Source organism: Oryza glaberrima, chromosome 1 (assembly GCF_000147395.1).
Source record: "Oryza glaberrima chromosome 1, OglaRS2, whole genome shotgun sequence".
Classification (NCBI taxonomy): domain Eukaryota; kingdom Viridiplantae; phylum Streptophyta; class Magnoliopsida; order Poales; family Poaceae; genus Oryza; species Oryza glaberrima.
The window spans coordinates 4086186-4138537 of record NC_068326.1 but is presented as its reverse complement, the minus strand read 5'-3'; the positions used below and the strand labels follow the sequence as shown (position 1 = coordinate 4138537).

Below are 52352 nucleotides of genomic sequence, written 5' to 3'. Positions count from 1 at the left end.
TTTCCATCCGATTGATTTTCCTTGCCAAGGAGGTCAGCCCAGCCGCCCTTTCGGCTAGGATGACAAAAGGATGATCTATGAAAGGGACCTATGCAAATTATGATAAACATATATATAAAAAATGGAGCTTGTAGTTTTTTCAACCCGAATTCTACATGAATGACGGGGGATCGAAATGACAATGATGGAGGGCGTGGCCAAGGTAGATAGTGTTTTAAATATACTGAGCTATTATTTTTCTTCAAGTAAAAGGTACACGCTTTTATCCGAGGCTAGAAAAGTCTACCAAAAAGTTTTTAAAAAGATCATTTGGCGAGGAGGGGAAAAAAGTGTTTGATACATGTTAGGTGATTCGCAACCATAAAAAGCACGCAATTCCATGATTATAACTTTGGTACGTAGTGTTGTACTTAAGAGGGTGAACACTCTCTCTGTTTCATATCATAAGTTGATTTGACTTTTTTCTTAATCAAACAAAGCAACATTTTCTACACAAAACAAAAATGTTATCAAAGTTACATGTAATGACGAAGCTAATTTAACGTTGTGAATATTGCTAATATTTTCTATAAATTTATCAAATAAAAAATTAAAAAACAAAATGACTTATAATTAAAAAAAACGGAGAGAGTACTATTTAACAACCAGAAGTACATTCGACATGATGGCAAACCAAACGAAACCATTTCTGCTGGACAAGTAACCGGTTAACCACTTGTAACTTTTACACTTTTCAGGGACCAATTTTATGCTGAGCTGCTGCTGGCCCATGCATAGCTGAGATGCTGGCTCAAACAGAGATTGCCCCAAAAGGATGAAGCCCAGATGAAGCTAAGTAGAAGAAATATTTTCCTGAGAAACGAATAAGTCCATTATACATCTCTGAACTATTGCTGCTGATCGAATTGCATCTCTCAACTGCAAAACCGGGTGTAACACCTTTCCACCATATTTCGAAGATGGGGGAGACGTTGTACCCAGTTTTGCTGTTGAGGGATGTGGTTCAACCAGAAGCAAGAAGAGGGAGGCAAAATAGACTTACTGTCATGCGAAATGAATTACCACGGCCCAATTATCTGAATTGGCCGGAGGAACGTGGAGCTTCCCTTCTCACACATGTGGACCGGACCATCCATCCGCCGTGCGTGTGCCTGCATTGCCCCAACTTGGGCTTCTTTTTCGATTTTTTTTCAGATCAAACTTGGGTACTTTCACGATTTCAACACAGTTTAGATGAACACAGTTTTTTTTTTTTTACAACTATCAACACAGCTCGACTATATAGCAAAAACCTGCATGGCTTAATTTGGACCCTTTTTGTTTCAACTTGTTCATCCGATCCGATTATTATAACAGATTAATTGCTCCATGTTTCAAAAATAGCAAATAGCACATAGTCACAAATAGCAGATAATCTCTATAGGCGTTGATTCTAAAATCGGTACCTATATGGTTGTGCATTAGTACCGTTAATTTGACACCGGCTGGAAAATCGATCGGTATTTATGGTCGGTTCTCAATCGGTGTCAATAAGGGCTTTTGTAGTAGTGCATATGTATGAACGAACATTTGAAATCATAAAATACAGGGCTTGTGAACTATGGTCACACGCATATATCGACAGTAGTATAAGCTACGGGGAAAATATCGTTGCATACATCTTCTACTCATTAACTTGTCAAGTTAAATTTGTATTATATGACCTTACACGTCTTTGGTTTGATTGATGATTGATTAATTAATTGTTTGATCTAGACAACTCCATGTATTTGTGTGATTAGAATTGCTTCATGCTTTTTCTATATAGACAAATGATTATAGAGGGGTGAATGTTCAGAAATTATTTTAACTTCACAAGAACAACACTGAAGAATTCAATTTAATGTACATTTAATTCTAGCTGGCAAATTACAGTCAAATTAAATAAGTATAAATTAAGATTGACAGGTAATATTGAAAGATCGAAGCTAGCACTTCATTACTAGGAAGAAGTAATTAATTAAGGTGGCATAGAATAAATTGCACAAGTATATTGGATTCTATTTCTCAACTGCTATGCATAAAAAAACAGTATATAGTACTTGCAACAGATTCCAATTACAATATAATGTAAACTTGTGCTCACAAATTAAAGAAACTGAAAGCCTAAATTGATTTATCAATTATATGTAGTACATGAAATAACAGTAAGCACCAGCACATACATAGTAGATTCAATTCATGGACAGATTCAGAGAAGGAGCTAGCTAGAGACCCCAATTAATTAGACACCCTTCAAGAGTATATATACTTGCTACACTCATATTATTTCTCAGAAGTACTTCACAGAGAGAGTACGCATGATCGATTTCGGTGCTCACAATAATTATTTGATCCGGCTCTTGATCATTCAGAGATGATCTAGTCTGACAGCCAAGAACAAAAATTAAACCAATGCACACCTTCTTCTGACGACTATGAAAATCGTCAGAACGACCTCGTCTCGTCTTTGTACTAGCTGGAAACTAGCTAGTGTATGCCTGCATATAATTAATTAAACAGCGAAAAGAAATATAATGAATCAAATCATAGCTAGTTTGTGTTTTGCCTTGGAGATGATATTGGCAGGCTCATCATAATAAGCATGTGCATAATAGCTAGCTAGGCAGAAAATTTAACAGGAGATCTGGCAAAGAAATTACTGTCAACTGAGAGAAGGAGATTAATCATATTGGGCATGGTGAACGGCTGACAGATAGAGAGTGAGCACGCACAGCTCCCAGCATGGCTCTTGCATGCTAAGAAAGCACCGTGTGTGCTCACTCTCTTCTGTCAGACCTCCAAAACCCATAGAGATCTCTTCCCCTCTCAAGACAAATTAACTGATCCAAAAACCCCAAGAAATTAAATTAAACTGTTCTCTTTCTTTGTGAAAAAAAATGAACAAGCATGTATGTGGTTGTGGTTGAAACTGATCTCATATATGCAAGAAATGAGGCCGGATCAGCAGCTGATCATCATACACAAATAATTAAGCAGCTTAATTTGCTCAAGTATATTACTACCTCAAAGAAGATAGATATGAGAGAACAGTATAACACATGAGGGAGAAAGAGAGAAAGAGAGATCAAATGGCTGACAGAGAGAGAAGTGAGCACACATAGCTTCAAGCATGAGTCCATTCAGCATGCAAGAAAGTCACCATGTGTGCTCACTCTCTTCTGTCAGCCTCACCTCTCACCCCTCTCTTCCTCCTAACAACTCCAACAAGCACACAAAAACACAAACCAAGAAGAGTTAAACATGAAGCTAGATAGCTAGTAGTAGCCTCTTCTGAAGAACTGATCATCTCTCCCTCTCTCTATCTAGATCTCTCTCATGGATTAGCTAGCCATATCTCTCTCTACATCTCACTAACTGTAGAACATTACTGTTGATTTGGATGGTGAGCTGTGGAGGAGATGGTACGGTATTTATAGGAGATGGAAAGGATGGGTTACTTGGGCAGTTTCCGTTTGAATGGAATAAACGGGGAGATGCCGCCATTGGCCGATTGATGTAACAACAGAGAAGACGAATTAATTAATTAATAATTAATTAATTAATTTTCTTGTCACCAACCTAGCTACTGGTATCGACCGTAGTAGCTGCCTGTAGCCTAGCTTCTCTCTTCCATCTCGACATCTCTTCTCCTATGTGGGACAAGCTTGACACATGAACGAGATAAGCTTGCTTTGGAGCCTACTACAGCTTGGATGGACCATATATATGCATGCATCGATCATACAGTCCAGAACTTTACAGAAAATAAACTTCTTTCTGTTAATTCACAGCTAAAATATAATCTTTCGACTATTACATAGGATTAATATATAGCAAAAAAGAAAAGTGTATACAATATACTCCATCTGTTCTAAAATATAAGGGATTTTGAAGGGATATAATATTTATTAGTACTATAAATCTGAATAAGCTCTTTATCCAGATTCATAGTACTAGAAAATGTTACATCCCTTTAAAATCCCTTATATTAATTATGAGATGGAGGGAGTATAATTATATATATACATAAAATGAACTACTGATCAAAAGTTGATCATGAATTCGCATATAGCACTATCTGTGTCGACATTATATGCAAGAATCTTTCTTCTTTCCAGCTATATGGGACATGCATGGTCCATTGCTGAAGGCTTGACTACTCATGAGTCATGAGTCATGACTACTCCTGCATGGAGTACTCTGCTAGCTGCACGCTCTGAATCTCTGATCAAAAGCCATGTAAACGGCGGTGCAATTGCAAGCAGTAGCTTCTCCCAATGCGCCTTGTAATTCTAAACCAAATTTAACCTAACACACATGTGCATATCTGCCCCACCGCCGATTCTATCCAATCACCCCATGTCATGCGCCATTCCTCTCTGACCTCTCTATTGTTCTTATCTAGATCTCCCTCCCCATCGGAAATTTTCAGGATTCAATTTGTTCTTTTCCAATGAATAGAACGGTGTGGATGAACTAATATTTTCAATTCCATTTTTCAGCTTTATACTAGTATTCAATTAATTCATTTGTGCCCTCCAATAATAATCACAAGTCATTCAGTTCATTAGCACGGTTAATATATTATAGGACAGACCGAGGAACATATTTCACAAGTCATTCAGTTCTTCATTAGCATGGTTAATATATTGTAGCAGGACAGACCGAGGAACATATTTTGACAACCAAATCAATTTAATATACCCCTCCCAAAATTGTTTTTAGAGAAAGGTTTTTTTTTTACCTGGCCTCTAAATCCAACCGAATATATGTGGTATTTTGAACAAGCAAAAAAACATGAAGGCCATTCTTTGTGTGTTTGAACATCTCTCGGGGCTGAAAATAAACTTTCATAAAAGTGAAATTTTCTGCTTTGGGGGAGCTAAGGAAATGGAGGACCAATATAGACAACTGTTTGGTTGTAATTCTGGTTCCTTTCCATTCAGATACCTAGGAATCCCTATACACTATCGAAAACTCAGAAATTCTGATTGGAAATGTGTGGAGGATATGTTTCAAAGAAAACTTAGCACATGGAAGGGCAAAAATAACTCCTATGGTGGAAGATTGGTTCTTCTTAACTCGGTTCTTTCGAGCCTTCCCATGTTCATGTTATTATATTTTGAAATACCTCGAGGTGTACTTCAAAGACTGGATTATAATACCGATCGAGCTTTTTCTGGAGCAGTGATAGCCAGAAAAAGAAATATAGGTTAACAAAATGGGATTATATATACCGACCAAAAGATCAAGGTGGATTGGGTGTCCTAAATCTTGATATCATGAATAGATGTTTGTTGAGCAAATGGCTATTCAAGCTTCTTAATGGTGATGGCCTATGGCAAAACCTTTTGCGCAACAAGTACTTAAAAGGTAAACCCCTCTCCCACATGTCACACAAACCAGGAACATCCCAATTTTGGGCTGGCCTAATGAAAGTAAAAGATCAATTTTTTCAGTATGGATCTTTTAAACCTGGTAATGGGATGGAAATAAGATTTTGGGAAGACACGTGGTTGGGCTTGCAACCACTCAAATATCAATATCCTTCTTTGTACAATGTGGTTCGAAAGAGACATTCTACTTTGGCAGAGGTTATGAACACAACACCATTGAATGTTTCATTCCGACGATCAATTGTAGGACCAAAGTTAGTTGAGTGGAATGATTTGATTTCTTGACTAGCTAACATAACACTGTCAAATGAAAAGGATTGCTTTATTTGGTCGCTATATAAAAATGGCCATTTTTCGGTCAAATCCATGTATAATGCAATCATCAATTCCAATGTAAGAATCCACAAGAGGATCTTATGGAAGGTAAAGGTACCACTAAAAATCAAAGTATTTATGTGGTTTCTTCACATAAAAGTAATCTTGACGAAAGATAACCTCATAAAGAGAAAATGGAGGGGAAACAAGCAATGTTGTTTTTGTAATACACAAGAAACCATCCAACATTTTTTCTTTGACTGTCATGTTGCACGTTTTGCTTGGCGATGTGTCTTCTTTGCCTTCAATATTCCCCCTCCCCACAATGCATAAGATATTTTTGGTAACTGGCTAAGGGGAGTGCCTAGACCCATAAAAAAATGATTTTATTTGGAGCTAGTGCTATATGTTGGTCAATTTGGCGTTGCCGTAATGATATGGTTTTTAACCATAAAAAAATGCCTAACATCATGCAGGTTATCTTCATGTGTTCCAATTGGCTCCACTCTTGGTGTATGATGCTTTCACAGGAACAACAGGATACTATGAGCAATGGTGCTACATGCTTGAAATTGGTAGCCAAGGAACTTTTACTCCAGTTTGGATGGCGTGGTACCTACAGAATTTCGTGATAGACTCTACGTGATTTAAAAAAAAACATGATTTTAGTATATCATATTATCGGCAGAAGTTGGGGGTTTGTCCCATCTCGCCTTTTTTAACCTCTTTTCTATTCACTTCTGGACTTTTTGGCTGTGTGCATATGGGCAGAGGTCGGAGATGTAACCCATTTCCATTATCTAAAAAAAACAACCACTAGGCCACATGCCTTTTCCCACCCCTCCCAAATTTAGCCACCCTGTCAGCAATTTGACGACTTCTTCTTAGGTAATGACATGTGGAGAGATCGAGTTTAATTGTCAGATTCACACAAACTAACTTACGCCAGTGGCTTGCATCACCAACGACGCCGTTGGTGGGAATCCTCAGCAAAATTAATCACCATCATTCTATACATAATCCTATATAAAGGATTATTAATATATACAAGGACTAACTATTATTCCCATCCTCTTGCCATTCGATATGCTGCTGGCTGCTGATTAATTACTTCATTACAATATGTTTTTAGTGGGTTGCGGATGCAAAGCTGCGGAATTTTCTTCAATTCGATCGAACATATATATGGTTAACTTTGTAAACTCTTTTTTCCCAGCTAGATTAACCATGTGGTTGATCATGTCACCGATAGCGATATGATGATCGATTAAATTATCTATCATACGTGTAGTGCATCCCAAGAATCCACTTTTACAATATAATCATCTTGTTATTGCCTGCAAATTTCAACTACAAGATTTGAGTAGCATTTGTTAAACAATCTGGATTCTTGCAACAATTACTTTTACAGTAGCTGTGTCCGAACAGCTTGCTGTAAGTTATGCAAATGAATTATTCGATCGAAAGCAAATTCATGAATGTATCACAATATTATATATGAGTGTTGTGTTTTCAGCATATTTAAATCATCTGCATATATGCCTAATAAAAGTTTTTGGTAATTATATATAGTGTTGCTATCTACTGATGGCTGGCTTTGTTTCGTGTGTGCCACAGAACAAATTGTAACAGCGACATAATGCTAAACAAAAATCAAGAAATGGATGAATAATTGGAAAAGGCACGTGCTTCGCATCTAGATTTCCTTTTGTGGCGGCCTCCCTTTTCCAGAAAGAGCAACCATCCCCACTCCCATATATTGTTGATTATACTGGAGAGACACTACTAGAATCCAGAAAAGACGAATTATTGCTAAAGGGTGCAATGGAAATTAATTACCTTGGCGATGTAGTTGGTGTTGTCTGTCGACGAGTATTTGTTGATTTCTTGTCACACTGGAAAGTTTGATATGGCCATAGGTTTTTTTGTCGGGCAAGCCGCCAATTAAGATAGTTTTCCCGTAGATTTGACAGGTATTCTTAAAAGATTGTCCCACAAAATCAAATTTACATGGCGGTTTTGATGCTTCCCTTGACGGTTTGTGCCTCTTAGAAAAATCGTGATCCTTGTAGTGAGATGAACTAAAGGTACGAAATTAGCAAGAAATTAACAAACATATATAGACGGAACACAAATTAAGGGTCTACTTAATTTGCAAGGTATTTATGGACTATATTTTATAAACGGAAGACACATGACTCATACAAATAAAAATTACTCTCTCATGATACCGTTGATTTTTAAACACACATACACATACACATACATACATACATACATATATGTGTGTGTGACAATTTGTATTATTCAAAACTTTTGTGAAAATACATAAGTCATACTTAAAGTACTTTTTAATGATAAACTATGTTAAAAAATAAATAATGATTACATATTTAAATAAGATGAATGGTTAAATGCTGGTTAATAAATCAACAGTGTAATTATCTATTAAAAACAGACCAGAGGTAGTATATATATAATAGGGAAAAGTTCATTTTACACCCTCGAACTCTTATGTTTGTCTAAAATACACCCCCAAACTCCAAAACCGGATATAATATACCTCTCAATTGTCAATACCGAACACTTTACCCCCTAGAGCTGTTTTTGCGGTGGTTTTTGCACACGTGGATGATACTTTGGATGCCACATCAGCGCACAAGATGTTTTGACCAACTTTCTCACGAGCTGCAGTGGCAGCGGCGCGGGGAAGGAGCATCTCCGACAAGCTGCTGCGGTCATCGGCGGAGGAGGTCTGCGCGCCAGTGGAGATGGCTGAGTAGGGAAGCAGCTCCGCGCGGGGAGGAAGCCACAGCAAGCAGGTGCTATTTGCGGCTGAGTCGGCTGACGGAACAAGCTTTGGCGGCACCGCACGCGCTCGACACCTTCACGCGGCCGTCCAGGCGCGCCGCCGCGAGCGTGGGGTGGAGGTTAACCATCGTGGGGACGAGGAAATACGCGTTCCCGAGGGACCTAACCAGGACGTCGTCGCTGGTCATGATGCGCGTGATCCTAGTCGCCAGGAGGAACCGCACGACATGCTCCAGTTGTTCGTTCGGGACGGTGAGGATGACCTCCTCTCCGGGGTTCACCAACGATCGCAGCAGCCGATGGTCCGTGCCGCTGCTGAACACGCGCACATGCTTGGTCTGCTTAGACTGAACAATCTTGGCGAACACTGACGATGAGTTCTCCGGCGAAGGGATCGTGCTGGTGCCAACAAAAATCCCTGCTCATCATTGGAGTAGAAAATTCAGTGTAGGATGGGCAAACACAACAGATGATTTCTGAATTCTGAATCTCTAATTACTGACAAAGTGCAAAAAGATAAAAGTTCAGTTGGTTCTTCAGTATAATTAAGCCTGTTAATCCATGCATGTTAGTACTTTCGTCAGACACAACAGGGAGGCCTCTTTTCAGCCGGTCTCAGCCACCACCTGAGCCGGCGGTGAGAACCCCAGCCGCCGCCGCCGCCGCCCCATGCCTTCTTCATTGCTTCAAAGACGCATGACATGCCTGCTTCCTTGCTGTTTCAAAGAACAATGAACAGGGAGAGAGAAAGAACGAATGTATAAGAGAGAACGCAGGATATATTACTCTATTTCATCCGACCTGGCGAAGGACTGATGTGGCATCCGAAGTGTCATCCACATGTACAAAAACCACTGCAAAACAGCTTTGGAGGTAAAATGTCCGGTATTTACATTTGAGGGGTATATTATATCCGGTTTTGAAGTTTGAGGGTGTATATTAGACAAGCATAAGATTTTGAGGGTGTAAAATGAACTTTTCCCTATATAATAAGACTTCTACACAGTTATACTCTTAAGGCCCCTTTGAATCAAAGGATTTATGTAGGAATTTTATAGGATTCAAATCCTATAGAAAATTTTCCTATTTGGTCCTTTGATTCAAAGGATTGAAGCTTTTCAAATCCTATGAAATTCCTATGGAATGGCACATTGCATGTGGATTTTGGAGAAAATATAGCAAGAGCTCTAACCTCTTGAAAAATTTTCTTTGAGTCTATCCCTCTCATTTGATTCCTGCGTTTTTCCTACGCTCCAATCAAACGATCATTCCTGTGTTTTTTCTGTGTTTTGCAATCCTCTGTTTTACACTTCAATTCCTACCAGAATCATGTGTTTTTCCTATTCCTCCATTTTTTCAACCCTGTGACTCAAAGGGGCCCTTAGTGGTGCAAAATCAAGGGAAAACATGTAGTGCAAATCTAGAAACTATCGTTAGATATACAAATGGATAGATGAGATGTGTACGTCCACATCACCATTTTACCTCAGATTTAACTGTGAGTAATTTTTTCACTCCTATATTAATCTATGAGTTATCTTTTTTGTTTAGAGGATGTGGACAAATTTTAGACGATCATCTATGTATCCAGTGAAAACTAGTTTTCAGGTTTGTGTACTACATATTTTCCCAACATAAATACAATGATGAAAACGATTTAAAAACCCTAAATAATTGTGTTAATTCAAAATGGTTGTCTTATAGTAAGGCACAGCTCAAACAAACATGATGAAAACGAATTAGAAACCCTAAATAATTATGTTAATTGAAAATTGGTTGTGTCTTACACTAAGGCACAGCTCAAACAAACATGCTCTACTTAATAGGTAATGTCAGCATCACTACACAGTAGATGCATGCATGATCAGTTAAGAAATCAGTTGGCCGCCAAAAAAAAAAATAATACGAATTCTAGATCTTGTAGTTGCATGATCAGCTAATAATCATGAGATAAATTAACGAAATGCGCGTGCATAGGGGACCATGCATGCACCATATTTCTAGATGAACACCAGCTAAAGGCAAATACGATATCCACACGGTGTGTCGTCTTCCCATAGGGAGAGGTAGCCCTTTCCCTAATTTCTTTCCCATTGTTTATTATGTGGATGTAAATAATGCAGCTCTCTTGTGTACAGTATGCTTACATAAAATATTTGCAGCTCTATAGATAGATTAGATGGATCGGCTTTTGCAAAAGTTGGAGAATTTGGAATCTCTCTCTTTGCAGTGCTGATCTCTCCATCGGCGCTAGCTAAGCTGCTAGCTACTGTGCTAGTTGGGCTGATTTGAACGAATTGAACAATCGCGTATGTGCTTTAGCTAATAAGAGAGATGGATATATAGCTAGCACGCATGCAAGATGCATCTTATTCCTGGCGATATGATTCTTCGGCGATTAATTAATTAAATTGATTAACCGAAGAGTTGAATTATTGCAGCGAGCTGACGGGCGAAAGAAGACGAAGACAAGAATGTGCATCCTCAGTGAACATACGTGTGGAGGAGCTACGAGCTAGCAATAGCCTATTTAGCTCGAATATGCTTCTTTTTCCGCCGACTTATATCTTGTCACCGCCGACTTCACTAGCTTCACTGCATGTGCCGAGAGTGATCTGCTACTACACTTAACAAATCCTAACATTAGCTGTGTTTAGATCTAAACTTCAGTTCTTTTCCATCACATCAACCTGCCATACACACACAACTTTTCAGTCATATCATCATGATCAATTGCGAACTGATTGATAAGGAGGATATATAACTATGGATGTATATACACAGGAGTACTATAATATATCAAATTAAGTACTATCTTCTTTTTCTTTAAATAAGTATTTTGGTGTTTTCATAAGTGTGTATATATGAAATGCTCGTTTTTCGACAAGCGTTTAAATAGACAGCGTTGATGGTAAAGCTACCTTTACTTTATAATAGATGACACCGTTAACTTTGTTAAATACGGATCATTCGTTCTATTTAAAAAAAACTGTGTAATTATTATTTTCTATGAGTTGTTTTTTCACTAAAAATACTTTAAATATGATTTATATCTTATGTTTTTACATAATTTTTTTAATAAGTAGAATGCTCAAATACATATTCAAAAATTAATAACGTAGTCTATTTTTTTAAAAAAATGAGAGAGAGAGAGAGAGAGAGAGAGAGAGAGAGAGAGAGAGAGAGAGAGAGAGAGAGAGAGTAACCGAGGAAAAAAATGATCAGAAATGGACGGCTAACATCCTTATCAGCAGGCAATGCCTGCCCCATTTTGGCTAAAGACAACTCATACCTAGCTAGCCTATTTCAGTCTATAGATTAGGTTAAGTGAAAAGTGTGAAGTTCCATCTAGTTGGATGGATGTACATGCATGTCTGGCTAGGTGATGCGTATCGATCGATTGATCTCATGCACGGCCGGACAAATATTCCCACAAATTGCCACATGCCTTGCTCAGTCAGTACAGTGTTTAAACTTGCTACTAGCTCCTAGCTAGCATAAGTGAGATTTTGGTCGGGAGCGCATATATATAGCTAGCTAGCCATTTAACATTTTTTATATATTTGGACGAAATAAGGTAGAACTAACCGTTGCATAGGATTCCCTCCGATTTATATTATAATAAGTCATTTAACTTTTAATTTTTCTTAGTCAAATTTTTTTAAATTTCCTGACTTTATAGAAAAATAAAGTAACCACTACTAAAAATGTTTTTTTTCCAAATGGTCAAAACCAATTTTTCATGCAGTTGAGTTGCTCGTCTGCCCGAAGATGTCTGCGAAAATTGCTATCTTTCATGCGGGTAACGCACCCGTACACGAAAAATCAGAGTTTCACGTGCGGGTGCTTATGTTGTCCGCATGCAAAAATCTGAAAAAAATCCCCCAAAATTGGAACTCTAGCAAGGTTCCTTCGCCGTCGAGCTTCTCCCACCGCCATCACCGGATCCGCGCGGGGACGGCCTTGCCCCCTCGCCTCCTTCAAAGCGCGTGTGGGGTGGCGTCCGTCGCCGCCGGATCTGGGCGGGGGAGGGCCACAGTGCCCCTCACCTCCTTCAACGCGTGGAGGAGGGTCGGGCACTACCGCTCGCCGCAAACCGCTCCTGAGGGAGTGGAGGGAGGGAGAGAGAGGAGAGAAGGTGGGAAATGAGAGAGAGAGGGATGAGTAATATGAGGAGAGGATGCAAGAGAGAGGAAAGGACATAAGGATTACTTGAAAAATTTGAAGTGCTGAGCGGTGAAAGAGGACGTAAGTCAGACTTTAAGATGGATTTTTAAGAGGCCACCTGCAAAAAAATATTTTCCCATGCGAAGAGCTCTGCCTGAGAAAATAAGTTTATTTTTACATACAACTCCTTAAGAGGTTTGTTTGCAAAATATGTTTTTACATGTGGGCCTCTTAAGAAGCCGTATGTGAAAATAGAGGTCGATTTTTGTAGGCACGACCAGTTACGGTCCATTTGCAACCTAGAGGAGCCCTCGTATAGAAAAATCGTTCGTATAATAGTAAATATTTCTAATACAAAACAAATATATTATCAAACTATATCTAATATTAAATCTAACGAAGCTAATTTAGTGTTGTGAATGTTGCTTTTTTTTCTATAAATTTGATCACACTAAAATAAATTGTATAAAAAAATCAAACGAGTTATAATATGAAATGGAGGAAATAGCATTATTGCTTGGGCCCCTTTGAATCGTAGGGTAGAAAAAAAGGAGGAATAGGAAAAACACAGGATTCTGACAGGAATTGAAGTGTAAAACAGAGGATTGCAAAATACAGGAAAAACACAGGAATGGTCGTTTGATTGGAATGCAGGAAAAAACACAGGAATCGGATGAGAGAGATAGACTAAAAGGAAATTTTCCAAGAGGTTGGAGCTCTTGCTAAATTTCCTCTAAAATCCACATGCAATGTGCCATTCCATAGGAATTTCATATAATTTGGAAAGCTTCAGTCATTTGAATTAAAGGGCCAAATAAGAAAATTTCCTATAGAATTTGAATCCTATAAAATTCCTACGTAAAGGATCCTTTGATTCAAAGGGGCCCTAACTTGCAGCCACAAAGTCGAATAGACGGGTCAAATACTCTCAAGTAGTAGTAGTACGTGTCCAGGTGAGTTGATTTAGTTAATTAATTGTAGCATATGTATATATGCCAATGATGCGCATAGTTGCTTTGCTGGCTGGGTGTTCTGGAGCAGTAGATCGATTAAACTCAAACAGCAGCAGCCACGATCGTCATAGATCTACTCATCCTTCATCCGATCAAGTAATCAATCGATCGATCAGGTTTAATTGTAATGCAGCGTGTCGCGCGCGCGTGGCAGCCGCGACAGTGCGCGCAGGGGAACGCGCGCGACGCGCGGTCAGCTGAATTGCCCCCGCGCGCGCGTACGCACGCCGCACCGCACACTGGGCGTAGCGTGCACGTACGGTCTCGCGGTAGAGCAGCCAGGTAGGTAGTATTGTACGTAGCCTACGGCGTGTACGTACGTGTTCGGCCGCGCGCGCGGCGCTTGTACGTACCGCGCAAGTGCGCATCCGCCGCGGCGAGGGCGAGAGCGAGAGCGACAGCAAGGCCGACACGCGCGGTACGGTGTGATCCGATTGCTCCCTCCTCGCCCGTACGTGTGGCAGCCGCGCCCGCGCGCGCGTACAGGTGCACGAGGCGTAGCGTTTGCGGCGCGGTCTCTCGGTTGGTGCGTCGCGGGGGCGCGGAGCAGCAGCCGAGTAGCCGACGGAGAGATGGGAGATGGTCGCGCGCGATTGCAATTTGCAAGCGGAGGCCCAGAGGCCGGCCGGACGAATTGGCGCACGGACCGGTGACTGACATAAAAAGGCCAGCCCTAATAATTGCTCAGAAATCAACTCAAAAGAAAATAGAATAAGTTCTTTTCAGATACCTTAACTTGAAACCGATTCCGATTTTATTGCTTGAACCGAAAAACCAGATAGAACCCCTCGGCGGTATTGTTTCCGGTTTTGGCTGACGTGAAACCTACGTGACCAATTTAACTAGATCTTTATCCCACGTGGCATTGATGTTGCGTTTACGTGGCAATTTGATTTAGAAAATAATAAAAACCATGGGCCGACATATCACTTAAAAAAAATAAAAAATAATAGGGCCCACGTGTCATTCTCACTCCCCACGAGGAACGAACATATTCGCCCGTCGCGCACCTACCCTTCATAATTCATATCTCGTCGCTTCGCAACAGAAAACGAGAGAAGAGGTAGCCCATAGACACAATCACAGTGCTTGCGAGATGGGTAGGTGTGCTTTGCCGCATTGCGCTCTAGCCACCGCGGTGATCGCTGCGGTGATGGCGGCCACATCGTCATCGTTAGCATAGGCGACACTGACGCCGCCTCTACTGGTGCTGACGGCGGCCAACAATATAAACATACAAATTTAACGTATGAATAGTAGAATACTATTCACATTTTAATTTGTCTTATTTTTCTCACTGTATAGGTTGAATTTAAACTTGATTTTTGATGGACTATTAGATATTACTATACTCTACATTGTTAATTTTTTTTAGACTTTTTGTTATGAAAATATATGCACAACGGAGACACGAATTTTACGTGGAAAAACCCTTGCGGGAAAAAACCACGGGCGTCGACCGGCAATGATCACTATAGAGGAATTGGATACAAACGCAGGGGATACATTGGGCTGTCGCACCCTCCCTGTGCGGCTTACAAGGGATATATATAGGAGTAATCTAGGAGTCCTAATAGGAAACTAATCCTATAAAGTAGAGTCCTATTAGATAACTAATCCGAATATATTGTGGGCCCAAAATTCGGATCACATATTTAACAATCTCCACCTTGAGACGAATTTCCCTTGTAGCATAAAAATCTTCAATCTCTAAACAACCTCGTGATGATAAGATCAATGTGCGCCAAATAGTCACTTGGACTATAATCCATAACATCCTTGATCCAGAAGAGGTAGACCATACTTCCAACTCGCCATTGGGAACAAATCCTGAATCTGCTAGTATTAACTTGTCTGAACCTAGCAGAGACGCGAAACTGGTGCACAAACTTCAAACTCGCCATGGGAATAAATCCTGAATCTGCTGGCATGAATTTCTGGAATCTAAACAGAAACGCGAAAAATTCTTGTGCACAAAACGAAGTACTTAGATCCCCTAATAACCTCATGGTATGTTGGGTACAATGGTAGCAAAATTCGCCGGAAAAATTTGATCACCTTGTGATCTAGACAGGAGCGAGGCTCCCTCTCGACGACTTGAATGTGCTTCTCTTTTTTTTTCCAGCATACTTCTCCTTCTAGGTAAATACCCCACTGCAAAACTTCACTTGCCATAATGAGAATATTGTATCTCAATCCAGAAGCAGTAGATCAAACTTCAAACTCGCCTTGGGAATAAAGTCCTGAATCTGCTGGTACAATTTGTCAAACCCTAGCAGAAACGCGAAACACTCTGGGTGTATAAAACGAAGTTGATCTCCATATACAACCTCCTGGTAAACATGGCTTGTGAACGTAGCACAAAATTGAACCTGAATTTGATTCACCCAAACAAAACCGAAGCACCGCAATTGAATTGAATCCCTGGTACGAAGAGGCATGTGCACGCAGCAAAAAACCAACGTGAAATTCAATTCACATGAACAGTAACAAGGCTGAGTGCATCTGCTGATTTTTCTTTCCTTGATCAACGTGCTGGAGTAGATGGATTGCTGCTTTTTCTCCAACACGCTGCACGGCGGCACCAAATCCCGATCGGAGTCGACGGCTGACTCCGCTTCGTACCGGCTAATCTTATCTCGGCAAACAAATCAATCTGACAGCAGCGATAGATGGAACGACGCGACGACACGCGCCTGCTACTGCTGATCAGATCTTGCGACGAGCGTACTGGCGGCTAAAACTTGCAGATGGGATCTCCAAGCAGACGAACTCGTCGGCAGCCGAGATGGTAGTAGATCGATTTCCAATGCTCTGATACCACTTGTTATAAAAATAGATGTACAATGGAGACACGAATTTTACGTGGAAAAACCCTTGCGGAAAAAAACCACGGGCGCCGACCGGCAATGATCACTATAGAGGAATTGGATACAAACGCAGGGGATACATTGGGCTGTCGCACCCTCCCCATGCGGCTTACAAGGGATATATATAGGAGAAATCTAGGAGTCCTAATAGGAAACTAATCTTATAAAGAATATATATAGGAGAAATCTATGAGTCCTAATAGGAAACTAATCCTATAAAGTAGAGTCCTATTAGATAACTAATCCGAATATATTGTGGTCCCAAAATTCGGATCACATATTTAACACTTTTTCACAGCTATGTGCATTACATGAGGGGATAGCTATGTGCATTACATGAGCGGATATCCCTCTGGGGATTAGAATCCACTCTTATAGACGTGTCGTGCATGGAGTACTAAGCACATCAGCTTCGCTGGAAATGGTGCCATATGGATGATATGGAATTTTTAACCAATATATAGTTCCACCTTCCAGTCGTCGTCTTCAGTGTAACATTTTTCCAAAAGGGAACACTAAACGTTGATTGCGAGTTCGTAGTTTCGTACACATCTTTGGCCGGCACGGTTTCCTCAGCCGTGGCATGCTATTGCTAGTGCCTAATTCCAGGGAGCAAACGTTTTCTTTTTCCTCTCAACAGTACATAACTATTGCAGACAATCAGTACACAGCTAAAAGCCTACATTCGTGATGATAAAGATAACAAACTACTTGTCAATAACTGGGTCCATTAACGACCAAATAACCTTCACAAGAAAACTGCCGACACCACCCACAACTCGAGCTTCGTCTCCACCATTGACACAAGGTGTAAAATCAACGGTTTGTCTGCAGTAGTTAGTTGCCTTTGCAAGGTCACCATCTTGAGCAACAATTGTCACTATCAGCACCTCATCCAAACAGACGCCAATCACGCGGCGCAATAGCCGGACAGTAGATCCATCAGCCACAATGCCATCATCTGCTAGTAATCTGCTATCATGGAGCACAATGCTATCTCGGATAGTGCTGGTGCAAGCAGTGATCTCCCCACAGAAATGAGCTCCTCCTCCCTGATCATGCAGAAGCTCAACGGAGACGGTGGCCTCCACTGCACGCGTGACATACGCGTAAGTGACCTGCACGGCACAGGGCATGGTGCTTCTCCTATCAAGAGTGGCGGTTTTAACCGCAGCACGCAAATGGTCGCTCAAGTTTGTTGAGAGCAGTACGCCATCCAACACTATCAGCCCTTTACTAAGTCGCTTGTCCTTGCAGCCTTGTTGTTGATCACCCTTCACCTTCATCTTGAGATCGACCTCAATGTACAGAGCGTCATACAGCACAAGTCCTCGATGAGGCCCAGTCAATATCAACGACAGTTCATCCTATAATTAATTAAAAGAGTAAGTTTCACAAAACTATAGATTTAAGTCATCGTATCACAAAACTATAGATATAAGACCAAGTATTATAAAACTACATATTTAATATTGAAGTTATTATAAAACTACGTATTCTAGAGTTTAAATCCCTAGCACCATTATTACGTTGAAGCTATAAACATTGTGGTTTTGTGACTAAATTGGTTCTAAATATATAATTTTGTGAAGCGCCACTTTAAATGTGTAGTTTTGTGATAAATTTGATGTTAAATCTATAGTTTTGTGATACATCGAGTTAAATATATAGTTTTGCGACAAATTTGTCACATGTGAAATTTTCTCAAATTAAAATTATCATACTGATTGATGCTGTGTTGTACACTATCCGATTAATTTATGAAGGGATGAATTAACAAGCTAAGTACCGTACCTCTGAGGTGATTAGCTGAGGATCGTCTCTGCAGCGGCGGAAGAGATGTACACATTTGTAATCAAGCTGGTCTCTGGCGATGACAGAGCCGTAGACGCTGATGGGGAAGCCGACACCACCACCATCAGAGCGATCGGAGGAGGGGAGGATGATGCAGACGGCGAGGACGTTGATCATATCGCAGAGGAAGTGGAGGGCTCGCGCCGGCGGGGCGTAGGTGGCGGCGGTGTGGCGCATGGGAGGGAGGCGGGACTCCTCGTCGAGGTCGAACTCGGACAGGTCCGCGTAGTGGTAGCGGGTGTAGATGTACGTCTCCTCGGCGGGGTCGTACTCGCGGATGCCGGCGAGGGCGGCGTTGTGCGCCGCCCATCTCCTGGCGTTCGCCGCCGCCTCCCGCGCCTTCTCCTGCTCCTCCCGCTCCCGCCTCTCCGCCGCCGCCGCCGCCTCGGCCACGGTCGCTGCCTCGTCGTAGAAGAAAGGCTCCAGGTTCACGCAGTCCCGTCGCCGTCGTCCGCCATGCCGCCGCCGCCGCCGACGACGACGACGAAGGCGCGCACGAGAGGAGAGGGGAAAGCAACCTAGGGTTCGTTTTACTTTGGCTGATTGCACTCGAAATCGCCGAAAATAGGAAAATACTCTCTTCTACTTGTAGAGAGAGATTATGGGCCTTTATGGACTGGAGGCCTATTAAAGTTAGCGTTAGGATTGGGCCTCTTCCAGTACTATATTATGGAAAATGTGCATCGATAATCCCTCAACTATTCATCTACCGGTAGGAGATGAATTGAGGATATGAACCAGATGCATCCAGAGGGGTTCAAACTGGACTTTATCTTTCGTTTAAAATGGCCCAGTAACAAATTTTTTGATGTCCCGTGCTCGCTGCACAACACCTGGACTGGCATTACAAGGCCGGCCCAAAATTCCAAAGCTCACCAAGCCCAATTCCAGACACCAACTCTCGCCAACACAGAGTCACAGAGGACGCCGACCACTAGCTGGATAATAATCTGTAGGGTCAACGCGTTTCTTTTTCACCTGGCATAAACGTCAACACTTACACGTAGCCTCCTTTTGGATTGATATGGAATTTTTAACTAATATATAATTCCGTCTTCCAGTCGTCGTCTTCTTCAGTGTAACATTTTTCCAAAAGGGAACACTGAAAGTTGATTGCGAGTTCATACACACCTTGGTCGGCACGGTTTCCTCAGCCGTGGCATGCCATTCCCAGTGCCTAATTCCAGGGAGCAAACGCTTTCCTTTTCATCTCAACAGTGCACAAACCCTACCTAACCAAACCATGATCTGAAATCTCGAGTGAAATCCACTACTGTGGAGTACTAGTCTTCAAGAGAGATCTTCAGTATCAGCAGTGATCAGTGACAGACTGACAGTGACACAATCTCATTTTGTATTTGTTTGTGTGTGTGTTCAAGAGGTCAACCTTATAGAATCCGGTCAACGGATTTCTTAGGATCTCAAACATATTGCATCCACATGGCTTTACAGCGTGTGTATCCACATCTATGGATTTTAGTCACATGAGAGACATGCTTGGCTGCACTGTTTCTTTTCTCCATGATAGTAACATCTTCAAGTCCAATTCTGATTATAGCTTTTGTTTGCGAGTTTGTTGAAGACGAAATTGACAGGGTACACTGAAATTGCAAAGAGCAGGTTGTACATTCAGCAAATCAGGGTGGCCTGCGATTAATCTTCAATTGTTCTATTCCCTGAATTTATCTGACTTTTCCGAAAGCTAAATACTACTAGGTGTAAGCCATTTTCACTGTCCGAAACGTTAAATAATTTCGTCTGGAAGGAATACCTGTTAACAGTTGTAGGATACTTGAATTAAACAGCCCAGAGCATATATGTGCCAGCAGGTTTTGCGTTTTTCAAATTTCAGATTCGAGCCCCGAATTTCTGGTTCCTGTAATATAAGTGTATAACTCCTTTCCATTTTCAACCAACAGAGAAATAATATTAATTACCATAGCTACAATAGCAGTGTGTAATCACCGTAGAGATCCCCCATTAATTACCATTCTCTAATGGTAACAAGCTGTGAACACATCCTTATCCAAGGTGGGCTGTAATTATTCAAGGCAGTAAACTAGTGGTTGTAATCTGCGTTGTAATTATTCAAGGTCAGTAAAATAGTAAAGCTAGTTATCCCAGCATTGCCAGCTTGTACATTGACTGGGCATGCCCCATCTGTTTCTTTTCATAATCCATCCCCAATTATCAGGTAGAGAGAGGTCATTAGTACGGCTATGAATGGCACGCTGCCACCTAATACATCTTGAGGATTTCTCATTAAACAAAGAAGGAGATGGATGATTATTCTTGCTCTGACTTTGGTCAATTCAAAGATATCCGTCAGACAACAGCACAATCGATCCAAGCACGAGCCCACGCAGAAAGAGTGAAAGATATTCTGATACATTTGGTTGGCAAAAAAATGATTTTCTTTTTCAGGTTTGATTAATTGATAATCTGGGGGATACAAGATTATGCAGGCAATTAATTACAACCCCATGAAAAACAATCTCTCAAGATCTAAAAGAACCAAATCAATCGAAAATCCAACCAAGAAACTAATGTTGCTTTGAGACTACTAGGACTCTGAACTTTCCTGTCCCTCCTGACGATAAAGCGAAAAACTGTTCACTGCTCCATTTCCGACAAAAAATGGAGAAGCTCCTCCTATACACCTAAAAACTGAATCTTGTTTTTCTTTTTTATTTTTGTTGGTTTGTTTGGTCTCGCTGTTGATCGGACCAAGAACGGCGATGATGCTTGATCAGAAGAAGGATGCGCCGCCGCCGCTGTGGAGGAGGTTGTGGGCGATGGCGTCGCGGGCCTGCGCGGCGGCGGTGGAGCGGACGGCGTTCTCGGCGACCATGTCGTCGTCGAAGAGGTCGAAGGCGCAGTCGTCGGCGTCGACGACGGCGTCGCCGCTGCGCTCGCAGATGTTGTGGAGGACGCAGCAGGCGCCGAGCACGGTGGGGAGGTCGAGCAGCTTCACCTCGGTGCGCTTCTGGAGGCAGCCCCACCGGCGCTTGAGGCGCTCGAACGCGTCGCGCGCCACGCCGCGCACGGCGGCGACCTTCTCGTTGAGCATGTGCTGCGCCCACGTCAGGTTCTGGTGGGTGTAGGGCACGAGCATCCAGTCCATGAGCGGGAAGCTCCCGCCGCCGACCACCCACTGGCCCTGGATCAGGCCGGGAACGCCGCGGTGCAGGTACAGCGCCGACTTCTCGAGCACCTCCTCGTCGGAGTTGGACCCCGGCCAGCCGATGCAGACGTCGGTGAAGGCGCCGGTGGAGTCGACGACGCACTGGACGGTCATGGAGTAGGAGGTCTTCTGGTTGCGCTCCGTGTGGCGGCGGTTGTAGTAGGAGGCGACGTTGGACTTGGGCGCGATGATGGGGATGTGGGTGGTGTAGATCGCGCCGACGACGCCGGAGATCCCGGAGATGGCCTCGAAGTGCGCGGCGATGGCCGCCGCGTCGCCGGCCTCGGGCCAGCGCACCACCTTGGGCATCACCATGGCCTTGAGCGCGGCGCAGACCTCGAGCACGAGCTTGTGGCAGGTGGAGATCCCGAGGCCGAAGCGCTTGGACACCAGCCTCAGGGGCTCCCCCGTGGCGAGGCGCCAGACGCAGACGGCGACGCGCTTGCGCACCGGGATGGCGGCGCGGAGCATGGTGTCCTCCTTGGCGACGGCGGCGGCGAGCTCGTCGCAGACCACCTCGAACGTGGCCTTGGACATGCGGAACGCCTTCCTGAACTCCGAGTCCGGGTAATCCGGGCTACTCACCATGTCCCACCACTCCGAGTCCCTCTCCTTCACCCACAGCCTCCTCCCCCCACCCCTCCCCACCGCCGCCGCCATGGCCGCCGCCGCCTCAGACACCTCCTCCTGCCCACCCTCATTACTCCCGCTACTATTCTCCCTCGAGCTCGTCGGCGACCGCTGCCTCTTCGCCGCCACCGCCCCAGACCCCTCCCCTTGATCCACCTCCTCCCACCCCCTCTTCCCCTGCAACTCCACCGGCGCCGCCACCGCCGCCACCGCCGCCGCCTCATCATCACCAAACAGAAACGAGATATCCTCCCCTCCTGCCATCTCAAACAGCGACCGGAACTGCGCCGCCGTCAGTGAGCTCATCTAAAACGAGATAATTAACTACCTCTACAGCTACGACGACGACGATCGAACTCGAGATCTCCGAGGTGGGCTTAGCGATGATTGATGATGGTTGGTCACTTGGACTTGGAGGGAGGAAGGAGACGGTGAGAAGGGGGGGGTATATATAGGTAACGGGGATGGGGGCCCACGCGGAAGCGCGGCGAGGAGGAAGAGGAAAGCGGGTGGAAGAGAGAGCAAGCGAGTGAAGATGAGATGCAAACCGCGGCTCACGCGGCTAGGGAGAATGGAGAAAGCGAGTAAAGGCGGGGTGACGTGACGTCACGTCTCGGATGCTTCTACTGGCAAGGAGTATACTGCCACGGCGCTGTCGCTGTCGTCGCCGTCGCCGTCGCCGTCGCCTCGTCCCTGTTTGATTGGTCGGGATGGTGGTGGTTTGGTGGTGGCCGCGCGTCATGGGCCCACATGGCAGTGACAGGGGGTAGGGAGATTCTTCTGTGACAGGTGGCGCTGTCGTCGTTGGCGTGCGTGGCTTGGGTCACCCGGGGGATGTACACACGAGTGGCGCGTACTCTGCTGTTGTCAAGCTGTTCCGTACGGGTTGGGATGAGCCGTGTTGGGGATTATTCTAAACCGTAATATTCAAATGCTGTGCGCCTGTGCCGTTTGGGATTGGCATTTTTTTTACTTATTTTACTAGGTAATGTAATTGCACATGGATTGACCAACGTTTGAGCTACGTTGCTACGGCCACAATCTGCTGCTACGTACCTTGGCATTTCGCTATATGTATGTTTTTTTTTATAATAAAGTTGAAGTATACGTGGTTGTTTCTGATAATCTACATGGTGGCGCGCGCGCCCCTTCTCGTTGACGATGCATGGGTTTGTAGTAAAAATCCTCCCGCGCATTTGCGTGGGTGCGAGATAACGTAATGAGCACGACATGAATGCATTAAATATGGTATGGCGCAGGGAGGGGGATTGGGGCCTAGTGCGCAATTATTTATTATGGTTTAAGCTATATACATTATCGTGGATTCAAACATGTTCCGTATTTAATATTTTATAATAATCAGGTGCACGGATGGCGAGCGGAGATCGAATGACTTAAGTTTGATAGTTAATTTCCAAAATATAAGGAGGTGGTGTCCTGCGTCGAGTTAAACAATATCAGTATTGTTATTTTGTACCATTACAAAATTATGTACTACTGATCATTGTTGACTGAAGAACTTTGTATAACCACAGATTCAACTTGTCTCTAGAGCACGCTATACAGATGTGAAATGCTGGGGTTCTAGCATAGCAACACATATATCTGAAAATGTAGAAAACTGGAGTAGCAATTTTTCTTTTTCTTTTTTTGAAAGAAAGGAAATTTTGTCCTTTTTTGAACAAATTAATGCGACATTTGACACGTTTATATGTTTCGGGATAGAAAATCAGGATACATAACACGTTATCCCCAGATTAATGCATGGAAGATAATGCCACAATGAACTTCTTTCGCTACAGCAAAATTTTGATACGAAACAGTAGTAGACTTTCAATATTTCTAGCTGGTTTAGATAAGAAATAGTAATGGACTTCTAATGTTTCTATCTGGTTTACATATGAGCCAAACCTGATTATCTTTAGAGAAGCAGTATTAAGTAGTACCATATCTCGTGGATCGGTATAATTAACTTCGGGCATCAACTCAATGCACACAGCTAGTTTCCATATTCTTTTTTTCTCAAACATGTTCACATCTTTAGAAGCATTAAAATATATCTAAAAAAATATAGTATATCTTCCAAAGCAGGAGTATAATAACGTAGATAAGGCTCTGATCCCAAAATAAGTAAATAACGGAGCAGCAGTAATAGTAACATACATCACAAGCTGCCATTATTTTTTTTTCCTCTCGAACGTGTTCACATATTTACAATCTCCTCCTATGTCCAAATTAGCAACATGTTAATGGTGGTGGCCATGAATGGCTGATCCATAACTGGGGAGCAGTAGTGTAGAAGATATGGCACAAGCAAAAACAGGTATCTCTTCCAAATATGCAACGTACTGCAGATCTATACGTACAGCAGGCAAGTTTCACGTTTCTTTTGCAGCATTATTCCAAGTACGTACAAATAATGGTCAGATCCATGGACCATGGGGGGTGGCCCATGTAGGAGTAGAAATAGTATTGTTTAGGAAATCAAATCAATTCCTCCATTAGGGCCGTTCGGATCACAAGATTTTCCAAGGAATTTTAAAAGGTACTAGCTACGAACATGTACACGTACGCATATGTCTAGATTTATAGATAGGATTGGATTTTTTTTATATAGAGGGCAGTTCCTTCTAGGGAAAGCTATCATAGCTGTATATGTTTGGTTCATAGGAATTGAAGCAAAAACACAGGAAATAAAAACGTCCGGTCCAACCTCATGTTTTCCTTTCCTCTGGGCAGGAACGAGCAGTTAATGATGAGGCTGGTTGTTGCCTCTTGCCTCATGATAATGTATGACTGGAAAGTGATTAGTGCTAGGGAGTAATTGATACATCTTCTAATTAAAATTCCTCCGTTCCAAACATACACATCACTGTATATACTTACCACTCTCTTTGTCCCATAATATAAAGAATTTTGGGTAGATTGACACATCATAGTACAATAAATTTGGACGGCTTGTCCAGATTCATTGAAAGTACTAGATATATCACATACATCTAAAGTCTCTTATATTATAGGACGGAGGGAGTATTTTACAGTCGTATTTCTATGCTTTTTGATTTTTTTTAATATATCTTTATTTTCCTTGGTATATGTACGAAACAACCCCATAGAAATGGCTTGTCAAGAGATCTTCTGGCTAACTCTACAAGATGGTGAGTTAGCTAGTCTGAGTTCGAAGTCTCACCCTTTTTATTTATTTGATATTAGCTTATTTTTTAATATTCGTGTTTTTAGTTTAGAAACGGCTTGCCAACTGCCCAATTTGCCATGCAGACGCTCACACTGTCGCACACCCGTGTTGTGTTGACGGGGGTGGAATTAAGGACACGGAATTCTAGATGATTCCATTCCATGTTTGGGCCGGGGGTGCGTTTTACGTTTCGCCGGCCGCGTGGTGGTGGTCAGCGCGTCTCGTGCCCCTCCGCGACGCGCACGCACGCACGCATTCACGCAGACGCAGCGTGTGGCGTGGCGAGAATCCTACTGGTAAAGAAAACCCAAGCGCGCGGGATGTTTGATTGACCAGTTTTGCAAAACGAAAATAAAAGGACGGGAGGGGAAAGCGACGCCCGCGCGCGCGCGTACGCGGCCGGCGGGGCGGGGCGGGGCGGGAGCCACGCGTGACGTGTGGGTGGGTGACGCGGCTCGTGACGGAGTAATTGTGTTGCACGAGGCCGAAAAGTACGCGACGCGGTGTGGGCGGAGAGAGAGCTCGATCCGGGGGGTTTCTGGGCTTCGCCGTCCGTCCTCGCGCCCGCGCGCTTGCCGTCGCTGTCGGGTTCTCCGGCTGCGACGTGTGGGGGAAGCAAGAGGGCGTTGGTTGGACCTGACCTCCAGTGGCTCTCTCTCTCTCTCTCTCTCTCTCTTCTTCTTCTTTCTTTTTGCATTGTGTTTTCGCCGGACCGGATATATATCAAGTTGGCATTGAGTCGGCTGGGTGGCTGACAGGGTAGGTCATAAACTACCTCTATTTTAAAATATATAACGTCGTTGATTTTCTCACGTAATGTTTGACCATTCATCTTATTTAAAAATTTAGAATATAAATATGTAAAAGTATACTATTTGATGATAAAAGAAAGTCACAAAAAGATAAATGGCATTTACATATATTTTTGAATAAGACGAATGGTCAAATGTTATGCGCAAAGTAAACGGCGTCATATATTTTAAAATGAAGGGAGTAGTTCAATAGTGGCTCCAAGCAAAGCACTAAACTTAGGCTCCGTTCGTTACCTCCCTTTCCCAACCTTACTCTCTCGTTTTCCGCGCGCACGCTTTTCAAACTGCTAAACGATGCATTTTTTGTAAAAAAAAATTCTATACGAAAGTTGCTTAAAAAATCATATTGATCCATTTTTGAAAAAAAAAATAGCAAACACTTAATTAATCATACAATAATAGGTGCTTTGTTTTGCGTGCCGGGCCTCCCAAACACAGCCTTAGATGCGAAGTATCTCAAATTAGTTGTACTTCCTTCTTCATATTATAATATGTTTTTATATTTTAAGTAAAATTTCTTTAAATTGGACCATGTTTATAAAAGAAAAGGACAGTAGCATTTCAAAAGAAACATACTATCAAATTATATTCAATGTTATATTTAACAAAACTAATTTGGTGGTATAGATATTGGTAATTTTTTTATGTAAATTTAGTCAGACTTAAAAGTTTAAAATAGGAAAAAGATCAAAGCATATCCAGATTCGTTGTCCTAAGTAATGTCCTAACCATGTTAAGTTTGGTTTTTTTTTGGACGGAGGAAGTAGCTAGCTACTACTATTACTCGAGGCCTCTGGTCAGTCAATTCACCGGCTCGTCGTTCACAAGTTAGGGTGTGTTTAGTTGGGGAAAAGAAAATTTTTGGGTGTCACATCGGACGTTTGATCGGATGTCGGAAGGGGTTTTCGGACACGAATGAAAAAACTAATTTCAGAACTCGTCGGGAAACCGCGAGACGAATCTTTTGAGCCTAATTAAGCCATCATTAGCACATGTGGGTTACTGTAGCACTTATGGCTAATCACGGACTAATTAGGCTCAAAAGATTCGTCTAGTTATTTCCCCTATAACTGTGCAATTAGATTTTCTTTTTATTTATATTTAATATTCTATGCATATGTCCAAAGATTCGATATAATGTTTTTGGGAAAAAATTTTTGGGAACTAAACGGGCCCTTAGAAGTGCCCCGTACCATAGCTTAGCTAGCTCAAGCTGAGCGATCGAGACTGGCCGTAATTCGTGCAGTTTCAATCCCATCGCCATCGAATGACTCTCAAATCTGAAGTCCGTACGTGTGGATGCAGCTTTAATTGGTGCTGGTTGATGTGGCAACAAGCGGTCGGTCACATTGGAATCATATATGAGAGTGGGCTGTGGCTGGCGATGGGGGAACTGGTCGGACGCAGCGGAGGCTGCAGGGTCAATCGGTCAAGCATAGCTGCATATATACGGATATACTATGGGGTTATGCATGTGTTACGTGATAATAATAGCACTAATCACTACAGTTGCTCTCCTCTCGTCTGAAAATGGTGGGTACCTTTGAATTTGTGGCATTGTGCTATTTTGGAACACGACAAAAAATCTACAGGAAAGCAACTCAATTCTAAAAAGATACTTACTCCGTCCCATAAAAGACCGACTTAGAACGAGATGTGACAATTAGGATAAGTGTGGAATAACCTTCTCCGTCCACAGTCCAAACAGGACCAAACTCGTGGTATCTCAAACGAAAGACATGCGCAAAAAATCCAAACAAAAGCCACATGCGCGCGTATCATATTTGGAGTCAAAACCTGAGTCTCTTCGGAGTTCGGAGACATCCGATGGAAAGAAAAAAAAAAACTGAAAATGGAACGCGTGATGAAGTGCAAGTATGTTTTGGACTCACTGTCGTGGGAACATTATAGGCAAGATGACGGGCCAATATATGGGCCATATCTCATGGGCCTTCACATTTTCAACAGACGGGCTTTGTTTTCAGACAGGAACCGTACGCCATACGCTTCCCTTTTTGGGCCCCTTGACTATTTCCAAAGTTTGGGCCGGTTTCTCTGGGCCTTCGGCTAATATCACACATTCTTAGGATTTTTCCCCCTTTTTCTTTTCTGAGAAATGTTAGGTTTCTCTTGACTCTACGAGAGCATCATGATGACGATGTCTTCTTTATTTGACTCTGTACGAGAAGATGTCACCTCATCAACATGAAAGTATAGTTATCCGATCGTCTGAACTCGCGCCGAGTGGAAAACAGCCAGTTCGGCACTGTCACGGATTCACCAGCAACTCACGCTAGTGGTACTATTTTCGTTTTAAAATAAGTTTATTTTTTATCAATTTTACACATGCCAATAAAAATAAGAAAACTAAAATATCTCTACTTTATTAAATCTCAATACAATTATGTCTCACTTTATTTTTTTATAGTACAACCGTTTCCTAATTTTACAAGCTTCGATATAATGATTACTATAAAATTAAATTTATTTTGGGACAAATGAAAAGTAGTACAAATGATGGAATGGAGGAAGTACTAAGCAACAAACGTACGCTACTGTGACAACACACTGTACCACCTGTCCTTACGGGCTCAATCTCGACTACACCCATCTCCGAAACACACGCTGATCCAACCGTCAAGGATCCACCTTAATTAACAAAATAAAAAAAATCCATAAAATTAGGGACGAAAACAATCCAAAACAAATGTCATTTCTACGAAAATGATTCTTGGTCAGTTTATAATGTATACATTTACTATTAATTTAACTATTTAGTGGTGATTATAATAATTAATAACTATTTAGTGGTGATTATAATACGACGCATGATAGAAATTAGAATAACCAAACTTTTATAATGTTAGAAAATGGAAACGGTATATCTTTTACGAAACGATCCTTGATCAATCAGAAGATTTTCACTACCCATTTTCATCCCTGTGTAAGATAAAGCAAAGCACACACAGCAACAAAAAAATATTTAAAAAACCTAACTAACACGCTGGACAGGCTTGGAATCCAAAGAGGTGAGGTGAGGTGAGTTCGGAGATCCGGCAAATGGGCATTAAAAATGGAGATAAAAAATAATGGTGGCCTCTCTCTCGCGCAGCTGCGGCCTAGCCTGGCATCTGAGCTGGGGCACCTGCATCTGCACCAGCAGCTTGCAGCACAGATCGATCCGTCCTCTGGCGATCGACACGCGAGAGAGAGAGAGCACGTCACACGCGCGACCTGTTCATCCTGTAGCCGCCCAGCCTGGACGCCGCATTATTTTTTCTGCCTCGCGCGACGCCCTGTTCCGCCGCGCCCCAACATCCCATGCCGTTTGCCATGCCTCTCCCTCTCTTCCCTTCTCTCTCTCTTTGATCCTGTTCGGAGAGATTTTAACCGCTGCAGCTTCTTTAGGACCAGAAACTTCTTCAAACAGTCCAACTCTTGATTCAAATTCTAAAAACTCTAGATATAGAATTTTAAATATAAATTAGAAGACAGAAGTTAGAAACCTAGCTTTTTCAGATTCTCACAAATTGACTACCAACCAGCTGTTTCTCAGAATCATAAACTCTCCTAAACAGACCCTAGCTATCTTACATCACTCGATTCACAAATCACAACAAGAAGATGCCAAATTATTCCTCCTCCACATCTTCTACCGTGCTTTGGCCTACGAAGAGAAAATGATTAAGCTAGATGAGTTGGCTAATTAAGTACGGGTAGATAGATAGGAGTATTAGGTGAGCTCGTAAGCTGGCTGCGATTTGACAGGGGGCGATCGAATCGATCGACTCCGGCTAATTGGGCCGAATGGCCGATGCGGCGACGACGACGTACTGACGACACCGACATGTGTTTGAAGCAAATGCGTTGTGTTGGTGCTATCGACGAAGGGAGCAACACGTACGATACGAGGATGCGATACCCCTGGACCCTGGTGGTGTGGTGTGTAAAGCCCTTTTCACAGTCCCGACCGTGTCGGTCGCTGCGGCTGCCGTGAGCGACGGACGACGACCCGCTCTGGTCTGGTCTGGTCGAGCTGCCTACCTAACCGAGGTGCGTGCGTCGCGTGTGCGGTGCAACGTACACCGTTCGGGACTCCCCTTTTCTAACCTGTACTCAATTGTTTTTCCATACGCACGTTTTTTAATCTGCCAAACGGTATTTTTTAATAAATATATATAGAAAAAATATTTTCAAAATTTATATTGATCAATTTTAAGTAATTTATAGTTAATATTCAATTAATCACATGTTAATGGATCATTTTCTTTTACGCGCGTGATAGGCAGGTCTCATCCGAAGACACTCCTGAAAAGGGAAATGTTGACAGGTGTTAGCTAAACGGTTTTCTTTACCAATGCAACCCTCTCTTGTCATGGACAGCAAAAACCATACGTGCACTTCTACCTTTGACAATTCTTTAGATCACTTGAGAGATTATCGTGGGATTGATGTCGACTATCTTCTTGGTTGTAGTGACAAGTTAAATATTTTAATAGAACATATAGTGTATTTTTAAGAAAAATATATATTTAAAGGTGTAGAGCAAATAATATAAGGTGATAATTAGAAAGGCAGTAAAAACAAGGCATGTAGAACTGAAAATGAGAGGGGGGGTGGGGAGGGTAAAAGAAACGTACCAACACATTTATAGTTGACTCCTTTTATATAAGAATAAATAGGTGGTGAATTTCCATCCAAAGAATCCTCCATAGTTTTCATCGGGTTTTGGATTATACGTTAAGATTATGCCCGTCATTCACACACTCATCAATCTAAGACATCCATCATATGATGATCATGGCATCCCGCATCCAGAGCCGAATGTCATCATTATCCCTCCACTAAAAAAACCCCCTATTTTTTACAAGCCAACGCCCATACATGTTGCTCCAAGAACAAAAGAGAAGGAAAAAAGGACACCAATGCATTTTATCTTGTGAACATTGTTCATCTTGTTCCCTCAAAAAGGAAATCGATTAACCCAACGAAGAACTCCAAATCAAACCCCTTTTGCCTACGTGTGTACAGCTACGCAGCATCCGCATGCGACATGACAGAAGAGATCACACAACAACACAAGCAAAGACAAATTAATTAAAAAAAGTGCCAGAACACAACACAGCAGAGAGAGATCAAAAGGAAAGCAAAAAAAAAAAAAAACTGGAGCTGTCTGTCTGTCACCAGCGTCGACGCAGTTAATCCCCCACCATTAGCTCCTTAATCACCCCCACTAATTACCTGTTTTAATTAATTAACTCTCCAGCCGGCGCAGTCCACGGGGCTGTATATATACAGCCGGCGCGCACAGCGACAAGGGAGAGGAGGAGGAACAAACAACTCATCGTCTCGACTCGATTCTCACCGAGGCAGCGAAAAAAAAAGAAGGGAGAGAAAAAAAAAACACCAGCGAGGCAACGAGGGGGTGGGTGGTGGTGGTGGCGGCGGCGATGGAGAGCGAGATGGCGGACGCGGCGCCGGCACCGGCGGTGGCGGCGGCGGCGACGGCGGAGCCGCTGGCGGCGGTGGCGGAGGAAGGGGAGGAAGGCGGGGAGGCGGCGGTTGGGTCCACCCTCACCATGGAGCGCGTCGCCGCGGCGAAGAAGTTCATCGAGAACCACTACCGCTCGCAGATGAAGAACATCCAGGAGCGCAAGGAGAGGTAATCCACCCCCCCGATCCCGATCCCCTCCCCCCACCTGCGCGGTGGCGATTTCGGGCTCGAATTTTAGCTGCTGCTGCTGCTGCCGCGAGCGTGGGTTTGGGGTAGATCTCGAGTGGTGGGAGCTCGATCGACGGGTTTGGGCTGCGCTGGGCGGGTTTAGAGCTTGGGGCGCTGGAGCTCGAGGACTCGAGCTGCTAGATTTGGGGGGGAAAAGTTTTGGGCGTGTGCGTGAGGAATGCGGGGGGAGTAGGAGTCGTGTAGCAGTAGCTCCGCTAGCCACGATTTGAGGCGTAACCGTAGATTCTCGAATTGTTGCTCGGTAAGCAATTTGGGGTTGGAGTAGCACGATTTAGCTGTGAGGGTACTTGATTCTGCTAGTTGTTTGTAATGCTTAGCGTCTGCTCAGTTTGCGCCAAGCAAAATTGGTTGTAACTGCTTCTATGGAGTAATAGGCGTGAAAAAAATTGAACTGAGCTTAGTGTTACTATCTAACAGCTTGCTTAGTTGGTTGACTTGATTTTGTATGCTGCTGTCATGAAGGTTTTCAGTGGAGAAATGTGCTGTAAATGTTGTGTGGATGCGACGGTTATGTCTGTCTTTAAGTGCCGTTGACAATACACTTGTCGCATATCATTTGTTTGTATTAAGCGGTTGGTCAGCAAGTAGGTGCGCATAAATAGAGCATATTATGTGATAGTTTGAATTGTGAGTGAACGCGTGATTGATGACGTACTAATTTTGATTCATAAGTGTACATGTGGTTGATACCGCACTTCACGACGTATGCCTGTGTTTCATTAATCACTTCTATTAATTTACTCTATTTGCAGTCAGAGTCCATGTAACGTAATAGCTTGCCCAATCTTGGTGACTTGGTGCGCTATTTTACCAAGGGCAGAAGACCGGTGTGTTCCTTTTTATCGAAAGGAAACATCATAGTGAAAGACATTTGTACAATGCTAGGTGGCAGATACGATTTAGTAGGATTCATTTCATCATTTTATAATGGATTTTAGTATACGAGGTGTGTATGTAACAGGGGTGGCAATTTTCATTTCTAACAACATTGTTATAATCTTTTATCGAAATCAAACAGTTGATTTAACTTACCAGCTATGGAGGTTTGTTCTGATATTGATCTTATATCAACTAAAGCTGACGATTCCTCAAGGCTTCAATCTGGCCTGCACCCCTAGAGTTTGGACGTATTAGTCTTATAATAGAGTAACATTCCTTAGTTTCAGTTGTCAACCATCTTCTATTACTGTGTAACTTGAGTGATTTTTTTATCCTTCATCATACTTAGATACTATGATTTGATTCTAAGTGGATTTTCATTCCCCTGCCCAGACAGAAATCTTTGCCCTTCTTGTGTCACATAGTAAGACCTTATGCATTGCAGGCGCTTTAGATTGGAGCGACAACTGGAATCTTCCCAAGTTCCCAGGGAGCAGCAAATCAATCTACTAAAAGATCTGGAGAGAAAGGAAACAGAGTACATGCGGCTTAAAAGGCACAAAATCTGCGTTGATGACTTTGAGCTGCTCACCATTATTGGTAGAGGAGCTTTTGGAGAGGTTTGCACATTGATCTACTACATATTTGCTTAATGCTTATCTGTTGTAATGTTTATTTTATTGCTCCTGTTGCTTTTAACCCCTTACTGACTTGCGGTAACTATACGACAGGTTCGACTCTGCCGGGAGAAGACATCTAGCAACATTTATGCAATGAAAAAGCTAAAGAAGTCTGATATGGTTGTCAGGGGTCAAGTAAGATAACTCACTTTGTCTGGATTTATTCCAGGTTTTATGTTTTAATAGGTATAATTGTGAGTTAGTAGCATGTGCATAGTTTTTAACCATCTCCAACCACGTTTGTTGATTTGACCACAAAGTAATAAATATGACATAATTGTGAAATCGAAACAGCAAGGTTATATTTAAAACTAAGATAACACAAAAGATTGGCAGTACATGTTTATATTCATAACATGTAGGACCTTTTGCATTTAGTAACATTCTACCATTGCTGTTATGCATTAGTCATGGGCATTTTTTTAGTGCTTTGAATTTGAAGTTGCTAGAAAGCAAAAGCTGGTGTATAATCTTCTTGTTTTGTTCAGTCCATTGTTTGGGTGAAGTCCACAAGGGCTCCACTGGTATTTTGTTTTCATGTCTAACTGCTTTGTCATAGTTACTCTACGTATGTGATGATATCTCTATATGACTGTATTTTATTAACAGAATCACATAGTTAATTGCTTTTTCATGTTTGTAAAAAATATCTTCTGTTGTAAACTGACTTGTAGGGCTTCTCAAGACCTAATTTAGCAAAAAGACTGCTACCTTTTATGATATGTTTAACAACCTTTCATTTATATCTGTCAGGTGGAACATGTTAGAGCGGAAAGAAACTTGCTGGCTGAAGTTGCTAGCCACTGCATTGTGAAGCTATACTATTCTTTTCAAGATTCGGAGTACCTTTATCTTATCATGGAGTATCTCCCTGGTGGTGATATCATGACCCTTCTCATGAGAGAGGATACCTTAACTGAGCATGTGGCTCGATTCTACATTGCTGAGACCATCCTTGCTATTGAGTCCATTCATAAACACAACTACATCCACAGGTTACTTTTTTTTGTGTGTTAATCCCCTTTAGATACTTCTTGTGTTAATACTAGCCTACCTTTATATATTGAGGTGCCTCTAGATAAGGGAAAAGGAAACATACTAGTAACCTGATACTACTAGGACTCTTACTACAAAACTATGAAACTCAAATAGAGAGCTTATTAGGATTCTCCAACTGCTGTAGCACTTGCCAATTCCTGACTTATCTCTATTGTGACGCCGCTGATATATTATACCATAATGTCCAGCTATAACATTTTTGTTTAAAGATAATTGTATATTTTCTGTTTCTACCCTTTTTCTGATCTACATGCTTTGGCTTGTTATCTTTTTGCAGAGATATTAAGCCTGACAACCTGCTTCTCGACAAGAATGGTCACATGAAGCTGTCAGATTTTGGGCTGTGCAAGCCAATTGATTGTTCAAAGCTCTCAACATTGAATGAAGATGAACCAATGGGTGATGACAATTTGAGGGAATCAATGGATATCGATAGCTCTTTCTCTGAAACAACAAATGGTAGAAGGTGGAGAAGTCAACATGAACAACTTCAGCACTGGCAGATGAACAGAAGAAAACTGGTATGTCTGCTTTACAGTGTATACAACAAGCATCCCATTGACCCTGTATTGTCAGTAGTTTTGTTTTTCTTTCATGATATCATGTGGAATCCCATGCTTGGAAGGGATACACACTTAAAATATGAATACAACTTCTGTTATTCTTGACAGCCCTTCTCATTCTTAAAATGCAATTTGATACACAGGCATTCTCAACTGTTGGGACACCAGACTATATTGCTCCAGAAGTTCTGCTAAAGAAGGGATATGGAATGGAATGTGACTGGTATGATGTACACAAATTTATGTTCAGCCACATTTATTGATTCTTGATAACTAGATTTTTTCAATGTACTTCTTTTGCCCTACAGGTGGTCTTTGGGTGCAATCATGTATGAGATGCTTGTTGGTTATCCACCATTTTATTCTGATGATCCAATAACCACATGCCGAAAGGTCTGTTGTTCCCAATTAATTTAGCTAACACAGGAAGTAACAACACTACTTGTTGATTTGTGCTCAGTTATTTCATTTGTAACGCATGAGTATTTCATTAATTGTTGATTTGGCTCAGCTTAAATTAGGCTGACCAATTGAAAACGTATAAGGGACTACCACGAAGCAACTGCTTTAATTATTATCTTAGCTTTTGAACTCAAGCTGTAAGAATCTGAAGACAACAGTTTGCAGCTTATACGCCTTACAAGTTTGGTCCACCCAATAATTTAGGGAGATAGTCTTATAAGCTTCTCCCTCTGATCACAAATACACGTTATTTCCAGACATAGGCATGTCTTTAAAGTATATCTTTGAGCACTATGTTCAATTTCAACATGTAATATCAAACAAATCTATAATATTATGAATGTATTTTTCAAGACAGAGGATTGGATGTATAGTGCATAGCCGCATAACAGTAAAATAGTGAGATGAAAAAGGCTGCTAAAATGGTACTCCATCTATCCCAGAATATAAGGTTTTTTGTTGGATGTGACATCCTAGTACTATGATCCAGATTCATAGTACTAGGATGTCACATCCAACCAAAAAACCTTATATTTCTGGACGGAGGGATTATATATAGCAAGGTATCCCGATTTCAAGATGTGAATGATTCATCAAAAATAAGAACAAGTGTCATTCTTTTTTGTAACCAGTAGATTTTCTATGATGTTTCTGTTGTGGTATCGTATATTTTTTTTTATTCCATCTATGAGCTTTATTTACCTTTTTTTTTTCCAATTATTCTAGATTGTCCACTGGAGAAACCATTTGAAATTTCCAGAGGATTCAAAGGTGTCTCCTGAAGCAAGGGATCTCATTTGCCGGTTATTATGTGATGTTGACCACAGGATTGGCAGTGCAGGAGCAGACCAAATAAAGGTACTTGGCACATAAGAGAAATAAATAGTATCATTTGCAGTTCTTGTCTTGTTTGCTTGTCCTGTATTTACTAGTCATTTGTTTATCACTAGGCACATCCTTGGTTCCGTGGAGTTGCTTGGGAAAAACTATATGAGATGGAAGCTGCATTTAAGCCTCAAGTAAATGATGAACTGGACACACAGAACTTCATGAAGTTTGAGGAAGTAAGTGATTCCTTTTGCTCTTAGTGTAATGGTTATCTTATGCCTCTGCAATTCTGCAAGGTTCAAAGTTGCCAAGCTCCAGCCAATACTTGGGTATTGCCTTGATTTAGAATTACGGGGATTGCAATATATTGAGATAATTCTTTAAAAAAAAAGATATCGAGATAAGTCTTGATCCAAACTATTATAAACTAGTAAACGTGCACGTGCAACGCACGTAAAAGTCAATATGAATTACCCCAGACATGTTATCTCTGGCAAATACTAAAAATTAAACTTGCCAAATTGTTCCAAATAAATCAAATTAAAATTCTTGGATTCATCATCTGACACAAATTGTGTTCGTATTAGTGCAATTAGTATGTACATCAAATGCTCAATACTTCCGTTTGAGATTATACAATGGAATACAAATTCACTCAACATCCTTCAGGAACATGCACAATAGATACATGACAATTTCCAGTAAATAAGGACTTTGCTGGTAAGAACATGATTGAAATAAAAAGCAACCGAAGTGAAGATATAGAGTGCTCACATGTAGGGGCGGATGCAGGAGGGTTCCCGGGAATACCCAAAAATTTGTGAAACAAAAATAATATATATAGGTATGTCACATATGTATATATTCAATTGTATCTAACACTTCAATCTCGATCCTTTTTTCCCTCAACAGATCCATTTTTCTAGACTCCTGGCTCGCACCACTTCTAACCAAGTAGCCAACTATCTCAAGTCCCATAACTCTATCCCAGTAAACATTGGGGACACAGCACTTGCAATTGTTAAGTGAATACTCGGTTTTGAAATGCAGCGTCTGCCACTGCTCACAGGCACCAGATGAAATCGAGATAAGAGCGGAAAGACGTCGAGTAACTTGTTATGCAGTTAGACCAAACAGCAAACAAATTGAAATTTGCCGTCAAATAACATAGAAAAAAATGGCAATTGGCAGTTAATTCCTGATAAAAAAGTTTTGTGAAATCAATTTAAAATTTGAAGCTCTTTATATTGTTGTACTGTTTCAGACAACCTACTATATATGACCAATATTTGATCTAAAATTAGCATAGAACTGGTTTTAAATCCAGCAACTATAAAGCATCTGCTAAATCATACCATCCTGAAGACCTAGATCTGGCCAACTTATCAAACAGTATATAGCACGAATTATAATGCGATTCAAATTTGACACCAGAATTTTGCAAGTACAAAAAAATCTTCCACCTAGCACACATACAGTCAACATGCTGAATTTAATTATGATCCAAAAATTACCTCGTACTGCAATACAAACCTCAAAATTACCTCTCTTATGCACATCATCCAGATCCATTATATCCAGATCGAATCATTGGGTGTGGCCGAGGTCAGGGATGCGGAGAGGAGCGAATCCACAACGATGGGAGGGCCAGGACGTGCATTCGTGCACCAGAGCAGGGGAGGTCTGGGGAGGGCAGCGAGGTTGAACGCTGCGCGAAGGGCGGGCTGGGGTGGGTGGCGAGGACGCGCACCACAGCGGGGGAGGTCCGGGGAGGGCAGTGAGGTCGAGTTCCGTGCGGTGATGGGGGACAACGATGGCGGCAGACGATGCGTGAGGCAGTGGAGAGATGTGCGAGCACGATCGAGGCGGGGGACGAATGTGCGGGCGTGGTGTGCGAGGCGGAAGTGGATGCGCGCGGATGTGGTGCGAATCACACTTTTTATTTGGGCCATTGAATCGAATGATCGGACGGTCAGGAATCGACGTATCTGCCTAAGCTGCTACATGATAGTATAGATGGATCAACAGAGGTCAACCTTCACTAGATTGGTAATTAGAGTTGACATGACACCAAGCCACAATTTGACCTTGTGATTACTATTTGAGTCGTTGTAGGGATTTGTGAGAACAGCTCATTCTGTCCAATTTTCGTTTGAGGGTCAATGACCCCAAAAATGTTTCATTTTGGCCAACTCACTACTTGAATTATACTTTTTGGGTCAATATGGTCCTTGGTCCCAATGTTAGCAAGATAAGCGGAACTTTAGCCTTAGTGGGAATTTCAATGGTGAAAAGTCTATTCTACCATCACACTATTTAAGAATAAAAAAACCATGGTCTGGCTCCTTTTACGGTTTTACCATCATTGTTTTTTCTTTTCAATCGAAGATATAGGGGCAAAACACTCTTGCCTTGGGTCTTTCAACTAGGGCTGGCCTTGCTGAGTTATCTTGCCTGCATGGAGGGTTAGGTACTTAGGTGGGCTCAGCGATCTTATTGACCCAAATTGATCTCAGGACGAAACTTGAAAGACCAAATTGACTTCTTTTTTTGGTTTTAGAGGAAGTTTCCATTGTGTCAGTTACTTCCTCCATCCAAGATCGTTGTGCGTATAATTTATTTACAGCGATACCAAGGAGCGCATCGAACGAGCCGCACAAGGATTCAGTTTCCCTTGCATGTGCCACGTGCGCATGGCCGTTCGCCTGTTGCACCCTCCCCGTGCCCAGGGAAACTCTCGCACCAGCTCCACATGCGCCCACATCACTGCATGATTGCGTCTCGCCGCTACCAAAACAGATGCATGCAGCAATGTTCATTTACTCCTGTGCATATAGAGACTCAACGTCTCCTTGAGTACCGTATAATATGCACAAGGATTGTGCAGAGCCTCAAACAATTTATACGCACAACGATTGTGGAGTACAAGCTATGGGTTTACTCTTGGATTTTTGTTAATTCAAGTCAGTGGACTTTTTTTTCTCATTTTCTTGTTCAAGGGATCTATGTTTGCATGTGAGCACTTGGGCAGAATATGTTATTGTTTCTAGTCTGCTTGTTAAATTGGAATGTCTAATTTTCATCCTTCCATGTGTTGCACTACATTTTTTTCTCTCCTACCTATGTGTTTTGGCTATATTTTTCATTCCTCTGTCTTAACTAACTGAACTGTCTGCTGCAGATGGATAATGCTCCAACCAGAACAGGTTCCGGGCCCTCAAGAAAGGTATGAACTTTGAAATTCGCTATGTAGTTTAAATGCAGAGTGACCATTGTGTTTTTACTGCTTGAAAATTGCTTTTCCATCATAACTTCATATGTAGGGCTCTAGGCTGCTGAGTTATTTCCCTGTGTTTATATTCCACTGAATTATGATTTTCCAGAACCCATCATAATTTGATAAGAAACTCAAAGGGTTGTCCATATTTAGGCCTGCTTAACCACAAAATCGACCTGCTATGCATATATTTTTGTGCCAAACGCCTTGACCCACTGTCACCTACCCGGAAGACTAATTAACTGACCAATGGTCATAACAGTGTTTGCAAAGAGTAGTTTTAAGTCACCTAACTTGGTGTAGAATTTGTGTTCAAGTACAAATTTATGTGTCTCTTTGTTCTCTCCAAGTTCATACCTGATTTTTGTGAAACCATTTTACAGATGATGCTGAATTCCAAAGACCTCAGCTTTGTGGGATATACGTACAAAAACTTTGATGCTGTGAAAGGATTGAAACATTCAGGTTTGTCTCTTCAGATGACATCATTAAATGCATAAAGTCTAGCTGGAGTTCATAGTGTTAAACACCATTTTTGTTACAAACTTGCAATTATCATGTTGCTAGGAAGCTTGCTGTCATTAATCTACAATATAAACTTGGTGCTTGCCTGTCTTGGACAATCACTATATCCATTTGTTAATTTTCACAATACAAATCCATGCAGATCAACAAAGGAACCAATCTCTAATAAGGCCCTCTATTGGCTCCATTTTTGGTAACACGTTTGTGCCCATCTTATTTAGTCAATTATTGCATATCATTTCTGGCATCTACTTTATCTAAATTGGGCATTTCTAATCTCAGGTCCAGCAGATATGGATCCATCTAGAGAACCAAATGGAAGGGACAAGCACATGCACACAGTTTCTTCTGGTGATCCGATGATTCAATGACCTGCGTCCCGTTGTTCCTTGGAAAATCCTGAACTAAAATTAGCATGCGACGCCTGAACGATGTGGCTTCATCCGGAGAACCTGCTTGTTTTAGGCCAGGTTATCTGCCCTGTTAATCGTTGGCGAGCATTCTGTAGAAATCCAACAAAGCTTCTAGTTGTAAAAATAGTATGCTGAGTACTTAACAAAACAGCCCGTGTACCCAGGGGGGCTTGTGGTCTTTGTTGTAGCGTGTTGGGACCAAGCGGAAATGGGCAGGTTGGGGGGAGTATTTGCACCTTTGGGGGCTGGCTGCCCAGGTTGGCAGAGCTAATTGCCGCCTTCTCTTGTGGCAGTTCCTGGTCCGCTGACATTTTCATCTTGTGGAAACAAACAAATAAGGCAAGCTATGCTGTTGTTGCTGTTGCCGGTGGTGTTTTGATGTGCGTGTGTATCAGCAGAAATTTTCCGTAACGACCTTTTTGCCCCCTAGTCTATGGTCTCCCGTTGCAGAAATGCCTAATTTTGTTCATCAGTTACATCTCGGGTCATGTACTATTATTGAACCTTTTGACTTATAATTTTGTGGAGATTCTACCTTCTTTTCCGCTGGTGTGGAGACTGATGTTGTCTTCGTGATGCGGCGATTGGATTGCGTTCTTTTTTTCAGATAGATAAGATGGTCTTCGTGCTGGCTCTGTGATGAGTACGTCTTTTGAATTTTGATAAGAGTGTTTAATGTGTACTATCACGAATGCGAATATGCGATCAACATTGCTTCGTGAAGAAAGAAATGGAAGAACAGAAAAGGGAGCCAAAAAACTCTACGGCCTAGAGAGATGCAAATTGCGAAGCTTATTGCACGCCGTGGATGGTACTGTGGATTGGTATTCTCTCCATTCCGTTCCGGCCGTCGGAGCCGGAGGCCGGAGCCGACTCACGCGGAGGGGCTACGCCGCCGCCGCCACCACCGGGTCGGAGTGGCCGGAGAAGCTTATCCTCACAGGGCAGCCATCATCATCGGCTCATCGCCAATCTCCGATCAAATTGAAGGCTTTCACTTGCTAGAAGAACCACCAGCAGTGAGATATTAAACATTTCTAAAAAAAAAACCCCAATGAGATGAGATGAAAAACTCAAGACAGAACAGGCTCGCATGTCCATGTTAGTGAGCATGTGCGGTTGTTGTCCAATGACTTGCGGCGCGTACACACTCATTGGACACTTGGGGTCTGTTTGGCACAGCTCCAGCTCCAGCTCCACCCCTCCTGGAGCTGGAGCTCAGCTAAAAAGTTTCAGCTCCACCAAAATTGGGAGTGGAGTTGGATGGAGTTCTCTCACAAAATGTGTTGGAATTAATGGATGGGCCTTAGCCCACTCAAAGATTAATTCTTTGGAAAATCACAAAAACCCACCTCATGGGATGGCATGCATGTGAAGTTTAGTACCACATTGCTTATTCTAGGAGAGGGGGACCTCCTTAAAAGGGAGGATGCCCTCCTAGCCACTTGAAGCATGTGTGGTGGAGAGAAGAGGGGGAACACGCGCGCGCTCGCTCGCCTCGCCTGGCAGGCGGCGCGTGCATGACGTACACGTCGAATGGTCTGCCAAAAATTCGGATTTGTTTTTGTTTTGGAAATGTTCCGAAAAATCCGGTGCGTGAAAACGGCGTGGAGTCCGGATAAGTTACGCGCGACTTATCCAGTTCGGTTACGCGCAGTGGAGATCGTGCGGGCGCCCTGATCAAGCGACCCTTCTCTATATAAACCGACCTGCCGTCTTCACGCAACATACGAAAAATCAATCTAGGGTTTGCCTCCTACTCTGTGCTGCGCCGTCGCTCGTAGATTACTCCATCCCGCTCGCTGGCGTGCACCGGCGATCGGGAGAGCAGGTCTCCGGAACCTTTGCCTTCGACGTCCTGCACCGGGAGAAGGCGGCAATAAGGTTTTTTGGAAGCGCTTAGCGCGACTGCTCCCTATTCGTCTGCGACGGCTTGTCTTCCTCTTCGCTTGCGTGCTGCGCGCCTTCGTAAACGCCTGCAATCGCGCAATGTTCCTGCCGAGCAGCCGGTCTTTCTACCACCAGGTACGTGTTCAATATGTTGCGCATATTTGATCTGTTCATGTTTTACTGCTTATTTTACATGTGTAGATCTAATGATGCGTTAATGCTAGTATACATCTGCAATGCCATGATTTATTTATGGAATATATTAAATCATTATATGCCTATAATCTCAACAATCCAAAAACCTTATTATAGGCACTGTGATTTTACTATGGCTGGTTTTGCCGATGCACTGAGGCCGGATAAATTCACCGGTGTGCATTTTAAAAGATGGCAGATCAGGGTCACTCTGTGGCTGACAGTTATGAAATGCTTCCGGGTGAGTACTGGCAAACCTGAAGGAGTTCTTACTGCTGAACAGCAAAAGCAATTCGAGGAAGCCACTACTCTCTTTGTGGGATGCATTCTTAGCGTTCTTGGCGATCGTCTGGTCGAGGTGTATATGCATATGACCGACGCTAAGGAGTTGTGGGATGCACTGAATACTAAATTCGGTGCTACTGACGCTAGCAATGATCTGTATATCATGGAGCAATTTCATGACTACAAGATGGCTGACAACCGTGCTGTAGTCGAACAGGCTCATGAGATACAAACCATGACTACGGAACTCGAACTCCTTAAGTGTGTCTTACCCGACAAATTTGTGGCCGGGTGCATTATTGCGAAACTTCCTCTATCTTGGAGAAGTTTCGGTACTGCACTCAAACACAAGAGACAGGAATACTCTGTTGAGGGGTTGGTAGCGTCTCTTGATGTTGAGGAGAAAGCTCGGGAAAAAGATGCTGCGTCTAAGAGTGATGGTGGACAGTCCAGTGCCAATGTTGTGCACAAGGCCCAGAACAAGAGCAAGGGGAAATACAAAGCTCAGCAGACCACCAACTTCAAGAAGTAGAAGAAGAACAACAACAATCCTAATCAGGATGAGAGGACTTGCTTTGTGTGTGGCCAACCTGGTCATCTGGCTAGGAAGTGTCCACAGCGCAAGGGGATGAAGGCACCTGTAGGGCAGACTTCTAAGTCTGCTAATGTGACCATTGGCAACACTGGAGATGGAAGCGGGTATGGTAATTTACCTACTGTTTTTTCAGTAAATCAGTCTACTAATTGGTGGGTTGATACTGGGGCCAATGTACATGTTTGTGCTGATATCTCATTGTTTTCTTCTTATCAGGTCACACGGGGTTCCACCGTCCTAATGGGGAATGGGTCACATGCTTCTGTTCATGGTGTTGGCACGGTAGATCTGAAGTTTACTTCGGGAAAGATCGTGCAGCTGAAGAACGTGTAGCATGTCCCTTCTATCGACAGGAATCTTGTTAGTGGCTCCCGTCTGACTAACGACAAATTTAAGTTGGTTTCTGAGTCTAATAAAGTAGTCGTGTCTAAACATGGATATTTTATTGGTAAAGGTTATGAGTGCGGAGGCCTGTTCCGCTTTTCCCTTTCTGATTTCTGCAATAAGTCTATGAACCATATTTGTGGCAGTGTGGATGATGAGGCTAATGTCTGGCACTCACGTTTATGTCACATTAATTTTGGCTTGATGTCTCGGCTTTCCAGCATGTGTTTAATTCCTAAGTTTTCCATTGTCAAAGGTTCTAAGTGCCATAGTTGTGTGCAATCAAAGCAACCTCGCAAGCCTCACAAGGCTGCTGAGGAGAGAAACTTGGCACCTCTAGAACTCCTATATTCAGATCTTTGTGAAATGAATGGGGTGTTGACGAAGGGTGGAAAACGATATTTCATGACGTTGATTGATGATGCTACTAGATTTTGCTATGTGTACTTGTTGAGAACGAAAGATGAGGCTCTAGACTATTTTAAAATTTATAAGGCAGAAGTTGAAAATCAACTTGACAGAAAGATAAAAAGACTTAGGTCTGATCGTGGTGGAGAGTTTTTCTCAAACGAGTTTGACTTATTCTGTGAGGAACATGGCATTATACATGAGAGGACGTCTCCCTATTCTCCCGAGTCTAATGGGACTGCCGAAAGGAAGAACCGCACACTGACTGACTTGGTGAATGCCATGTTAGACACCGCGGGACTACCTAAGGCATGGTGGGGGGAGGCATTGTTGACCTCGAATCATGTGTTAAACAGAGTTACTAACAAAAATAAGGACAAAACACCATATGAGATATGGATTGGGAGAAAACCATCACTTTCTTACTTGCGCACATGAGGGTGCTTGGCGAAAGTCAATGTACCAATAACGAAGAAGCGCAAACTTGGGCCTAAGACTGTGGACTGTGTCTTTCTGGGATATGCTAACCACAGTATTGCCTATAGATTTTTAATAGTTAAATCCGAGGTATCTGACATGCATGTTGGTACAATTATAGAGTCTCGTGATACTACCTTCTTTGAGAGCTCTTTCCCAATGAAGGATACACATAGTAGTTCTAGTCAACCTTCTGAAATAATTCCCAGTTCAATCACACCACCAGAACAAACTGAACATACACATGAATATGTCACTGAGGAGGATGACAGTGAAGCTCCTCGAAGGAGTAAAAGACAAAGGACGGCTAAGTCCTTTGGTGATGTCACTGTGTACCTCGTGGACGACACTCCTAAGTCAATTTCAGAAGCATATGCATCTCCTGATGCAGACTACTGGAAGGAGGCTGTCCGTAGTGAAATGGATTCCATTATCGCTAACGGAACTTGGGAGGTGACAGAGGGACCCTATGGGTGTAAACCTGTGGGGTGCAAGTGGGTGTTCAAAAAGAAGCTGAGGCCTGACGGTACCATTGAAAAGTACAAGACTCGGCTTGTTGCTAAGGGCTATACTCAGAAAGAAGGCGAAGATTTCTTTGACACTTACTCACCTGTTGCCAGATTGACCACAATTCGTGTGCTACTTTCCCTAGCAGCCTCACATGGTCTTCTCGTTCATCAAATGGACGTTAAGATAGCTTTTCTTAATGGAGAGCTGGATGAGGAGATCTATATGGATTAACCTGATGGGTTTGTAGTTGAAGGTCAAGAAGACAAGGTGTGCAAATTGTTGAAGTCTTTGTATGGTCTGAAACAAGCTCCTAAGCAATGGCATGAGAAATTTGATAGAACATTGATATCTGCAGGCTTCGCAGTCAATGAGGCAGATAAATGTGTATACTATCGCCATGGTTGGGGTGAGGGAGTTATTCTGTGCTTGTATGTTGATGACATACTGATATTTGGGACAAATCTTGAGGTGATAAATGAGGTTAAATCATTCTTGTCTCAAAAATTTGATATGAAGGATTTGGGAGTAGCTGATGTTATCCTAAACATCAAGCTAATTAGAGGTGAGAATGGGATTACACTCTTGCAGTCCCATTATGTGAAGAAGATCTTGAATCGCTTTGGCTACATTGATAGCAAGCCTTCTCCAACGCCTTATGATCCTAGCTTGTTGCTTCGCAAAAACAAGAGAATTGCTAGGAATCAACTGGAATACTCCCAAATTATTGGCTCGCTGATGTACCTGGCTAGTGCAACTAGGCCTGATATCTCCTTTGCTGTGAGCAAGTTGAGCCGGTTTACCTCTAATCCAGGAGATGATCACTGGCGTGCGCTTGAGCGAGTAATGCGCTATCTGAAAGGTACTATGGAATTGGGGCTTCACTATTCTGGGTACCCTGCGGTACTGGAAGGATATAGTGATTCTAACTGGATCTCTGATGTGGATGATATCAAAGCCACTAGTGGATATGTCTTCACACTAGGTGGTGGTGCTGTTTCATGGAGGTCTTGCAAACAGACCATTTTGACGAGGTCAACCATGGAAGCAGAGTTGACGGCACTGGATACTGCTACTGTTGAGGCAGAATGGCTGCGTGATCTATTAATGGATCTGCCTATTGTTGAAAAACCGGTGCCGGCTATCCTTATGAACTGTGACAATCAAACGGTAATTGTCAAAGTGAATAGTTCTAAGGATAATATGAAATCGTCTAGACATGTGAAAAGACGATTGAAGTCTGTCAAGAAGTTGAGAAACTCCGGAGTTATAATGTTGGATTACATCCAAACAACTAGAAACCTGACAGATCCCTTCACGAAGGGACTATCACGAAATGTGATAGACAATGCATTGAAGGAGACGGGTTTGAGACCCATGTGAATTATACTATGGTGGTAACCCAGTCTATGTGATCGGAGATCCCGTGAATTAGATCCTAGGAAGAACAAACCATTAGTAAACTAGAGAAGAATACCGATATATACCCTCTCTAAGTGAAGATGCATGTACTCTCGTGAGCTGCAAGACAGGTTGGCTATGCCTTAATGAGTTCTGTTGGCTTTAATTAGCAAAGATGCTGTCCCGCAGAGCATTCTTAAAAGAACTCACCTTTGTGAGCTTGACTGTTGGTCGCAGTCTATGAAGATTTTGGATGAATCTTCTAGGAAGCTTACTAAAGACCTAGGAGTATGACTTATACGCTCTACCCGCGGGGTAGTCTACAGACAGTCTAGTACCAGATAAGACTTTGAGTGAAACTTGCTTGCAAAAGACTTGCAATTCAAGGCGTAGTCCATTGTTCAAGTTGTGAGTAAGTGTAGCCTGGAGTTCTAGATGGATGTTCAACCTTAATCGGTCTCCATCGAACCGCTGGTATATAAACAATACATTGGAAAAGGCAAATCTCAGTGAGATTTTGAGATTTGGTGGGGGATTGTTGGAATTAATGGATGGACCTTAGCCCACTCGAAGATTAATTCTTTGGAAAATCACAAAAGCCCACCTCATGGAATGGCATGCATTTGGAGTTTAGTACCACCTTGCTTATTCTAGGAGAGGGGGACTTCCTTAAAAGGGAGGATGCCCTCCTAGCCACTTGAAGCATGTGTGGTGGAGAGAAGAGGGGGAACACGTGCGCGCGCTCGCTCGCCTCGCCTGGCCTGGCAGGGCAGGGCAGGGCAGGCGGCGCGCGTGCACAACGTACACGTCGAATGGTCTGCCAAAAATTGGTTCCTCACCTTGCGCAGATGCAGCCTCCTTTTGCAGTTTTGTTTTGCTGCAAATAACGGCGTGGAGTCCGGATAAGTTACGCGCGACTTATCCGGTTCGGTTATGCGCAGTGGAGATCGTGCGGGCGCCCTGATCAAGCGACCCTTCTCTATATAAACCGACCTGTCGTCTTCACGCAACATACGGAAAATCAATCTAGGGTTTGCCTCCTACTCTGTGCTGCGCTGTCGCTCGTAGATTACTCCATCCCGCTCGCCGGCGTGCACCGGCGATCGGGAGAGCAGGTCTCCGGAACCTCTGCCTTCGACGTCCTGCACCGGGAGAAGGCGGCAATAAGGTTTTTGGGAAGCGCTTAGCGCGACTGCTCCCTGTTCGTCCGCGACGGCTCGTCTTCCTCTTCGCTCGCGTGCTGCGCGCCTTCGTAAACGCTTGCAATCGCGAAAAGTTCCTGCCGAGCAGCCGGTCTTTCTACCACCTCGGTACGTGTTCAATATGTTGCGCATATTTGATCTGTTCATGTTTTACTGCTTAGTTTACATGTGTAGATCTAATGATGCGTTAATGCTAGTATACATCTGCAATGCCATGATTTATTTATGGAATATATTAAATCATTATATGCCTATAATCTCAACAAAATGTACTAGAGTTGTGGAGCTGGGTTTAGGCAGCTCCACAACTCCACTCCAGATTCAACTCCTAGAATTATATTTAGGAGTTGGAGCTGTACCAAACAGGCCCTTGGACTTGGCCATCGGATCAGCCATGTCCGTGTTGCTGGAGGTGGTGAATGGGACAACTCCGGCGACAAGCCACTTGCGGCCACCGATCGAAGGGACATGCATGCTAAATTTCAGTTCGACCGCCTATAGAATATCCCCAAGATCGATCGGTCGATGCTGCCAGACAACAAGTCTTCATCGACGGTGCCAATTTGCAAAGCTTCAAGAACGATACCTGCTGCTTCTAGAATCGCTTGGTGATTGATATGCAACTCGATCATCTGAGATGCAGCTCAATTCAAAACGTGACGGCCGGGCCTGATCATCCGACCCTGACGGCTACGATTGAAACTTCCGTTCAAATGTTTGACCGATAAATCCAACCGGATCCATGTGGGTGACGGCGATTCGATCCACTTGAATTCTTCTCTCTTGGCTGCAAGGAGCTAATACAACTTGTTCGAGCTAGCAGCAGCTAACTGGACTGAAGCTAGCTGCAACTGCAACGTGTTATAAAACTAGCCCCGAAAACGACATCGGTAGCTAAACGCGGAAAAACACACCATAGGAGATCCAAACATGATGACGGCACCGAGGCACGATATTTGATAACGGAGTTCAGCCGATGCCTAGCCACCGCCTCCAATCGCCAGAGCCGGCCCGCGTCAAATCCCGCTGGTACCTACACGACAACCGCACCAAGTCGTGTTCCTGCCGCCCGAAGTTCGTCGCAAATAAATCTGCTCCGACCTTCGATTGACCACCCGTCAATCTAGCCGCGAGCCGAAGCTGGCAAATTACCATGCCGTCTTCCCAGCCGCCGAACGACACGACCCGAGCGCTACGTCTAGCCATCTCCCTGTCGAATGTAGCTCATCGAAAGGCCTGGGCCAACCCGCCCAGAGTGTTCGATTCCACCGATCGAGAATGCAGATCGCCTCCAGCTTCGTTCAACCCTGAGCATGAGGCCTCACATCTTCCTATTGAAAGTAGCTCACCAGAAAGTTCGAGCCACCCGCCTCACATCTTCCTGTTGAAAGTAGCTCACCGGAAAGTTCGAGCCACCCGCCCGAAGTGTCCGACCCACCCGAGCACCACGTCCCGAAGTGTCCGACCCACCTGAGCACCACGTCTGGTCATCTCCCTATTGATTGCAGCCATTGAACGGTTCAGACCGCCGCTTGAAGTGTCCGATTCCACCGCTGCTTGAAGTGTCCGATTCCACCAATCAAATTCCGTTGATCGCCGCCGTGCTCCACCTTGCGTCCATGTCCGTCCCTGGACACCCTGCGTAGTCGTTGCGGCGATCAAATTCCGTTGATCGCCGCCGTGCTCCACCTTGCGTCCATATCCGTCCCTAGGCACCCTCTGTAGTCGTTGCGGCGATCAAATTCCGTTGATCGCCGCCGTGCTCCACCTTGTCGTTGCGGCGATCAAATTCCGTTGATCGCCGCCGTGCTCCACCTTGCGTCCATGTCCGTCTCTGGACACCCTTGTGTAGTCGTTGTGGCGATCAAATTCCGTTGATCGCCGCCGTGCTCCACCTTGCGCCCATGTCCGTCCCTGGACACCCTGTGTAGTCGTTGCGGCGATCAAATTCCGTTGATCGCCGCCGTGCTCCACCTTGTGTCCATGTCCGTCCCTGGACACCTTGTGTAGTCGTTGCGGCATGGAGCACCTCCCTCGTACCCTCTACCATGGATCTCCCGCAGGCTCTGATACCACTTGTTAGAGTGCGCAGCCCGGCCCAACAACCGTGGGCCACCCAGGTCACATTGGGCCTGCTCCACTACAAGCCCAACCGGAGCCACACAACTTTAGTTCCTTAGCCTACATAACCCAAAAGACTAATACGAGAGGTGATGACCGCTCCCACCTTTTAAGTCGTGCTCCTTCATCATCAATTATCGATGTAGACTAAACACAACACAGGAGCTATCTCAATTTTGTCTTCTCCCCAATCCTCGTGGATCACAGGCAATCCAGCTGCCAGATATCGCCTGCCTCAATGCATGCATCATGGACTTTTTTTCCCTCTCTATCACTATAAAACATCACACTGTTTCGTTTTTAAAAACCAACGCTTTGATATTTTCCGGTCATGCAAGAAAGCAAGTCCCTAGCTCGCTAGCTGCCACAGATTTTTTTTCTTTTCTTCTTTTTTTGGAAACTTTGACGCAAATTCTGTGCTGTCACTTGTTTTACTTGTTTTTCTAGATAATGGAAATGGATTTTTTTTTCTTTTCTTCTTCTTTTTTTGGAAACTTTGACGCAAATTCTGTGCTGTCACTTGTTTTACTTGTTTTTCTAGATAATGGAAATGGGTTACATCTCCGGTCTCTATTCATAGGCATACAGCCAAAAAGTCCAGAAGTGAATAGAAAAAAGCTTAAAACTTGTGCACTTGTGCTGTCACTTATGCACGCATGATTCCACGTTAACGTGAGATCGGTGCTCGTTGAACGACTTGCACGTACACTTGTTGGACTTGGCGACTGAAACTGGCTATATATAGCGACGGACGAGGTAATTAACTCTGTGATTGGCAGCTCCCTCGCAGAAGCCGACAGTAAAGATGCACTTTGGCAGCAAAGATTGACTCTTTTTTTTTGGGAAAAAAAAAATAGTGACGCACCAGTACAAGACAGGAATAGTGTGCAGTCGAACTTACTTGACGGAGAAGGCAACACTACTCACCAACATTGTCGACGAACAGGTTACGATTGCTCCATCTGCCGCCTGTGCCGCCGCGCGGGGGGGGGGGGGGGGGGGGGGGGGGGGGGGGGGACTAAAATGAAATGGAAAGAGATATCACTTGCTTGCTTATTCTACTTTAGATATGAATGTCTGAGTTTAAATTAAGAGGTGCACATAAAAATATATGAACCATAGCTTAAATTTTTTTTTGACCGGATTTCTGGGCACCCCCTCTCCTACCGAGCTCCGCCCCTGCACCTGTGGCCTGGCTGGGCAATGGCTAATGGACTGAGCTGAGCACCGGCCGGGACGAGTCAAAAGGACGGCAGGTCCTGGACGCAGATCAGCCGAAACCCTCTCGCCGGTCGCCGGTCGTCGGTCGTCGAGGACAAGCTGTCGAAACGCCAAAAACCGAATATTCGATCGATCAGCCGATCAGGTCGTCCGTCATGCTAGCTGGTACATGACGCAGCAAGCAGGTCCAGCCCTTCATCACCTCACATTTGTTCTTCCATTTCTACAAGCGTTCAAGCTGCAGAAGGTTCTGTGCCCGGTTAATTGAGCACGTTGTTTCTGTGGATCAGAAGAGGCCGTCGCTGCCTTAATTTGCACAAGCACACTCACGCAGCCTGCTGCGATAAAAGAGTTTGAATATTGCTGTGGTTAAAGAGTTGGATGCTGTACACGCTACTAGTGCATTTCAGGTTGCATATTTTGGACCGGAATTTAAATTGTTTTGAGGCTATCTGAAGCTAGCCCCTACAGGATATTCTTTCGGCCAAAAGTATCTTTTTTTTTATTTAGCAAAATTTGTTCCAATTCAGCCAAACGATATATATGTTCAATTTTTTGTCTGAAATTTCTGAAATTACTTTTGTTTTAAAAAAATATATGGGGGCAGAAGCTCTGCCTCATTTCATTGATAGAGAAAGAAATATAGCACCAATCTAATTAAGAAAAGGTTCACCCTGAAAACACCAAAAAAATATTATGGTGTCTGCAATATTGAACATGTGTGCATTAAGCAAAGGAAAAAGTGGTAGTAATATTTACTCTGTACATGAGATCCGGCAAATAACTGTACATACACCCGGCCGGATTTTTTCCCCCGCTTATTTTCATACATCAGTTAATATCTACTCCAATATTTTTGTTGAGCACGGTTATGTTCATCCAAACAAGGAGGAACCCTTGGAAGTTTCTAATCGAATCCATGCCAATTTCCATCTCAGGCCAGTTTTCAAATGGAAGAATTCGAAAGG

The 52352-nt window shown here is 43.2% G+C and overlaps 3 protein-coding genes and 1 pseudogene across 3 annotated transcripts in view; 1 reads left to right on the top strand and 3 right to left on the bottom strand.

Moving 5' to 3' along the window:
- Positions 1-16915: 16915 nt before the first annotated feature.
- On the bottom strand, positions 16916-19013 carry LOC127770117 (uncharacterized; annotated as a pseudogene).
- Positions 19014-20838: 1825 nt separating this feature from the next.
- Positions 20839-22690, bottom strand: LOC127763178 (protein ANTAGONIST OF LIKE HETEROCHROMATIN PROTEIN 1-like). The gene has a single exon (XM_052287812.1). The coding sequence runs from the start codon at positions 22565-22567 to the stop codon at positions 21197-21199; it is 1371 nt and encodes a 456-aa protein (XP_052143772.1). The 5' UTR covers positions 22568-22690; the 3' UTR covers positions 20839-21196.
- An 8898-nt stretch (positions 22691-31588) lies between these two features.
- On the top strand, positions 31589-41151 carry LOC127777727 (uncharacterized). Its single transcript, XM_052304350.1, has 13 exons — positions 31589-31931; positions 33337-33511; positions 33623-33706; positions 34325-34566; positions 34908-35151; positions 35337-35416; positions 35502-35586; positions 36382-36513; positions 36606-36719; positions 39665-39709; positions 40144-40225; positions 40428-40478; positions 40568-41151. The coding sequence occupies exons 1-13, from the start codon at positions 31720-31722 to the stop codon at positions 40654-40656; spliced, it is 1635 nt and encodes a 544-aa protein (XP_052160310.1). The 5' UTR covers positions 31589-31719; the 3' UTR covers positions 40657-41151.
- Positions 41152-52078: 10927 nt separating this feature from the next.
- Positions 52079-52352, bottom strand: part of LOC127760324 (uncharacterized) — a 1400-nt gene continuing 1126 nt past the window's right edge. The window contains exon 1 of the mRNA XM_052284566.1: positions 52079-52352. This exon is cut by the window's right edge and continues 1126 nt beyond it. The gene's annotated coding sequence lies outside the window, so the exon portion shown is untranslated.

Excerpts from the sequence above, each read along its gene's own strand:
- LOC127763178 (XM_052287812.1), bottom strand. The coding sequence starts at position 22,567 with ATGAGCTCACTGACGGCGGCGCAGTTCCGGTCGCTGTTTGAGATGGCA.
- LOC127777727 (XM_052304350.1), top strand. The coding sequence starts at position 31,720 with ATGGAGAGCGAGATGGCGGACGCGGCGCCGGCACCGGCGGTGGCGGCG. Across the intron at positions 31,932-33,336 it reads ATCCAGGAGCGCAAGGAGAG|GCGCTTTAGATTGGAGCGAC; the intron begins GTAATCCACCCC and ends TATGCATTGCAG. Across the intron at positions 33,707-34,324 it reads ATATGGTTGTCAGGGGTCAA|GTGGAACATGTTAGAGCGGA; the intron begins GTAAGATAACTC and ends TATATCTGTCAG.